Raw genomic sequence first — 68,388 nt, forward strand, 5'->3', positions numbered from 1 at the left:
AAATCTCCTTCTCTACTCTCAGATATGATAGAATCAAATACACTTCATAAATGGCTGGGTTTGAAGGTTCTTTACCAAAACTGTGAATTTCATGACCTTGGGGTCTCAAGTTTGCCCCTGGAGCGGGGCTAAACTTTACTTTACTTTTTATATAGGGAAATCATATTTTTGACTGATTTGTTTTGATTTCTATTGGAATTCATTCTGGTTAACATTTTCAGCATGGAATGTCAATTAAATAAACTGAAATATTTCAAATCTCAGGTGACCGTTAAGGCCTATGGGCCTCTTGTTTTCTGGAACATATAGTATCCCTTGACATCATAAGACAACCACCCATTGCGTATATATACAAATATGTTATTTGATGAAGGGGAGTTAGATATTTTTAGTGTAAATTAACAAATGTCTATGATTAATAGTATACAAACAAGTAAAATTCATAAGATATTGGGGGGGCTAGTTTTAAATTGATATGCTTACACATGGAACGTTAGTATTGTACGTCAACATTATTTTACATTTCAGAGTGGAGATACATCTGAACCCACTTTACTATAGTTTATATAGGGAAATCACATTTTTGACTTTAATTTCTTATATTTCTAATGGAATTCATTCTAATTTTGTAAACATTGTCAGCATGGGATGACAGTTTGATGGCATGCACATGTTGGCCCTGACTGACCCCCAGGGGCTGATGGGCGGGGCTAAAAAGGGCCAAATTGACTGAAATTTCACAAATCTTCTTCTCTACTCTCAGATATGATAGAATCAAATACACTTCATAGATGGCTGGGTTTGAAAGTTCTTTACCAAAATTGTGAATTTCATGACCCTGGGGTCTCAAGTTTGCCCCTGGGGCGGGGCTAAACTTTACTATAGTTTATATAGGGAAATCACATTTTTGACTTTAATTTGTTTTATTTCTATTGGAATTCATTCTAATTTTGTAAACATTGTCAGCATGGGATGACAGTTTGATGGCATGCACATGTTGGCCCTGACTGACCCCCAGGGGCTGATGGGTGGGGCTAAAAAGGGCCAAATTGACTGAAATTTCATCAATCTCCTTCTCTACTCTCAGATATGATAGAATCAAATACACTTCATAAATGGCTGGGTTTGAAGGTTCTTTACCAAAACTGTGAATTTCATGACCTTGGGGTCTCAAGTTTGCCCCTGGAGCGGGGCTAAACTTTACTTTACTTTTTATATAGGGAAATCACATTTTTGACTGATTTGTTTTGATTTCTATTGGAATTCATTCTGGTTAACATTTTCAGCATGGAATGTCAATTAAATAAACTGAAATATTTCAAATCTCAGGTGACCGTTAAGGCCTATGGGCCTCTTGTTTTCTGGAACATATAGTATCCCTTGACATCATAAGACAACCACCCATTGCGTATATATACACATATGTTATTTGATGAAGGGGAGTTAGATATTTTTAGTGTAAATTAACAAATGTCTATGATTAATAGTATACAAACAAGTAAAATTCATAAGATATTGGGGGGGCTAGTTTTAAATTGATATGCTTACACATGGAACGTTAGTATTGTACGTCAACATTATTTTACATTTCAGAGTGGAGATACATCTGAACCCACTAAAGTGCTGCAGGAGTATGGTGAGGTGTTTTAAAAGGGGGGCAATTGGATACGTCTCAGGAATCCGAGATAATAGAAGGGACACCTCTATGATTTTTTTATCTAGAAGTCGTCTTCTGGATTCCGTAAAGTGTTCATTTTGAGTAAGTACCGGACATTTTAAGTGTGAAATTTCTGCGCTTGAAGCGTTCAATGCGCGAAGTGCAGTGATCAAATACCTACAACAATGGCGGCTCTAACCGCTGTAACACATTTCCTATCTACGTTGGCTTCGACGTTGATTTTTTTCCCGATTGACGCACAGGAGACTCTGACTCCGAGTAGACAATTTCTTTTAGGACCATCGTATGTAAGTAGGCTTTGTTTTCAATATTGATAATGGAACCGAAATCAATTTTGATATGGAGACATAGCCTCATTCGCCGTTTGGGAGTTTTGTGAGGACCATCCATCTAGGATTTGGTTTGTTTTGGTTTATTTTGTTTAACGTCCTATTAACAGCTAAGGACGGCCTCCCCTGCGTGCGAAATGCATGCGTGTGGTGAGTGCGTATGTGTGTTTCGGGAGGCTGCGGTATGTTTGTGTTAAGTCTCCTTGTGATAGGCCGGATCTTTTGCCGATTTAGAGTGCTATCTCACTGAAGCATACTGCCGAAGACACCCAGCAGCACACCCCACCCGGTCACATTATACCGCCTTGTAATTACATGTCCATTTCACTTAAGGGAGATGAAACATTTGGCTCCTGAATGAAGAGTTAAGACATGTATAGAGCTAACAGCAAACAGAAAATTTGATGAAACTTCACATAGTAGTGACATTTTTTTTATTCTGACCGATTTTTAGTAGTACTTTTTTTTATTTATAACCGCAGCCCGCCTTGTGTATATAAATGCTCGGATGTTAATAGTGTTTATTTCAATCGATAGTTGTTCATTAATGTTTTTTTCCAATAGGTTATCATCTGCAGCTTTCTGCGTATAAATGCTTAGATGTTAATCATTACTGACAGACTAGATGTTCTTTAATGCATTCTTATCAACTTGTTAATGCTCATGTTTACCACAGGTTATCAGGGCTAGACTGCAGGAGTGCAATTATGGGGACTGCACTGCGTACCTTTGTCGATTTCCTTGTGGCTAGTTCACTTCTTTAGCAATGGTAAGCGTGGGAATGGTATATTGATATACATTACATCTTCCAATCTTGTGTTGTTCATTTTGTAAGAGTTTGGTTCGGTTTTATTTATTTAACGTCCTATTAACAGCTAAGGTAATTTATGGACGATCTCCCCTGCGTGCGACATCATGCATGCGTGTGGCCCCATCATTTGCACAGTTTTGAATCCCCACCCAATAGTGATGCTACCAGGTAAATATGAGCGAAATCCATTGCTCTTTTTCAGAGAAGTTGTTTATATCAGTATAGCTATATTTAACCCTGTTGGCCCCGCCCCTCAGGCCCCTGGGGGGTCAGCCCCACCATTTGTACAATTTGGAATCCTCACCTTATTGTGTTGCTACCAGGCAAATATAAATAATATTTATAGCTCGGTTTTAGAGAAGTCGTTTATATCAATATAGCCCAATTGACCCCTTTTGGCCCCAGGGGGCCAGCCCCATCATTTGTACAGTTTTGAATCCCCACCCAAAAGTGATGCTACCAGGTAAATATGAGCAATATCCATTTCACGGTTTCAGAGAAGAAGTCGTTATATGTCAATATAGCCCAATTGACCACATTTGGCCCCGCCCCTCAGACCCCTAGGGGGTCAGCCCAATCATTTGTACAATTTTGAATCCCCACCTCATAGTGATGCTACCAGGCAAATATGAGTGATATCCATTGCTCGGATTCAGAGAAGTTGTTTATATCAATATAGCTATATTGACCCCTTTTGGCCCCTCAGACCCCTGGGGGGTCAGCACCACCATTTGTACAATTTTGAGTCCCCAACCCATAGGGATGCTTCTGACCAAATTTGGTCGAATTCTGATCAGTGGTTATGAAGAAGAAGTCAATTGTTGACGGACGGACGGACGACACGGTATGGCATAAGCTCACCTTGGTCCTTTGGACCAGGTGAGCTAATAAAAGGACAACTTGAAACAAAAGAGCTGATCCGTGACTTTCTTTGTTTGATATAAGAAGACGTTCAGTTTTTAGGTCACCTGAGACAAAGTCTCAAGTGACCTATTCTAATCCCCTTTTGTCCGTCGTCGTGCGTCGTGCGTCGTCCGTCGTGCGTCCGTAAACAATTTACATTTTCGACTTCTTCTCCAAAACCCACAAACCAAATTCTATGAAATTTGGCAGGAAGCTTCTATGGCTAGAGGTCAACCAAAATTGTAAATTATATGGTCCCCACCCCCCAGGGGCCTGAGGGGTGGGGCCAAAAAGAGTCAAATTGACTAAAACTTCAAAAATCTTCTTCTCTACTCTCAGATATGCTGGAATCAAACACTCTTCATAGATGGAAGGGTCTTAAGGTGTTTTACCAAAATTGTAAATTTCATGACCCAGGGGTTTCACGTTTGCCCCTGGGGAGGGGCTAAACTTTACTATAGTTTATATAGGGAAATCACATTTTTGACTTTAATTTGTTTTATTTCTATTGGAATTCATTCTAATTTTGTAAACATTGTCAGCATGGGATGACAGTTTGATGGCATGCACATGTTGGCCCTGACTGACCCCCAGGGGCTGATGGGTGGGGCTAAAAAGGGCCAAATTGACTGAAATTTCATAAATCTCCTTCTCTACTCTCAGATATGATAGAATCAAATACACTTCATAAATGGCTGGGTTTGAAGGTTCTTTACCAAAACTGTGAATTTCATGACCTTGGGGTCTCAAGTTTGCCCCTGGAGCGGGGCTAAACTTTACTTTACTTTTTATATAGGGAAATCACATTTTTGACTGATTTGTTTTGATTTCTATTGGAATTCATTCTGGTTAACATTTTCAGCATGGAATGTCAATTAAATAAACTGAAATATTTCAAATCTCAGGTGACCGTTAAGGCCCATGGGCCTCTTGTTTTCTGGAACATATAGTATCCCTTGACATCATAAGACAACCACCCATTGCGTATATATACACATATGTTATTTGATGAAGGGGAGTTAGATATTTTTAGTGTAAATTAACAAATGTCTATGATTAATAGTATTACAAACAAGTAAAATTCATAAGATATTGGGGGGGCTAGTTTTAAATTGATATGCTTACACATGGAACGTTAGTATTGTACGTCAACATTATTTTACATTTCAGAGTGGAGATACATCTGAACCCACTAAAGTGCTGCAGGAGTATGGTGAGGTGTTTTAAAAGGGGGGCAATTGGATACGTCTCAGGAATCCGAGATAATAGAAGAGGACACCTCTATGATTTTTTATCTAGAAGTCGTCTTCTGGATTCCGTAAAGTGTTCATTTTGAGTAAGTACCGGACATTTTAAGTGTGAAATTTCTGCGCTTGAAGCGTTCAATGCGCGAAGTGCAGTGATCAAATACCTACAACAATGGCGGCTCTAACCGCTGTAACACATTTCCTATCTACGTTGGCTTCGACGTTGGTTTTTTTCCCGATTGACGCACAGGAGACTCTGACTCCGAGTAGACAATTTCTTTTAGGACCATCGTATGTAAGTAGGCTTTGTTTTCAATATTGATAATGGAACCGAAATCAATTTTGATATGGAGACATAGCCTCATTCGCCGTTTGGGACAGTTTTGTGAGGACCATCCATCTAGGATTTGGTTTGTTTTGGTTTATTTTGTTTAACGTCCTATTAACAGCTAAGGACGGCCTCCCCTGCGTGCGAAATGCATGCGTGTGGTGAGTGCGTATGTGTGTTTCGGGAGGCTGCGGTATGTTTGTGTTAAGTCTCCTTGTGATAGGCCGGATCTTTTGCCGATTTAGAGTGCTATCTCACTGAAGCATACTGCCGAAGACACCCAGCAGCACACCCCACCCGGTCACATTATACCGACAACGGACGGACCAGTCGTCCCACTCCTAATTTGCTGAGCGCTAAGCAGGAGCAGCAACTACCATTTTTAAAGACTCTGGTATGTCTCGGCCAGACGATCATGCAATGGGGGCAGCAGGTACAATTCTTACGCCCTACCTGCAGGGCAATCCAGGACCAATCTTGGCTTCCGGCCCCTTCTCGTCAGACTTACTTTGTGGGATATTCTGGTGGGATTGGTTTGGTTTGGTTTATTTTGTTAAACGTCCTATTAACAGCTAAGGTCATTTAAGGACGGCCTCCCGTGCGTGCGACATGCATGCGTGTGGCGCGTGCGTATGTGTCTATTGAGACATTGCAACAACACATAGATGATGTTTATTTTTATCGTCCCGATGTTATATGCATGCAGATAGCGGGGAACAACATAGTCGCCCTGATCTGAGCCAAGACGTGGTTTTGTTAAAGTTAACGTATCTAGTGCAACAATTGTTCGCTGCCCTGTTTGTACAATGTATCGTTATCCTGGAACTTTTTCCCAGACAGAAAGGACGCGATCACAAGGGCGACGTTGACGTCGACATATACAATCACAGGGTGGTGGAATTGAATGGGAAACTCGAGACTTTATTGTCGGAGAGCAAGTTTTGCAAATTTTGGAAACATCAACGAATGACGGACTTGCATAATTTGTACAATACGGACGGTGTACATTTTAAACGACAACACCCTTACTATAAATCCGTGCGAGGTGGAGTATTGTGTGGGGTGAAAGGCAGCGAGTCAGTTCCCCAGTTTTAATCACTGTGACATTCTCAAAACAAACTTCGAGTTACCTCCCCTTAAACGTGGTCTGGAGAGCTGGCTAACATTTATTGATTTTTGTCTCGTACATCTGATAATGTGTTCTTGAGATTTGGTTTGGTTTGGTTTATTTTGTTTAACGTCCTATTAACAGCTAAGGTCATTTAAGGACGGCCTCCTGTGCGTGCTACATGCATGCGTGTGATGAGTGCGTATGTGTGTTTTGGGTGGCTGCGGTATGTTTGTGTTAAGTCTCCTTGTGATGGGCCGGATCTTTTGCCGATTTAGAGTGCTACCTCACTGAAGCATACTGCCGAAGACACCCAGCAGCACACCCCACCCGGTCACATTATACTGACAACGGGCGAACCAGTCGTCCCACTCCTAATTTGCTGAGCGCTAAGCAGGAGCAGCAACTGCCATTTTTAAAGACTCTGGTATGTCTCGGCCAGGGGACAGAACCCAAAGCCTTCCTCACAGGGGCGAACGCTCAACTAAAGGCCAAAAGTGAGGCATTGTCAAGGGAGACATTAGGAAGAAGAAAGTTGTTCAGAAAGAAGAGAAAAGATAAGATCCCAAGTTTAGTCGCCTCTTACGATCATGCAATGGGGGCAGCAGGTACAATTCTTACGCCCTACCTGCAGGGCAGGTGTTCTTGAGAACTGATACCACAATTTTCAACATTTATGTACACATTTACTTCAATTTGTTTTTGCTAACTTACACTTAATTATACCTCAAATGACTTGTGATATTATTTTATTATGTGTTATCTATTAGATGTTTTTAGATTTCAGGACTTTAGTTAAGGAATATTGTAAAGTGTTTTTCCCTATGATGTTACCTTCACCAATAACCCCCACCCCCTTTTGCTTGTTAATAACCTATATGTCTATCATTAAATATTGGTATATTCTAATTTTATAACGTAAATATATATTGCAAACATATCCGTCCCCTATCTACACTAAATCATTTCAACTTTAGATAAATCATTACTACTTTTCCATGGGTAACTTCTGTTACTGGCAATTTAATATATGTACATGTATATATATCTGTAGAGGTAACATTAATACATGTTTCGGCCATCACAAGCAGCTATAATTTGAGTTTTTTGGTTTTGAGTGAAGATGTTTCGATACTGTGGATTGAAGACGTGATTGAAAGCTGGGGTTTTTGGATTGGACTTTAATTGGGCAGCAAATTGTAATGACAGTTTTTTCCTTCGATCATTTAACGATGGCTCATTCGCCTCTACATAAAGGCTTTTTACCGGTGTTGTTCGAAAAGCCCCAAGAGCTAAGCGTAACCCCTGATTCTGTATAGGATCCAGCATCTGCAGGTATTAACTGCGTGCTGACCCGTAGACGATCGAGCCATAGTCAAGTTTCGAACGAATAAGCGACCTATACAGTCGCACAAGCATTTCACGATCCGCACCTCAGTCAGTATGGGAGAGGACACGCAAAATGTTCAGCGCCTTTGAGCATTTATCCTTCAGATGTTTAATATGTGGAACAAAGGATAGTTTAGAATCAAATATTAGTCCGAGAAATTTAGTTTGTTCGACAACTGGAATTTTAATGCCATCAAGTGTGAGATCTGCGTCATTGTGTGGTTTTCCTTTTTGACAGAAGGGCATACATACAGTTTTTGTTCTGGAAAATTTGAAGCCGTTTTCATCTGCCCATACTTGTAATTTGCCTAAACATTGTTGGAGTTGTCGTTCTATTGTGTGCATGTTCTTTGATCTATAACAGATCAAAAAGTCATCCACAAATAGTGAGCCTTCTGTAGACTGACCAAGACATTGAACTATACTATTAATTTTTGAACCAACGCGAACTTTGAAGTGTCTGTCAGATATGTAATTTGAAATGAATTTCGGGAGATTCCCGCGCACACCAATCTCATGCACGTCTTTCATTATACCACACTGCCACGTAGTATCGTATGCCTTCTCAAGATCGAAAAATACGGCAACAAGGTGTTCTTTCTTGGCAAAAGCTTCTCTAATGAACGTTTCTAGTCGGATCAAATGGTCTACCGTCCCTCTTCGGTTTCTGAATCCGCTTTGGAGTGGGCTGATGATATTGTTTGACTCGAGAAACCAAACTAGCCTAGTGTTAATCATACGTTCAAGTGTTTTACAGACGCAACTTGTCAGAGAAATAGGGCGATAATTATTTGGTTCAGTAGCGTCCTTTCCGGGAATTGGAATTATTGTAGATTCCTTCCATGACTCGGGGATCTTTCCGGAAACATAAACTTGGTTGAATATATGTAGAAGGCAATTTAATGACGAGTCTGGTAGATGTTTTAAAAGCTTATATGTAATTTCATCAGGACCAGCTGCTGAATCTTGTGATTTTCCTAGTGATTCAAGCAGTTCTGGTAAATCAAAGGGTTTATTGTAATTTTCAGTGTTTGATGATTTAATATTGAGCCGTTTCTTTTCTTTCTCCTTTTTAAATGCCTTGAATTTTCTGGAGTGATTTTTGACTGATGAGTTTTCGGATATATTTTTGGCAAATGCGTTTGCAATTTCAGATTTGGAAGAAAATATTTTGTTTTTGTTGATAAGGTGAGAGGATGGTGATGTTTTCCCACTTATTTTTCTGATCATATCCCATACTTTTTTAGACGATGTATTTGATGATATTTTAGACACGTATTCTTTCCAGCTATTCTTTTTGTCAGTTTTGATTGATCGCCGAGCCTTTGCCCTCCAGATTTTAAAACTACTGTAGTTTGCAACGGTAGGAGAAGCCAAGTACCGTCGCAGCGCTGCGTTACGACCAGATCTATTTAAAAAAGATTCTTCTGATAAAAGGAACTTTGTAGGTTTTTGAGCGGATTTTTGTATGGTCTTTTCGGAAATATAAGTTAGTGTTTCGGTAAAAGTTTTAATTGGGTCGTCGAGGTTTTGGAAATGTTCCTCGATCAGCTCATCATTGCACAGGTTTTGGAATTGATCCCAGTCTGCTTTGTGTATATTCCATCGAGGACGAACTTCCTCGAGGGGTGACTCTATATTTTTAAGAAAGATGGGAAAGTGATCACTTCCACATAGATCATCAGTGACCTTCCAGTCATAATCAAGTAAAATTGAAGGATGACATAAAGACAGGTCAGAATGGGTAAGCGAACCAGAGGCAGGGTGTAAGTATGTAGGTGCGTTGTTATTAAACAGACACAGGTTGTTCTTATTTATGAACTCTTCGATACGTCTCCCTCTTCCGTCTGTGTTTGGTTAGCCCCACAGGCTGTTGTGGCCATTAAAGTCACCCAAGGTGACAAAAGGTGTTGGAACCTGGGACACGATGTTGTTCAGTTGGTCGCAGTTAAAGCTTTCGCTCGGAGGAAGATAAATAGAACAGACGGTAATTTGTCTGTGTAAAGTTGCGCTAACGGCAACAGCTTGTAGAATCGTGTTCAAATGTAATTGTCTGTGAGGGATGTTTTTATTTATAGCAACAGATGCACCAACCGATGCCCTACCGCCAGCTGTTGGGATATTACAGTAGAGTGAGAAGTGTCTCAAGTTCATAGAGTCTTTAAGCATAATTTCTTGCAAGCAGAAGATGGCTAGGTTGTGTTTTTTTAGATAAATACTGAAATTCTTCTATGTTTGCCTTTAATCCGCGTATGTTCCATTGTATTATAATATTGTTCATTTATGTTTTTGCGTGTTTGTTTTGTTTTCGTCCTGGAGTCGAGGAATCGAGTGGTGTAGCTTCCGCTTCCAACTCGTCTTCAAGACCAATCAGGATATTGAATCTGTTGGTCGGGTCGTCCGATCCTTTGCCATATGTGACATCAAGATCGGATTCGACCGGCATTCTTGATATCTTAATTTTTTTCTGGGTTGTTTGTCGATTGGTGATTGGTTTTCTGGCCTAGTGCGAGGCACAGAGTGAGCGGCATCGTTGTGATGAGGAGTGTTTTCTTGGTGAAGATGTGTACGATGAGGTTTGTTTTGATTGGATGTCGAGTTTGTTGGGGGTGGTGGCTGTTTGTTTTCTGGCTGTTTGATTGGAGGTTTTGATGGTTTTTGACGAAAGCGTGACGGGTTCCTAACTAGGACCTTGCAAGTCTTAGAGCTAGCTAAGTCTGGGACCTGTGAGCCAAATGCAGGTCTGTCCTCCGAAGCCTGGACAGATGCATCCTTGACTGCGACACTGTCAACCGGTTTCTTTGCTCGTGTTACCTGTGCATAAGAGGGCCCGGTAGTGTCTCCACTCTCAACTATCCTCCTGGCCTCGGGGAAGGAGACACTACGGGTGTATTTGACCCGCAGGATCCCTCTCTCCCGACCCCAGGGAGGACAGTCTCGAGAGGAGGCAGCGTGCTTCCCCTCGCAGTTGACACAGCGCCGGCCGGCAGTGTCAGTCATTTTCGTCGGTGTGACCCTCGCGGCCACAAAACTGGCAGACCGTCGCCCGTCTACATCTTTTCTCATGATGGCCGTACCTCTGGCAGTTACGGCATCTCAATGGATTTGGGATGTAGACGGTGACGGTGTACCGTTGGTAGCCAATAGCGACAGTTTGTGGGAGTGCTAGTGTGGAAAAGGTAATGATGAATGTATATGTATTGACAATGGATCCTTGTTTCCTTGATGTGATCCGTCTCGCCTCAGTGACCGGGACGCTCTCCTCTTGGAAATAGGCCAGTATGTCGGCGTCGGTGTCATTGCGCAGGACTGGGCACCTGATTACCCCCTTGCTGCAATTTAGTGACGAGTGTGGCTTCACACTGACACTGATGCCGCCAAAACTGGTCGTTCCCAGTAGGTTCACCGCCTGTTGCTGACGGTAAACCTCTATGAGGAGATCGCCCGATCCCAGTGGCTCGATAGATTTAACATCGCCAGCGATGCCCTTCCTTAACAGGAGAGGGGACAAGGATGCTGTGGTTTTGTCACTCTGTGTGGAGGACATCACCAGGAACTGAGGGAAAGATTGGTTTGGTTTTGTTTGGGACCAGGACAATGATTCCCCAGAATACGAGCCGCAACCCACGGCAAACTTTTTGTTTGTTTGTGTTTTACGGCAGGGACACACCCCTCAATCCAGCATTATTACCATAAATTATTTATCGCAGCCAGTTATGTTTTAGATCAAATTTGGTTTTTATCCATTTAGCTTGTCCAGGAAGAGCAGCATCATAAAGCAAAATTTTAGCCAAGTTCCCATTTTTGGGGCATGCCCCTCTGTCCCAATGGGTCAGACAAGACTCATTTATATCAATTAGGATTGCCTTTCCCCAATGATGTTTCATACTAAATATAGTTGTAATCAATTAAGGCATTAAGGAGGAATTGCATTATAAAGAAATGTTTAACCTAAGCGCTCCTTTTGCCCCATCCTTTTCCCCCCAGGGGTCAAACCTGTCTCATTAAAAAATATGATTGCCATCACCTTATGTTTCACATCAAATTAGGTTGTAATCCACCAAAAGGTTAGGGAGGATTAGGATTTAACAGCAAATATTCACCAAAGTTCCCCTTTTGGGGCCCTGCCCCTCAGGCCCCAGGGGTCACACTAGCCTCGTTTATATAAAATATGACCACCCTTCCCAAAGGATGTTTCACACCATATTTCGTATTAATCCATCCAAGGGTTAAAGAGAAGTAGGATTTATAGCAAAAATTCACCAAAGTTCCCCTTTTGGGGCCCCGCCCCTCTGGCCCTAGGGGTCAAACCAGCCTCATTTATATAACATATGATTGTCCTCCTACAATGATGTTTCACACCAAATTTGGTAATAATTCACTATGGGGGTTAGGAGGAGTAGTATTTTAAAGCAAAATTTCATCAAAGTTCCCCTTTTGGGGCCCTGCCCTTCTGGCCCCAGGGGCCACACCAGCCTCATTTATATAAAATATGATTGTCCTCCTCCAATGATGTTTCACACCAAATTTGGTAATAATTCACTATGGGGGTTAGGAGGAGTAGTATTTTAAAGCAAAATTTCATCAAAGTTCCCCTTTTGGGGCCCTGCCCTTCTGGCCCCAGGGGCCACACCAGCCTAATTTATATAAAATATGACCACCTTCCCCCAATGATGTTTCACACCATATCTTATTGAAATCCACTAAAGGGTTAAGGAGGAGTAGGATTTAATAGCAAAATTTCATCAAAGTTCCCCTTTTGGGGCCCCGCCCCTCTGGCCCCAGGGGCCACACCAGCCTCATTTATATAAAATATGACCACCCTCCCCCAATGATGTTTCACACAATATCTGGTTGAAATCCACCAAAGGGTTAAGGACGAGTAGGATTTTATAGCAAAATTTCATCAAAGTTCCCTTTTTTGGGGCCCGTCACTCTGGCCCCAGGGCTCACACCAGCCTCATTTATATAAAATATGACCACCCGCCCCCAATGATGTTTCACACCAAATTTAGTTGTAATCCACCAAAGGGTAAAGGAGGAGTAGGATTTTATAGCAATATTCACCTAAGTTCCCCTTTTCGGCGCCCCGCCCTTCTGGCCCCAGGAATCAGACCAGCCTCATTTATATAAAATATGATTGCCCTCCCCCAATGATGCTTCAAACCAAATTTGGAAGTAATCCACCCAAGCGTTAAGGAGGAGTAGCGTTTTGAAAGAAAAAGTTTACGGACGGCGCACGACGACGGACGAAGCACGATGACTATAGGTCATCCTGACCCTTTGGGTCAAATAGAGACCCTTCAGTTGACTTACCGAGACATTTAGTTATACTGTTGATTTTCAGACCGAAAAGAGTTACGGAAAGGATCCCACCCTGAGGGACTCCCATTTCCTGTTTAGCTGTTTCAGAATACGTTGAGCCAACGCGAACCTGAAAATGTCTGTCAGATATGTAGTTTGAAATGAATTTTGGGAGATTCCCACGTACACCAATTTCATGCAGGTCTTTCATAATACCATATTGCCATGTAGTATCGTATGCTTTCTCCAGATCAAAGAACACGGCAACAAGATGTTCCTTCTTTGCGAAAGCTTCTCGAATAAAAGTTTCTAATCTGATCAGGTGGTCTACTGTTCCTCTCCGGTTTCTGAATCCGCTTTGGAGTGGACTCAAAATATTATTGGATTCAAGGAACCAAACTAGTCTTTTGTTTATCATCCGTTCAAGTGTTTTACAGATGCAGCTTGTTAGAGAGATAGGGCGATAATTATTTGGTTCATTGGCGTCCTTACCAGGTTTTGGAATCGGAATAATTGTTGATTCCTTCCAAGATTCAGGGATCTTACCGGAAGCGAATACTTGATTAAAAATATATAAGAGACATCGTAATGATGATTCTGGTAAATGTTTCAGGAATTGGTACGGAATTTCATCTGGCCCAGCTACTGAATCGGTAAACAGGTTGGCTCAAATTGGAGCTGCTGTGAAAGCCTTCAGCTACGCTGATACCCGGTGTACACTACCATACCCCCGTAATGAACTGTGCACAAAGGGTACCAATGCACCCAGTCTCGGGACGTGGACCCAGCTTTCATAAAGATGAAGGAAACTTGTTTTAACTGCTGATAAGATTATATTGTAATGAAGGAAATTAGTAGTAACATTGTATGCATGAAGACATTGATGAAAACAATAGACCACATTTTTTTTTATCTTTCATCAGGTCGTTAATTGAAATGTCATTATTCTCAAAGTAAAAAAATAAAAAAATGGTTACCTACCAACAGATATATTTCTGTTAAAACAAAATTGGTGTTCTCTTAAGTAAATCTTATCTAGTAGTGTTCTTTTCATTCATCAAGATTAATAAATTACAGGCTTTGAAAACATCAATCTTTCTTCTTTTTTTTCCCAAAAAAAAAATCATATAATCAACACCACAATTGGCTAACAGGTCTACATTGATAGAATTATTAAGGATAATTTGCCATTTGACTGTAGTCTGAAAAAGTCTTTGAATCCAAATTGATTTTATAGAGGCTATGTAAGCTTCCAAGTTTATCCTTTTCATGCCACAATTTAACAAGTTTTGAATTACTACTCTTTTGATTTCATCTATTTTGCTGTTCCATAAAAATTCAAAAATAACTGCATGGAGTTTCGAGACAAAGACTTGGTTAGGATGAGGTAAAGAGATATAAAGGCTGTGAAATTGTGAAGGAGAATTGATTTTTAATAATATGGTTTCATCCAATTGGAGAAAATTGTGCATTTCTTCCCCAAAGCTAAAAAAAATACATTCATAACCCTTTTCCTATTTCTCATACCTTTATAATCCCTTTGTTTTTCTAACATCTGATAATGTTTTAATTTCTTTCCAAATCCTTTAATTTGACTTAATTGATAAAGTTAGGGATTTTGCCATGTAATGGTATACAGTTTGCTTCAGGAAGTAATCTTGGCTGCACGAAACTGTTAAAGTAACTTTAACCATACTTTACCATTGAGTTATAAGTATTTTTTAAAGATATTTCCTTCAAATTGTATATTATTTCAATAATATCTTTTCGGAGATATTCATAATGATATATTTCATTTAGATTATTCATGACTCATGGTCGGGCAGCACAGACCCCAGATACGAACAGAATTTCGGAATGTGTCTGTATCCGACTTTGGAGGGTTATCAGTCTGCACGAAACAGACCCAAAGGATGCGGCAGGGAAGACTCTACAGGTGGCCCATGCTATAGTCAAGAAGTATAGCCTCTTACAGCAACTACTTGAAGACAGCAAAGCAGTCCAAGTGAATACAAACCTGATGTTAGTCACAATCAACAACACCACAGTAAATGCATGGTAAAATTATCTTTTTTACTTCATCTATAGTGATGCAGTCACTACTTTGGCAACTGTTTTGAGCTACTGCACTTGAGTAATGAATTATATATTTGTTTTGGATCTCGAAACATTTATTTCTACATGATTTATGGAGTTATATTGTAAAATGGTGGCCGTTTTGTTCGTAGTTAATTTTACACACATGCTAGACTCACTGTCATGAAAATATATGTGTTGGTGATAGTTTAAAAATAAATCATAACAGGAAATGTAGATCCAGTGTAACAGGATTTTTTTTTTCAGAGTCTTTATCTTAATGACTGTAATCAATGCTAATCATTGTATGTTATTAATGAAAATTCCTATTATATTTGGTATACAAGGAAATCACCTACTATTACTGCCTCTACCATTTTCTATGTTACCATAACAATTTCTTAACTCCGAATTTTTCTTAATTTGGTTTGGTTTATTTTGTTTAACGTCCTATTAACAGCTGAGGTCATTTAAGGACGGCCTCCCGTGCATGCGAAATGTATGCGTGTAATGAGTGCATATGTGTGTTTTGGGAGGCTGTGGTATGTTTGTGTTAAGTCTCCTTGTGATAGGCCGGATCTTTTGCCGATTTAGAGTGCTACCTCACTGAAGCATACTGCCGAAGACATCCAGAATTTTTCTTAAAGAAAAATGTTAAGACTTTGTGAAAAATGAGTGAGAGCATCGTTTAAAAGTGGGTCTGACAACCATTTCTTTTTGGATATCTTGTTTTGATTCATTCTACTGTTCACTGTGTTTCCATAATATAAATAACATTAATGATTTCTTTTATATCACTTAGGATTCACCAGAGACAGAAACGAGCAGACAGAGAAGCTCTGTTACAAGGAACAGACCTGCCACGTCTCTCAGTTTCTAAAAAGGGTTTGCCAAAAGCTAAGGACCTTCCAACACAACATAGACAGTCTGGTCATAAGGCCTTGACCTTTTTGGAGCCAAAGGACAGTTTGTGAAGCGTCCAAGAAATAAAAAAAAAATAGCTTCTGCCACTGACTCTGGTTGTCAGTCAAGTCTGCCACATCATGATCAGTCTTCAGGCTTTTTACCTACTACCTTGCCAGGCCCACCTCATTATTTACAAGGGTAACCCAACACTGAATCCATGGCAACAATATTATATGCCATCATATGTATTCCCTCAACCAGGACCACTGTCACATCAACAAGCTCCTCAACAGCCTCCACCACATATTCCTATTGCTCCTCGCATCCTGGCATCCACACAATTTCCATCCAGCAATCTTAAGACTCTTACTCGCCAACAACAGTGGAGACAAAGGCAGGCAGCATAAGAGGACCAAGAGAGGTTAGAAAGAGGTGAAGCACCCATCAAACGCCATACCAAGAAACGACAATACCAATACAATTGCAGTACTTGTGGAAAACAGAAGTCAGCAGAGACAGGTCACACACAAGTGAAAGGGAAGTGGTACTGTCCATCTCTTGGCATCACTGTTGAGGAATGGCGGAACCAACTGAAAAAATGACACATTTCAGCACTGTTGTGGGCATACAAGTGCCTTTTAATTTTCACTGGTATACATAAACTTCAATTGTGATAGGCGGACTCAGTGTGCCTGCCCTGCAGGTAGGGCGTAAGAATTGTATCTGCTGCCCCCATTGCATGATCGTAAGAGGCGACTAAATTTGGGATCTTATCTTTACTATTCTTTCTGAACAACTTTCTTCTTCCTTACGTCTCCCTTGACAATGCCTCACTTTTGGCCTTTAGTTGAACGGTATACATAAACTTCAATTGTGATGAAATGTGTAGTGCATACCAATAAGGAGGATATCTTTTTTCATATGTAAATGTAGTGTGTTCTGCAATAATCCATGACATATCCAGTTGACAGATAAAAACCCTTGTGGGCATCTTGTTTCAATTGGACTTTGTCATACTTAATAAACATAATATACATTAATCAACACATAACAAGATATCTTGAAATATATACAATATGGTTGGAAAAAGTTATAGTATATATATATATGAACATGCAGGTACTCGTGATAGATTAATCATAATACAGTTACATGTATCATTCGGTAGAACATGAATTTCTTTATATATACATTGGTAGGGAATTATTTAAAATCAATAGATCATAAAAAACAACATGCTTTCTTAATAATGTAGTTTCGCTTGAATTGGAAGAACTGAAATTGATGACTTTAAGCTTGAGAAAAAATGATTGCGTATTTTTTGTTTGAAAGTTGTAAGAGATGTTATATTTTTAAGATGTAGTGGTAGGTTATTCCATGACAATACTCCGGAGTAGCTAAATGATTTTCGCATTGATTCTGATTGAAATTTGGGCAAAATAAGTTTGTTATCTGTAGTTGACCTCAAGTTATAAAAGTACGAATTTTGACAAGTTTCAATAAATGAGCGTATATAATCAGGCGTCATGTTATGCAAGGCTTTATAGACTAATATAGTTGTATGATATTTTATTCTTTGTTCAAATGGTAGGACTTTGGCTTCCTTAAAAAGGGATAGCCTTTCAGTTAAAATGGGTTTATCTAGCATTATTTTAAGAGCTTTCTTTTGCAGTTTTGTTATTTGATGAATTTGTAATTTTGTAAGACCGTTTCCCCATACTATGGCTGCATAATCTAAAATTGGTAATATGTATGAATTATAGTATATTTTTCTGGCATCTTTAGGTAAATATCTTTTCATTTTTCGGAGTTAAGCAATTGATATTGATAATTTAGATAATACTTTTCTAACTTGCTCTGTCCATTTGGTTTGGTTTAGTTTGGTTTATTTTGTTTAACGTCTTATTAACAGCTAAGGTCATTTAAGGACGGCCTCCCGTGCGTGCGACATGTATGCGTGTGATGAGTGCGTATGTGTGTTTTGGGTGGCTGCGGTATGTTTGTGTTATGTCTCCTTGTAATAGGCCTGATCTTTTGCCGATTTGAGTGCTATCTCACTGAAGCATACTGCCGAAGACACCCAGCAGCACACCCCACCCGGTCACATTATACTGACAACGGGCGAACCAGTCGTCCCACTCCTAATTTGCTGAGCGCCAAGCAGGAGCAGCAACTACCATTTTTAAAGACTCTGGTATGTCTCGGCCAGGGGACAGAACCCAAAGCCTTCCTCACATGGGCGAACGCTCAACTAAAGGCCAAAAGTGAGGCATTGTCAAGGGAGACATTAGGAAGAAGAATATGTCCAACATAATGTTTTATCTATGAAAATACCAAGAACTTTTTGAAAGTTTGAAGGAGTAATAGCTCTATTGTTTATTTCTATTTGCATGTCTTTTCCTGCTAATTTTCTTTTACTCCCAATAAGCATACTGTTTGTTTTTTGTATATTTATGTTCATATTATTGCATTCACACCATTTTAAAATGTTTCCTAGATCTTCTTGTAGATAGTGTTCAATACTAGATATTGTTTTTCCTTTTATATGTATGGTAGTGTCATCAGCATACATGTCTACATTTCATTTTTGTACATACATAAAGCCTTGCTGGAATACTTGTCTGTGATCTCCCTGCAGGTAGGGCGTAAGAATTGTACCTGCTGCCCCCATTGCATGATCGTAAGAGGCGACTAAATTTGGGATCTTATCTTTTCTCTTCTTTCTGAACAACTTTCTTCTTCCTAATGTCTCCCTTGACAATGCCTCACTTTTGGCCTTTAGTTGAGCGTTCGCCCCGGTGAGGAAGGCTTTGGGTTCTGTCCCCTGGCCGAGACATACCAGAGTCTTTAAAAATGGTAGTTGCTACTCCTGCTTAGCGCTCAGCATATTTGGAGTGGGACGACTGGTTCGCCCGTTGTCAGTATAATGTGACCGGGTGGGGTGTGCTGCTGGGTGTCTTCGGCAGTATCCTTCAGTGAGGTAGCACTATAAATCGGCAAAAGTTCCGGCCTATCACAAGGATACTTAACACGAACATACCGCAGCCTCCTAAAACACACATACGCACTCACCACACGCATACATGTCGCACGCACGGGAGGCCGTCCTTAAATGACCTTAGCTGTTAATAGGACGTTAAACAAAATAAACCAAACCAAACTTGTCTGTGAGAGGGTCCAGCTCAAGATCTCTGTACATTCACACAGACAAGCGCCCAGTGATAAGTAACACTTTCGATTCCATGATCCGCCGCCGTCTCCGATTCTGTGAATTAGGCAGCTCCCTATATAAAGGTCATTCGTTCAGAATTGGTGGGGCATCTTTAGCAGCAGAGCGGGTCATGACCGATGCACAGATTAGATTATTAGGTAAATGGAAGTCTGACGCATTTAAAAAGTACATTCGTGCAGCTCCATTATACAGTTCGCGTGGGTCCCTACAGTTGTGTACATATAAACAATGGCACTTGGACACAAACCATACACAAAAAGTGTATGAGTATATTTTCTACATGATTTGTAGGCGCGTGGGCCCCTACATGTGTAGATATGAACATCTTTAATACTACTTGGACAGGAACACGACAGAGACTCAGATCAGTACATGAATTGTAGGCGCGTGGGTCCCTACAATTGTGTATGAATATGAACTTGATATACTGAGAATTATGTTTATCATGTGTACATAAATGCGAATATTATTTAAACATTAATCAAACACAGACATACACTGGTATCCAGTAAAGGAATTGTAGGCGCGAGGGTCCCTACAAGGAACTACAGGCATACAGTGGATGCATTGTAGGCGCGTGGACCAGTATATATGCATCAGACATTCCAAACTATATCAACAATTTCGTAAGTGCCTGTTTCCAGTAATGTTAATTCTCCATAGGAGCCTGCCCCCGTATAATTTCTTATCTAGCTCAACTAGTTTTTTTTTCTTTTCCGAAGAATACTTTTACACCTTTCCGACACCCAGATTTCATAATGTCAGTGAAAATGTATTTTTATAAAGTTGGTCATTTTGAGCATCAAAGACATAAGGTCGTAAATAAAAGGTTATCTCGAAATTGTAATTCGCAACATAGTATACATTTCTTTTGATGAATATTTCCAAAACATCGTGTTTATTCATAAAACATCAAACAAAAAATTTCTCGGATGAAAATACACTTGCAGAGACACAATTATGAAGAAAAATGCCATAAAATTGCAATTTTCTCCCGTTATATAGTTTTGGATGCAAATTTCCATCACAAAATCGGATAGAGCTTTACTTGTTTCATATGTGTACCAAAAATCAGCTAATTCCATGTGGTGGAACGTTCTCATATCGCCGCCTGAATGTGGATGTAAATTGAAAGAAAAGGGGAAATGACTAACAACCTTGTCTGAAACCCTATTATATAGCTTATTATATACAAAATTTTATATTGAATATCAGAGCGGATATTTTCATGACAGTTTTATGATATCTAACAACTAAATAAACAGTATCGATATAAAGATTTACACTGAGGACACCCTGATACATGGATACTGTTCTGTCTCACGTTGTCCTCTTTTGCATTTTCTGATCGTGTGGCCTTGTACATTTATCCGTATCTTCTTGTCTTTGTCTATACGTTTACGGAATCATTGACTCGACGCTAGCTATTCTTGTCTCACTTTCCTTGTTTTATTGTCCCATCTCCAAAGCGTTGTGGCTCTGTCAGGGTTGGGACCCTGACTGCGCTTCTTGGAGGTATTGAATGTGATTTATTGTATTGTCTTGTTATTTTGTGTAATTAGTTGTTCGTTATTTATCACACATTTTCGCATAATTGTACCAAACTACTAAGTATTAGCTGTTTACAGCAATCATCGGTTGCTTGCTATTGTGTTACTTTATCGACGCTTCATAAACCAATCGTTATTGTTTCAAGATGGAGGGTAAATGTGTTGGAGAAGGCTGTCAACTATACTTCAAGAAACGTAGTGGCAATAAGAACAGAAGTGCACGCAATGTGAATAGTTGGTTTGGTTTATTTTGTTTAACGTCCTATTAACAGCTAAGGTCATTTAAGGACGGCCTACCCGGTCACATTATACTGACAACCGGCCAACCAGTCGTCCCACTCCAAATATGCTGAGCGCTAAGCAGGAGTAGCAACTACCATTTTTAAAGACTCTGGTATGTCTCGGTCCACAATATAAATGGCTCATAGATACGCTGGTGCAACAAGGATTGATGTCAGCAAAGGAACAAGCACTTATTTGCCAGAAGTGCTACATGAAGTATCTTCAGAACAAAAATCAGCCTGAACTTGAACCCGAGCAGAACCAGGAGATAGAGGAAGAAGACGACTCCCCGTCCCATATCCTGCCGTTGCTGACCCTTCATGATCTTTTGAATGGATCATCTTCACACAAAAAATGCTGTCTCTGTCTTTTTACCTTTGCAATAAATGGAACAAAATCATCAGTCTTACCAAAACGTGCAAGACATCACCTGATCTATTCACACAAACTGTGGTGTCCCACTTCATCCCGCGTCTGCTCCATTCACCTTATTGGTAACGACTTAGATCCGTCTAAAGAAGTTGTCCTTGATGGTAGAGGTTCCTTGGAATCTCAGTTACCATCAAAATCGTCCGAAATCATTAATGACCTCCTAGAGGTGTCGCACGTCCTTTCACAGAACCAGTCTGCGTTTGCAATAAGCTTTTCTTCTCTTGATGACTCGGCATGCATGGCCTGGATCTATCTATCTAGATGGGCAAGGTCCGAGTTTGTCAAGATGGATGCCTCTTCCGTACTGTTTCCCCGTCTCGATCTCGATTACTTGAGAACCATTACGTGTGGAACATATCAGATATTTGGTTTGGTTTGGTTTATTTTGTTTAACGTCCTATTAACAGCTAAGGTCATTTAAGGACGGCCTCCCGTGCGTGCGATATGCATGTTTGTGGTGAGTGCGTATGTGTGTTTTGGGAGGCTGCGGTATGTTCGTGTTAAGTCTCCTTGTGATAGGCCGGAACTTTTGCCGATTTATAGTGCTACCTCATTGAAGCATACTGCCGAAGACATCCAGCAGCACACCCCACCCGGTCACATTATACTGACAACGGGCGAACCAGTCGTCCCACTCCGTGTATGCTGAGCGCTAAGCAGGAGCAGCAACTACCATTTTTAAAGACTTTGGTATGTCTCGGCCAGGGGACAGAACCCAAAGCCTTCCTCACGGGGGCAAACGCTCAAGGCCAAAAGTGAGGCATTGTCAAGGGAGACGTTAGGAAGAAGAAAGAAGAGAAAAGATAAGATCCCAAATTCAGTCGCCTCTTACGATCATGCAATGGGGGCAGCAGGTACAATTCTTACGCCCTAGTATCAGATATCTCTGGCTCCTGGTTACATCGCCGAACATTTAAGTGATGACGGAGGGTGCCAGACGTTTCGCCCCAATGTTACAATGTCCCATGACACAATGTCCCATTTTTCTGTCACAATGTCCCAAGGAGGGTGTCACAATGTCCCAAAATACCTTGCCACAATGTCCCAAATGTTACCACAATGTCCCAAAATATTTCTCATGTTTTAAATAGATGGAAAGTTGTGAGAGTAAAATATTATCATATGCATTGGCTACTTACCACTTATTACAGGATTTGTACACATTTTATACCATTTATTCATCGTTCAACGGGGCATATATATCGGAACGTATATATCATGTTTCTTTTTATATTTTATTAAGTACATCGGGATTTATATATCGGAACGTATATATACAATGTATCATGTTTCTTTTTTATATATTCTTAAGAACAGAACCATAAACAGATAACATCAGAACGAAATATGACATCTTAAATCCATCCGATAAAAAAATTACATGCCTTAGAAAACTAGTTTTTAAAGTCATATGTCCATGGTGTTACCAATTTTGAAACGCATAACTAAAAGACATTTAATTTATTTTTCATCACTTTTCTTGATTCATTTGTTTATACATTTATGTATCTGTGGCAATTTAGATCACTATAGAAATCTGGGGTTCAATAATAATGGTATAAAACAAAGATAAATAGCAAATCAGCATTAGTTGTACTACAAGTATTATCGTAGTAATAGATGTAGTTATGTGCAATATACATGTTAGAATATCGTTATCAAGTTCATCTTCATTTCATCTTTAGGGGTATCAAGGGAAGACTACAGACATATCAACAAGGACGAATTAGATTTTTTTCTTTCCATCTATTTAAAACATGAAATATTTTTGGGACATTGTGGTAACATTTGGGACATTGTGGCAAGGTATTTTGGGACATTGTGGTAATGACAGGCACAATGTCCCCAAAAAAATTGGGGACATTGTGACAGAAATTTGGGACATTGTGACATTGGGGCGAAACGTCTGTAATTCATGACGGAGACTATGAGGTGTGGCTTTACCAGCACTCCCCAGACCTTCTCCGATGTCCAATACATTCTCGACACAAAAGCCTCGAGCATTACAACCACAGGTGAAGAAATTCCGACAAAACTTGAAATTGTCGAAAGTATGTTCGGGGCTCGACATATAAGGTAGCTAAACACAGCTCACAGCATGGAGATTAGAATACAAAGTTGCTGACAATTAATTAAAGAACCAGAACAGAAAAGTCTCCAACTAGTCCAAGCGTATGTTGTCAGTACACTATCAAAGTAGAAACTATATTAGGCTGCCGATGTATATCATTTGTATGACAGAAAAGAGGAATTGTTAGCCAGAAACAAAAGTGTCACTAACAACATTTTCCCACCACGACTATAACGGCAGGTGCCCAAGGCATCCTGACGTTAAAAATATTCCTAATAATTTTGGTCCGAAATGACTTCTTTTGTTTAAAGCGAGTTTATTGCTGTATTGGGGCGAAATGACTTGTATTGTTTGTGCAACTGTCGGTCTTTTCGTCTAAATTTCATTTCATTCCTGAAAAATCATACGACTAACACTAAATATAGGATTATGATGTGATCACTTACAGTCAACTGGACATCCTAGAGACTCGACCAAACATTAAAGCTTTCCTTTAACTCGTCTTAGAATTTTTCAATGATTCGTATACGGTTTGCCCGTTGTCAGTGTAATGTGACCGGGTGGAGTTGTGTTGTTGGGTGTCTTCGACAGTATGCTTCAGTGAGATAGCACTATAAATCGGCAAAAGTTACGGCCTATCGCAAGGAGACTTAACACGAACATACCGCAGCCTCCCAAAATACACATACGCACTCACCACACGCATGCATGTTGCACGCACGGGAGGCCGTCCTTAAATGACCTTAGCTGTTAATAGGACGTTAAACAAACCAAACCAAAGAAGCCATACAGTGACAAAATTGACACCGGTATTTCTGTGAACCCAGGACAATACCTGTAGCTGGCTCCTAAAACTCACCTGGCACAGTTATCAGGGATGTCAGGCCAGAGTCAGTCATGCATGACCAATAATAATAGCAATTAAACAGATACTGTCATTCATTATGGGTAGTCCAGAACTACATACTTGTGTGTGCGTTATGTCAGAACATTAATTTAACTAGATAATGCTCATAAATATGTACAGTTGCAAATGTATATTTTTCTAATGATACATTTAAATATATAACCTATATGAACTAAAATGATTGTTTATTTTATATTTACTTTCCTGAATTGAGTACATGTATGTAGAGAATGTCTTAATAAAAAAACAAATAATTCATTAAATACTGTAAACTTTCAATAACATAATATAGATATATTATCTAAACTTCCTTTACAGTCATGATATATGTAAAGGTAATAAATATTCTAATTGAAATAATTTTCAATTCCTTAATAAAATGAAATACAATTTACTTATATCTTAATGAAATATGAAATAATAAGCAATTAACTTTCATAGAAACCTGATTATAGCATAAATTGTATAACTGTCTTTTATGGATCTTAATAAATATAAATTTAACATGAAGGCATTATTACCATGTATTAACAATAAAAGAAATAGTAGACTAAACAAATGTTAATAGTAAAATTAACAGAACAAAAGTGATTTGTAAAAATCTATTTATTTATCTGTAAATTATATTAAAAGCATCAAAGTATTAATATATATATATATAGTCTGCTTATAGAACTGGGGTAGGCATGGTGTCTTATAGGACTCCAGGTAGACTCGGAGTCCACTTGGAGTGCACTCCAAGTTTACCTGGAGTCCAAACGGAGTGCACTCCAAGTCCAAATGGAGTGCACTCGGAGTGCACTTGGGTGTAACCTTTAGTCTACACTCAACTGTACGTCACCCAAGGCCATACAGATTACTAACAAAATTACGACATTTATAGTAAAAGATCTCCGGTAAATCTTCTGTTTGAACATGCTCTAGAACTTCACTTAGTTCCTTAAATTTCAAAAGCAGAAAACACATGTAAACAACGCATGCATGGGCATTTTTAACATCATATATCCATGTTTGCATTCGCAGTAGACCGTTTATTTATCCAATTCCATTTCAATGTTACACTTAACCTTTTGGTAAGGATGTTTCAAGCCATTTCGAAAATATATTGTTAGTCCTATCTTGTGTTTTTTCACTGTTTCCTTCATTCATTTCCTTACAAACCATATTAGGGCTTTTCACCAAAATAGTGAAAGACCTAGTTTTTGTACTGTTTCTTCAAACGGATAAGAGTTATGTCAATGGCATTTCTCTAACAATATATGTCAAAGGTGTGTGGCCATCTATTGTTAAGTTGGTCACATAATCCAATATAGCCGCCATGACGACATACTAAAGTTTTAAATTACCATAACTAAAAAGTATTCAAAGGGCATTTAACAATCTTCCTCGTCGGGTTGAGATGCCCTTTTCTCACCAAAAAATGGTGAATAATTCTATTAGTCTTTACCTTACTCTCTTTGACGAGTTCACATAATCTATTCGTATATATATATATTTTTAACCAACTGTTTACCATGATTATCTAAATATACAATAGGAATACTTTTACAAATGACCAATTTTATCTGATTTTAACATAAAAATCAAAACAATAGTATATTGTTTGGCCTTTAATAGCCCTTGTTGTCGATGGGCTGTAAAACACAAACATACAGTTAAGAAAACACTGAAAAAGATGACTGGTTGCCCGATATCATATGCACAGCATAGAAAAAGGACATTTGCCAGATGATGTTCTCCTACAAGAAATTGATAGATACTTGGCTGAATCCCCAAAGAACACCGACGCATTAGAATGGGGGAAGGAGAAGGAATATCTCAGTGACAGTGACCTAAACTAAAGCCAGGACTCGGCATTTTACAGTTAGCTAAATACTCATTTCAATGATTTCTTTTTTTTACAAGGTGAGCTTATGCCATACCGTCGTCCGTCCGTCGTCCATTGACTTATTTGACTTCTTCATAACCGCTGATCGGAATTTGAACAAATTTGGTCAGAAGCATCCCCGTCTCTGAGTTTTCCACAAACTGCCATGGAATTTTGCTGGAAATATTCCATGGAGTATTTAGACAGTTTTTTCCACGAAATGCCATGTGTGATAGAAAAATATTGACATGGAAATACAGATGGATTTCTGTGGAAAAAATCCATGGAATTTAATAGATTTCCACGAACTGCCATGTAATTTCATAGATTTCCACGAACTGCCATGTAATTTCATGGATTTCCACGAACTGCCATGGAATTCCACGAACTGCCATGGAATTCCACAAACTGCCATTGATTTCCACGAACTACCATGGAATTCCACGAAATACCATGGAATTCCACGAACTGCCATGGAATTCCACAAACTGCCATGGAATTCCACAAACTGCCATGGAATTCCACGAACTGCCATGGAATTCCACAAACTGCCATGGAATTCCACAAACTGCCATTGAATTCCACGAACTGCAATCAAATTCCACCAAATGCCATTATGCAACCACAGGGTTCAAAATTCTACTGGAAAAAAAAAAAAAAAGAAGAAAACTCAACAAAAATATAAATATCTTGAATTTGTATTTTCTCAGGCTTTTATTTTCCTGGAAGGCTTCAGAAGGTCCCTCAAAACGATATTTATTTGCTCCTTTCCAGCACCAAACTCATTTTGCATGATCTCTGAAAAAAAAAAGTTTAAAAACTTAATAATTTTACCCTTTTGAGTTGAGATTCATAAAGCATCTTTGACTAAATTATATAATCCTTTCTGTCAGGAAGAGGTTGGTTTGATATTGTCTTTTAAATAGAAATTTTGAATATTAAATCAAAGCCTACAGTTAAACATTTATTTCATAATAAAATTTACTCTCAAGTAAATACCATAAATAATCTCCAGCTTGTGCAGATCAGCCAATGCTGGTCTTGCCTGCTTTCCAGCTGTCCCTCTTCCGGTCAAGCTTCTTCCTTCCATCTCCTGTTTTGTATACAGGAGACGGAACAATTTTGCCGACGCCTTCTTCTGTTCGCGCATGCCTCTGGCAATTTCAGCCAGCTGTTTCTAAGAAACAAAAAACAAAAAAAACACACAAAATGTTTATTTGAATTCTGACCATGCTCTATCCACCAAAAAATATTGGAATCCATTACTAACAAAAAAGAAATTACAAATGAACATCATTTTATCAACTTCACTGATGCATTCACTGATGCATATCAATTGAACCTTTTAAGAAAAATGTACTACCCATTCTGTAAATATTGTGCTGCTTCACTCAATCAATTATGAATCATAACATTTTCTGATTTCCCATAAATGTAGTTTTTTACCTTGGTGTACCCGCAATGTGTGACTTCTTGCAAATTTTCTTTAGTTGCAGGTGTGCAATCCAGTTTCTGTGTAAAACATTGAAGCAATGCATTTAATATGTGTATGTACCTTAGCATTGAACTAATATTCAGGATTACAGGGCAAATTGGAATGGTTAAATGATGCCACTTTCATAAAACTATACAATACTCTACAGTCTTTAATCATTCAATCAATGACAATTTGTAACCGGCGTTTTTTTACTTGCGGTTATGTTTCTTAAATGAAAAGGAACAAAATCGATGTTGGAGGAAGATTCAAATTTCAAGAGGGACGAAAAAAAAGAAGATTTTCAAAGGTGAGTTTGTTCTTTACATCATTTCATATAAAACTATAATAGTCTTAACTTTCAATTGATTCAAATGGAAAATTACAAGTAGAAAAATTGACATGTTATGATTGGCATGCTTAAAATCGCTAATATATCTACCTCATCTGCTGATGTTTCATGCACCGTATGGGTGGGCACGACAGGATGGACATTGGACGTTGTTGGTGTCAGTTGTGGCTGAGACATCCAGGACTGTTGTCTTAATGTCGCTACTGTGTAGCTAAGTTTCTGAAAACATAACGTAAGACAATATTAACTACAGTATACAATTGCAACACATCTAAACGTTTCCTTGCATTAATATATGTTACATCAGAACCAAATACAAAAAGGAGAAAACACCAGTTAAAGTAATGTTTCATCTAACCCCCATATTACATTGGAGCTGATAAATGTTGCTGCAAAATGTGTCCGATCTTTATCATTATACAGCAGAAATTACAGTTAAGATTTAATCAATATGTCCTCTACGAAAAAGGTCCTTGCAAGGCAATATAGGTGATTTGCCCGATTCAATTATGACACTTACCTCATACTCCGACCACAGATTATTTTGGTGGAACTGTAATGTTGACACCTGGTTCTCCAGGATGGAAACTCTGGCTTTGAGGCTTTCGTTTTCATTTTCAATATCCCTCAATGCAGTGAGCCGTGGGGATCTCCTTGGCGAGACCAGATGAAGAAGTTTTATCGGCGTTGGTGGATTGACAACGCTTTCTTCATTTAAGAGATTTAAGCTGTCAAGTACAACTCTGGCTGGTGGAAAACCTAAATCATACAAAATCAAAAATATAAAGAATACAGATACTGGAGATCAACATTAATGACTTTGTCTACTGCAAACATGATTGGTATAGTAGTGATATTGATGCAAGTAATTAGCTATTTATTGTATACACATGAATCAAAGCTTGCACCGATGGTCTTTTAACTAGATTGATGCGCAAAAATGGTATAAGATGACAAGCTTTATTAATGACTTATTGATATGAATTTGAGAGGTTTTAACAAGGATCTATACATGTATGTAACTTACTGTGGCTGTGGAGACGAAAGTTCTGTTAGGGCCATATCTTCAGCAGCAGCTTGAAGTTGTTTCTATTAGTATGAGAAAATAATATGTAGAAACTTGAATTACATCCATCTTAATCAATAAATCTGATACTGGTGTACAGAAAACAAGTCATGTGTGACCATTGATATACATTTAAAAGCACCATTTTTAATTTAGTTGCATCTTAATATATATATATATATATATATATATTTTTTCGATGAATGAAATAATTGCTATATATTTGTATTCCTATGAATGAAATAAACTATCAAAAGAAACTCAAATACCTCATTTGCCACAGCAGGTTTAGAAGTACTCTCCGTTTTGGAAGTCGCTTCTGAAGATTTCTCTCTCTGATAAAAAAAAATGGATATCAAAGCACAAGTAAAGCAACCATTACTCAAAACAGTAGTGATTTATCTTGTACGATCTAAGTTAAATGCATTCAAATAGATACTGATTCTTTCAATGATGATTAAGGAATGTCTACACGTAATTCCATATATTCTTATATGAAAGGAACACATAATTTCAGTTACTGACCTCTTTTACTTGGGTCTTGTCTGCTTTTTTTCTTTTTTTCGGTGTATCCACTTTCTGAAAAATAACAATTTATTACATTTTACCAATTTTATATTGAAAATTATTCCGTTAAAAATATCTCTTTTATTCTGACAAGTGATAGATATGACTTGATTACTGATTTGACCAACGGCGACAAGGAAAAGGAAGATTTGCTCAGCTGTTATGATGTCATAACACATGATAGAATACATAACGTTAGGATTTGGCCATCGTCGGAAACCCACGGCAATGCTACATTCGACGGGGATATCCCCAACATTGTAAACCAGCATGGCTTGAAATACCACCTAGCCTGATAACTAGACCTCCCATCACCTGTTTTAAATCATCTAAGAAAGTGCTTGAACAAAACGACCATTCTGATTGGTCAAAATCAGCATACTTTTTTAAGTCATTGACAGAGTTGAATGAGAGCCCGCAATGACTTCTGGGAGATATTGAGCTACCCAGTATATTTTGCTATAAAATGTTATAAAAAGAATATCTAACAATATCTTCAGAAAGAATTACATCATCAGAAACATCCTGGTCCACATTTAGACGTCTTTTGACACTCTTTTTGGTTTTCCTTATTATGGGTAGTGTCTATAAAACAATGTATATGAATGAATGTTCATTTTCACAAAGGAGATAAAAAATGAACTAAATACATTGTTTTAAATACAGTAACAGTTAATGTATGTAATGATACAAACATTATAGTAAGTAAACATGATAATATCAACAGATAATTATAAACATATTCATAATGTTTATCTGTCATTTCATAGCATTATCAGAAATCTATGATGCTTATAAAAATATATACATATAAATATGAGAAATGTAATTTTTCCTACTTATGATACACATTTTGCATGAAGTTTTATTTCAACAGTCAATTAATTTATCCAAACGCAGAAAGGTCTTGCATAATTGAACATCAATTTCTTACCTCTTGATCATCTTCAGACAGTGCCTCTGGAACCTTCAATTAGTATTTAAAGCACATTTAATATTGTAACATTATCATATACTCTCGTAAAATTTCAAAAATTATCATGTTGAAGATAAAAAATCATCTAGAAATCATCTACATATATCAATTACAGACATCATAATATACTTATATCTCCTGGAGAACTTGTTCTGGTGAGTCAACACCAGAAAGATTGTGCCCATACATTTATATAATTACAATTAACTGTTTTCTTTATATAAATAAGAACTAGGATCTGTTGGAATGAAGCATTAAGTTCCTTGCTCCATTGAACTTTCATTGCGGCATCTGCATATATAATTATACACAATTGTATTAGGCCTACAAATCCCAACAAGATATGTTTCCCCTCTTTCATAAGGCATTTAATTCAGATCTTAAGTTTTATTATTTTTAATCCAATTGCCCCCCCCCCCCCCCCCCCCAAAAAAAAAACAATAAAAAAAATTCCCCTGAGACTCATCATTTTTATTTTGTTTGCAATTAGACCTATTCTTGTGGTCATGAATTCTGAATGAAAAAAAAAAATACAAACAAACAAATAAACAAACATACCTAGATTCTAATGATGCATTAATTAATTACTGTGATTGCTGTCTGTGACTTATTTTTCTGATGCACTAAAAATTCAATGGCTATAAATATCAGTCAAATAAACTTTTTATTTTTTCCCGAATCCCGGGTCGATCCGGCTCCGATGTTAGTTTGATTAGCAAACTTCCTCTTTATTGAATAACGTATTTATATATATATATCAGTTCTAATGTTATCAGCAATAAAAATGGGGAATTGCGTTGGTTTTAGGAACTATTTCCGATGCTTCTTTAGTTAAGTGGAATATCTTATCGATCTTGATTATAAAATAATGTCTCATCATCGTGATCTATTTATAGAACGAATGCGTTCGAACGAATCGCCTTCATTTCGGTTAAAAAAACGAACAGATTATGATCATCGTCTCGTTCCTACTAATTTTTTTTATTTTGCTCAAATTTAATGTTGTCATTTATCTCATTTACCGGTCTTGACCTACTTAATCGGTGATGGATGTTTTCCTAATTACCGGGAACACGATACCGGAAATTATTTGGTTATATAAGCTTAGGGGTAACTTAACATTATCCATCCAAATGGTGGTGCCTACTCGGTTTTTTCGGGATCATTCTATGTCGTTATTTGTTATATGTAGCTACGATAGGAATGTTAATGTTTGTTTCGTTGAATTGATTGACAAGTTTAGATGATTTCAAACAGATTCAAATAATTATACAAAATCTGCTTCTATTTCGGTAATGATCGAGGAAATTATGACGAGTGATGTCCCCTGTTTTACTACCAAATATGTCGCCAGTAAAATGGGAGGGAAGCTAAGGAAAAACTCCGATAGTCGTAATACAACTTTAATTTCTATAAAACAGTAGACTGAAATCCGTCCGTGTTTATCATAATAAAAACAAAAAAATTACATTTGATTCTAAAGATTCTGTTAAAAAACAACACCTGCATTTAACGTGTGCACTCAATGAAAATGAATCATAGACCTACCTCCAATCCTGGCTATAATGGCGTGCTGGTGTCCGTGTCCCGGGCATTTAGCAAGAACACGGTCTCCAACTCGATATGCATCCAAGTCTTTCCTTGGCTGAATAACATTTGACAAACTTAATACATTCCCTTGTTTGAAGTTGTCTACTTCCCAAAGGAATATTCCAATAACTGCTTTTGCCATCGCAAATCTTCAAAAATCAAGCGCTTCACTGTGTTGTGTAACAGAATCTTCTTGAAGGCGATTTGAAAGAAACGTAAGCGTGTGCACGTGACTTTCAGGTCGCACAGCCAGTGGATCGGTCAGTGGACCCCCATCGTGTTTATACTCTCCAACCAGATTAACCTCTACAAAGGACTTTAAGCAATGTTTTTTTCCGTAAATATACTAGATCTCCATAGCGAAGCAAAGAAGAAAAATGCATTTTTCTTACAATTAACTTTAACTAGTTTCTTCTTCTTCTCCAATTTGTTTTATGTCCTTTGTGTTCAGTACCTATTTATATATATAGACCCTCTACCGTAAGGCATGCCCCTCCCAGGTCTTTGTAAACCCCGGATCGACATGTTTGTATGCATATGTACTGTACATACACATTCACATTCACGGCTGGTCAAGATAATTTGATGGTCACAGAGCAGGTAACTGAAGACAATTTACGTGACTTTTCGTTAACCAAATCCAATTATTCATTATTCTCATAATGCTTTATTAATTACATAAAATAATAACTTTATCCATTGTATATATGTTGAGCTCCTGCCGCCTTGCGATCCACACAAAGCCTTTTTGGTTCAGACATGTTCGATTCGTCACCCTCCTCGGATATTTAATAATGAAGAAGAAGAAATTGTACGATTTATGTAGTGTGCCAACTAATTATGAATTTCATTCATTTATTTTTTCATAATTTAACAAGAGATCTGTATACACATGTACAAAATACATCCTGGTACGTTTTTTCTTCACAAAATGTAGATCTACAAGCCGTAAATCACACGGTTAACTATAGCTGCATATTGGCGAGGAATGGATCCGAGTCGCATTGACATTGACTCATGTTTGTGTCCAGACGGCAAGTGGCAGTGTCCAGTGGGAGACTGCAATCAAAAACTATCTCGAAAGCAAACTTTGAAGCAACACATAACATCGTTACACGATATAGACGGTAAGAAAAGGGCTACGTTATTATTCATGTACTAATATAATACGAAGGGTTCTAATCTTAAATATATAGATACTGGAGATATTATAACCGAAGATCATCAGAAAATTCGGACTATAAACAGTATACATGTATATATATAGTACATGAACTCGAGTATTATTTTCGAAATTAATTCATAAGAATTCACGGAAATCAAAGGAACTTTCATTTTCCCTGGTTTTTTTTTATTATCTGTCGCGTTTAGAGATGTAACAAATTTAATGCACGGGAGATCTATCATATGGCGATGATGACAGAATATCTTGAACGGATGTTCCGGAAATACAAGGCACGCGTGGCTTTTAGACCACGCCATTACTCGGAACCAATATTGGTTAGTCACGCTCAACCAGGCGCTTTAGACGTACCCGCCAATTCATAAAGAGTCTGATTGACCGAGATTATCTATGAGTTCCGAATTGTTTTGCAGACAGAGTCAGTCAGTTTCCCTTCCAAGGTACTGTAACTTTCGCCTTTTCAAAGAAACCTTATTTTTTAACAGACATCAAACAATAACAAAGACCTAATCAATGATTACAGGGATCTTGATTTTCCTTGCCTGCTACGGCGATAGGAATAAAAAATGTACAATAGAACTGTAACCTCCGTAAGCAACTGACGATCAGGAGTTGAACGGGTCACAGAGGCGATAATAAAGCTTACAGATCAGAACTTAAATCTTATTGAACATTATACATCGCAAAGAAAAAGTTACAAATTACAATAAATATCTATTTCATTACCGTACAGTAGATGGATTAAAATAACTTGTCATTCTTGAATGGAAAACTGCAAGTTGTGCGAATATGTTGCCCATAGATGAATGTATATGAAAAGTAAATTTTAAAATACACGTACTAGTTAGCATAACTGGTCAGTGTTCATAAAATAATAAAAAAACAAACATATGTTGTGTCTAGACAGTGGTAAGAAATTTGAGCATGCTCGTGCTACATGTACACCAGATTATACATATAGTCACTTATTAAATATGATGTTTTGTTTTGCAGTGAGATGGGAAGTAAAACAATACAAGCTGTATGAGTTCGACCAATCAATACCTGTCCCCAGAAGTACACAGGCATGGAAAAGGTAACATCTACATAATTTTTGTATTTTATAGTTAAAGTTTGGTCTTTGTTCAAAGAACTGCCACGGCAATGTCAATATCATCAAAAGTAACCTTAAATGTATAGTGGCCACCGAACAACTGAAAAGAACATGAAACAATATTTTACACACATTGACAAAAATCATATAGAATATTGCAATATATTGTCACAAGAAAGTATTAGACAAATACATTGTCTTGTGCTATATATTATTTCCAACTCCAGGTTATTGGTCAATGTGCTGTACTTCGCAACCAGCGATTTTCGTTCTCCTAATACCATATATTCATTGAAGTTGGAAGTTATGGTGGAAATGAATATATGGTCACAGGATAACATTCATTTTTTAAACAAAAACAATTTTACTGAATAAAGAATCGTGATCTATGTTACATTAAATTTCTTTAATATTTTACAGGAAGCGGCTACGTGAGACTTCAACTTGCAGTTCATCAGCATCACCAGAGAAGCCACCAGACATTGGAGAAGTGAGAGATATTAGTGAACAAATTACATGTAGTTCAGACTCCGATATGGAAATTTGTACCTCAGGCTCTGATATAGAGCATGCTTATACTGACCATGATGACGATGAAGCAAACGACGATGAAAATAGATAATAGTGAAACACATCCAGGAGCAGTCGGTGATGATGCACCTTTATATGTGATACCTCCGCAAAATGATCTTTTTTCATCTCCAATATCACTGAAAGATCACATTCTTGTTTCTTGTGCATTAATGTCAAGACACAATACATCAGATACTATGTTCAAACACCAACTACAGTATCTAAGACTTCATCTTCCTGCAACCACTATCATAGAGCCTAATGTTGACAAACTCAAGCAAATGTGTGGATTTGAAGACAGTTTTATGGAATTTTATAAATTTTGTAACATTTGCTCAAAGGTGTTTCCAGACCAAAACAGTGAATGTCAAACACCAAACTGCACTGGCAGGAAGAAAGAAAGTAGTTATTTTGTCACTGGAAAACTTCAAATTCAGTTGGCAGACATTCTCTCAAGATCAGAAGTATGGGGATTGATTCAGGAGAGAAATACACATACATCAACATCAAGAACAATCAATGACATCACAGATGGTGAGGAATATAAAAGGCTTAAGGAGGATGGAAATTTTTTGAGTTGTACAAACAACATTTCTCTTTCCCTGTTCACCGATGGCATACCATTATTTAAGAGTTCTGGTGTCTCATTATGGCAAGTATATTTGATAATAAACGAGTTGCCATCAGATGAAAGATTTTTGAGGAAGAACATGATTCTGTGGGGGATATGGCAAGGGAATGGAAAACCAAATATGACGACATTTCTGAAACCAATGGTTACAGATTTAATTTCACTACAAGGTGAAGAAATGGTGTTAAGACTCAATGAAGAAAACATTATCTGCAAGGTAGTTCTGATAGTGGCAACAATGGATTTACAGGCTAGGGCCGCTGTACTTCACATGACACAACACAATGGAAAGTTTTCATGTGTTTTCTGCCTTGAACCTGGAAAAGTGGTCAAAAGTTGTAAGGGGCATTGTAGATGTTTCCCATACAGTCCAGTCCTGAATCTTCGTTCAGATAATATGATAATGGAAGATAGCAAAAATGCTCAAAAATCCAAAAACCTGAAAACTAACATTAATGGTTTTACTGGGGAAAGTGTATTGAACTATCTACCAAATTTCAGTCTAAAGGACAATATTGTTATTGATTATATGCATGGCATCCTACTTGGTATCACCAAAAAACTACTCAACTTTTGGTTTGATTCAACATATTTTGACAGACCACACTTTATTGGGCATAAGATGAAAGAAATAGATGTCATACTGAAGAAAATAACCCCGCCATACCTTGTGATTAGGTTACCACGAAAGCTATCCAACACCTTACACCATTGGAAAGCATCAGAGCTACGTTCCTGGCTTCTATATTACTCAATACCATGCTTGAAAGGACGACTTCTGGATGTTTATCTCACTCACTACAGCTTATTAGTTGAAGCAACTCAAACACTTCTTGGAGAAGGAATCACAGAAGATGACCTGCAACGCTCAGATCTTCTACTTCACCATTTTGTTAAATCAGCAGACACATTGTACGGTGATAATTTTCTCGGTTTGAATGTTCACAATTTGCTTCATATTGTTCCCTGTGTAAGAAAGTGGGGTCCATTGTGGGCATGGTCCTGTTTTTGTTTCGAGTCTTTCAACGGGGAAATAAAAAAAAACATTCATGGAACTGGAAATGTGTGCAGGCAGATATTTTGGTACCTTCAAGCTCAAAAACAGATAGAGAAAAAAGCATCTGAACCTGGGGATGGAGCTGTGAAAGACTTTCTCCGGGAAATGACTGGCCATTGCAGCAGTTCTAAAACTGGATTGGACGCTTACCAGTGTTTGGTAAAGGGGAAGTTAAATGAAGGACCTGCTGAACTCCCACAAGTCCAAGAAAAAAAGTTATTTGAACTTTCAAACAAAAACTCCATGAAAGAATTTTCGAAAGCTTCCAAAATTGTCAGAAATGGCTTCATTATGTATTCGAAAGCTTGTAAAAAAGTTCAGAAAAGAAATTCTTTTACAATTCGCACATCCGGTAACACTGTGGTTGAAGTACACTATTATTTGATGGACAATACATCTAGACATGTATATGCTGTATGTACAAAGCTAGACACTACCTGTGCCGTGATTGAAAGACGTGTGCCTCATATTCGACAAGCAAGAACTGTACAGTGAGTATTGAATTACACAGTTGCATCACCATTCAGTAGTTATTTGTTGCGTGCCTATTCGCACCATTATATTTATATAAAGGTACATAGGACCATGATGTGACCAATTTTTGGTGAAATATTTAATTTTCATCAAATCGTTGATTCAGTAATTACCGTTATAATAAAGATCAATTTCATCCTTCTTAAATTGTAAGCATGCGCCAGTTTTATGACTTTACAGTGGTGTATACAATTTTTTAATAGTATTTTTTTCTTCTTTTTCTTTTTTCCAGTGATGTAAAAAAATATTTTCGTAAATTTCAGAGATGTCGAGCTCCATATCATGAAAGCTGAGGACTTACAACAGCTTGTTGTCAACTTTAAAGTGAATGATCAGCAGTTTGTAGCCTTCATCCCAAACACCATAGAAAGAGACTGAAATGTCTAAAGTTTAAAACATGGCAAGATGGTCTCGCTTAGAATAAAGTAAAGTAAAGTGGTAATTCATAATACAGACTCAATACCATGTTAGTGAACTTCAGTATCTATAAAATATGATTGAATAATGATATTTAAACAATGATTCAACTTTTCAACTGTGATAGACTGTTTATAACAAAAGTTGCAATATTTACATCCACTACAAAGTCTACATGTTTGAATACATTGCTTAGCAGATTTGTACATAATGTTAAATAAAATTAATTTTATTTCTCCTTTGTAACTCCTCGCTTTGTTGTTTGATTGCAGACATTTTCTGATATTACTGTTCATACAGGAAATCATAATATTGTAAAAATTGTATACTCTAGGTATATATATATATATATATAAAGAAAATATGAGACAAAAAGTTTTATATCAGCTTAATTCTTCATTACTAGATTGTAATGCTGATGAACAATACATGGTAAAAAAATATCACACAAATTGCCGTGTAACATATTACAATTTCATATTGATTTTGCATTCAAACCCAATGGTCCTTACCTTGTAACTTAAATTGTTGGATTAAAGATGATGATTCACAATTATGCAAGAACTACATGATAAATATTCAAATATGCACCACATTGATACTATGACCAGCTCTATAAACCAAGTTTATAACTTCTTAATGTTTTTCTACTCTTAAGCTCAGTCACTGAACATATTATCAGTGTTATTTGTAGTCTGCTTAACCTCTTTAGAAATATTTAAGATATTTTTTTAATGAAGGCATCACATTATTATTTCATAAGAGACAGTGATAATTTACATTGAAGAGGTATTTCACATAACCAGAGTAATAAATATTAGTTACAATGTTTTGAATAACAGTGGATTGCAGTTCAAAATATCCTATTCATTATGATGATGTGCATGTATGATTTAGGGTTTACCACGCTTAAAATATTCTAAGTCCTACATCTGTATGGACTTAGAATTTTTCTAAGTCCAGTTTTCCATGTATTTCCATGTCAAAAGTTTTCTAAGTTATTTTCCATGTTGGTTTTCTGTCTTAAATTTGGCTAAGTTCAAATTTCCATGGAAATCCATGTTCAGTTTCCACGAATTGCCACAAATTGCCATGTATTTCCATCTCATTCTGTGGCATTTCATGGAAAAAAAGGACATGGAATATTTTCCATGGCTTTTCGTGGAAAATCCATGGAAAATCCATGGAAAAAACAAATGAGCTGGAAATCTCAGAGACGGGTCCCTATGGGTAGGAGACTCAAAATTGTACAAATGATGGGACTGACCCCCATGGGGCTTCTGGGGCTGGGCCAAAAGGGGTCAATTTGGCGCTATTGATATAAACGACCTCTTCTCTGAAACCAAGCAATGGCTCTCGCTCATATTTGCCTGGTAGCATCACTATGGGGTGGGGATTCAAAATTGTACAAATGATGGGGCTGACCCCTCAGGGGCTTGAGGGGCGGGGCCGAATGTGGTCAGTCCGGCTATTTTGATATAAACGACTTCTTCTCTGAAATCGAGCAATGGCTGTCGCTCATATTTGCCTGGTAGCATCATTATGGGGTGGGGATTCAAAATTGTACAAATGATTGGGCTGACTCCCCATGGGCTTGAGGGGCGGGGCCGAATGTGGTCAGTCCGGCTATTTTGATATAAACGACTTCTTCTCTGAAACCGAGCAATGGCTCTCGCTCATATTTGCCTGGTAGCATCATTATGGGGTGGGGATTCAAAATTGTACAAATGATGGGGCTGACCCCCCAGGGGCCTGAGGGGCAGGGCCAAATGTGGTCAATTGGGGTATATTTTATATAAACGACTTCTTCTCTGAAACCAAGCAACGGCTGTCGCTGCCTGGTAGCATCCATATGGGGTGGGGGATTTAAAATTGTACAAATGATTTTTTTTTTATGGGACAAGCATCATTCTTGTTTCATATCTCATTAAACCAGGTGAGCGATACAGGCCCTCTGGGCCTCTTGTTCACTGTGTAGAATAAAAATTATTTAAAAACCTGATAATTTTTGTTCATTTTCCCGTGTTATAAACAAATACCAAACACGCAAGAAGATGGTATAGGTATAACAGTTAATTAGTTACTTAAATTGTTGTTAAAAGCATTACACAAAATATCAAGTGATGGTCGATCAGAAATTTCAACCGATTTGCAACACTACTGGATACTATATCGTACATTAGATTTATAATCTGGTGGCATTTCACAATTGATGTACTTATCGTTGATTCAATTTGTCTGTCAACTGTCATCATCCTTGTCTAATTTAGATAACCTTCTTTCCACAATAAGCAGTGTGTGTGAGGTGATCTTTGTTGAAGCTCAACTCTATAGAAGTAGTCTTCTACCGATTGGTTGTGCGTTCGACATAATGGCATCTTCCAAATATGTATGAAACCTATGATCAAGCATTCTAGCTACAAGTTACAGAATTGCTTTTCAAAATGTCGTTTCTAGATATCCAGTCAAGATCATTAACTTGCCTCTTCTCGTTTTGTTGTTTCAGAATAGCTTCTATGATGTATTTCCATCTCATTTCAGCTGATGAAAAAAAAGACAAAAAAACGGGTTCGTACCATTTTTCAATATAATTGATCTGAAATGCCTTAAATCTAGGCATTAAATCAATTTTGCAATCCGAAACATGCATGTCGACAGCATAAACCACAAACTGTCCAGCCCTGATTTGAGATTTTGTTTTGGCATCCACATTACAGTCTAATGGCCTAGATATACCTGTATTATTTCCAGTTCTGACTGTAGGACGAGGCATGTCATCTTCCTGTATGTTTAACAGATGTAGGAGCAGGAGTTGTCACCCGGGATTGTTGCCCCTCCTCCGTTATCTTTTTCAGCTCTACTGCCACCTCCCTAGCTGTTAAAATCTGTACCTATGGGTGGCTCTGACGGGCCTGGATGGTTCGTTTTCTGGGTCTTGGTCGCTGTCCCTCTGGCTTGCTTTTTTGTTGTTGCTGATGACATATACAATAATAAATAAATAATACAGGCCAGCATTTCATAAGTTAATGTAACAAAAAAACTGAATCGTATGTAGTTTCTATATGCTGTTCATGGTAACTAACTTGTCACCAATATATGCTACTAAAAAGGATGGAGAGTTTGGTTTGGTTTATTTTGTTTAACTTCCTATTAACAGCTAAGGTCATTTAAGGACGGCCTCCCGTGCGTGCGACATAGTGCAACCTTATACCTTTATTCTTCAGTTTCTCTAATGCTGTCCATTATGAATTAAACAGCATATATATTGGTTTGGTTTATTTTGTTTAACGTCCTATTTACAGCCTAGGTCATTTAAGGACGGCCTCCCGTGCGTGCGGTGTGTATGTGTGTTTTGGGAGGCTGAGGTATGTTAGTGTTTAGTCTCCTTGTGATAGGCCGGAACTTTTGTCGATTTATAGTGCAACCTCAATGAAGCATACTGCCGAAGACACCCAGCATCACTACCCCACCCGGTCACATTATACTGACAACGGGCGAACTAGTCGCCCTACTCTCAAGGAATCTGAACAAATATATCAGGAGGGAACATTACAAACTCCCTACTAGAGAGGAAATCATGTCCAAGTTTGCTGGAGCAAAATATTTCTCAAAATTAGATGCCTCGAGTGGATTTTGGCAGCTCCAATTAGACGAGGAGAGCTCAGATTTATGCACCTTCATAACACCTTTCGGAAGGTACCGCTTTAAGAAGAGACTACCATTCGGTGTTTCATGTGCTCCTGAAATTTATCACAGAATTATACAAACCGTATTCGCTGTAATAAGCGCTCAGAGGCGGGCGCTTATTAGAGTAGCATAATAAGAGTTGAAAAAAACGTAAGTATAATACTTCGTGACAAATAACACTCAACTGTGTTTTCAGATACATCATAATCCATTTATTTACTCCAAAGATGGAAAATAAAGAGTAGAGTCATTACAGAGTTTAGCTAATTATAATGCGTCACTAACACGTTTGCACAGAACAGTTAACGTCCAGGAGAACAACATGCACCCATGTCATCAGATCATCATCGCTCTCCTCAACTTCAGTATCGCTGTACTCATTTAATGCATCAAGTTCTAACTGCATGTTCGAGTCAAGTTGATTTGACCCATCCACATCTCCCGGAGTAGGTGTATCAAATCCCTCAAAAGGGTCGTCGGTCTCGTCGTCGTCACAGAATCCTGCGAACCATCAATTGCATTTGTTATTCCCCGTTTTCAGAAAAGATCTTCTGACCACTTCAGGTTAAACTTTATTCAATGCCTCCTTTATCCATTTCTGGATCTGTTCCCTTTCCGGAGGTCGCCTGTTGCCGCCCTTTGTTAGCGATACGTTGCCATAAAACAACCAATCATCATACAATAGGTGTCTTTGAATGGTTTATTCCAACTAATATCACAAGGCTGGAGTTTGCTGGTGCCATATCGCTGTTGCTGTTGTAATCATGACTGACCTTAGTTTTAATTAAAGTCGTTGTATGCGCTGAAAATGAGTCCCATATCAATAGGCGACGGGTAGATTTTTTTCTCCATATGACACGGAGCCAGTGTTCCATGACCGATTCATTTGCCCATGCTGCTGGTGTCATTAACACGTGTACCCCAGTGGAATGTTTTTAGGTGGTCGTTTGCCCTTCAACAAAACTAAAGGTGGTAACTTTGTTCCGTCACCCATTGCTGCAAAACACCGTTATTCTGGACTTTTCATTACCCGTAGACCCCATTGTGACCGTTTTTACTCCCCCTCTGCAACACCTCTGCATTTCGGACGGACAAGTTCAAGTTAAAATTGATGATTTTTTTTCGATCCAACTTCGGATATTTGTCAACTTGTAATATAATTTAAAACTACCAAAAATGACCGATAATGTTGATTTTTTTTACCGATCCAACATATCATACTGTGTTTCAATGACAATAAAAAATACCTACCACGCTGTCTAACCTTTGAATGGAAGAACCCATGTTTTAGCGACAGCGCGAGCTAGTGTCAAGGTCATTCCTCCACGTGTGTCAAAAATGTCCGAATCTATGAAATTGCATCATTTGGCTACCCATCATAGGGGAATGTTTGACTACGAAATTGGAATGCGACAATCCTGTTGACAAATTTGCGATCGCCGTTTGTAAACGTGATGTAACTGTGGGACACATTCCTCGGGAAATTTCCAAAGTTGTACATTTTTCATGAAACATGGGGGGTATGCATGTGTAATTATTAACGACGGACATTACAAACATTCAAGCGTGGCTGGAGGATTGCAAATTGAGTGTTTCATTCGATTTACCGGGAGTCCAGCTCTGATTAATAGACTTAAGTCTCTGCTATAAAAGGTAAGTACTGATTGGCAGGGGCGTTTATATAATTTCGCTTCCTCCGCTTGAGGGGGGAGGGGCGCTTATAGGAGCAGGGGCGCTTTTTACGGCGAATACGGTACGCTTTTTGAAAACCTCTCAGGAGTAAACACATCTATGGATGATATCATTATTTGGGTTTGGTTTAGTTTATTTTGTTTAATGTCCTAGGACATTAACAGCTAAGGTCATTTAAGGACGGCCTCCCGTGCGTGCGACATGTATGGGTGTGGTGAGTGCGTATGTGTGTTTTGGGAGGCTGCGGTATGTTCGTGTTAAGTCTCCTTGTGATAGGCCGGAACTTTTGCCGATTTATAGTGCTACCTCACTGAGGCATACTGCCGAAGACACCCAGCAGCACACCCCATCCGGTCACATTATACTGACAACGGGCGAACTAGTCGTTCCACTCCAAATATGCTGAGCGCTAAGCAGGAGTAGCAACTACCATTTTTAAAGACTCTGGTATGTCTCTGCTAGGGGACAGAACCCAAAGCCCGTCATTATTTGGGGAACATCGATTGAGGAACACGACGAGCGTGTGAAACAGGCGATCGAGATAGCCAACCTCAAACTAAACAGAGACAAAACTATGATTGGAGTAACAGAGCTCACATTCCTTGGTGATAAGATAACATCAGAAGGAATCAAACCCAACAGAAAGGTTACTGCTATTGTTGAGATGGAGAAGCCTGATGACAAAAAATCGCTAGAGATTCCTCGGTATGGTTAAATTACTTAGCAAGATTTGTACCAGAGCTATCCAGCAGGGCAGAACCACTTAGAAAATTGCTTGTCAAGGACAATGCATGGATATGGGAACAACCTCAGCAGAAAACCTTTGATGAACAGAAAACATTAGTTTCCCAAGAGCCTGTGCTCAAATTTATGATCCAACCAGATAAATCCGAGTATCCGCAGACGCGAGCCAGAAGGGACTAGGAGCAATCTTGTTTCAAAAACATGAAAATGAACAGCTACCTGTTGCCTATGCGTCAAGGACAGTTACAGAATGTGAAAGTCGGTACGCACCTATTGAACGCAAAGCTTTATCCTTAACATTCGCGTGCGAGCGATTTCATCAGTACATTTACGGTACAACATTTCAAGCTGAGACAGACCACAAACCATTAGTTGTAATATTTTCCAAGTCATTTAATAAGTGTCCACCCAGGATTCAACGTATGAGATTGTGGCTACATAAGTAGGACTTTAGATTGTCTCATACGCCAGGCAAATATATGTATACTGCCGACACTCTATCAAGAGCAGCTGTGAAAGGAGGTCATGACGAAACAACGAGAGCTATGAATACTGATGTTGAAATGTATGTGAACTGTATCTATGAGTCATTACCGGTGACCGAAATAAAACTGGATGAAATACGTACAGCCACACAACAGGATGGAACACTGAACCGACTATCAAGAGTAATAGTTGAAAGAAATCGATCTATTTTATAGACTTTTATGTCTTTTACGTTATTCTCCTTGACGTTTTATTGATATCACAAAGTTGACAATCTATTCGTACATATATATATTTTACCATTTTTAACCAACTTCTTTATCATAATGATCTAAATATACAATTCGAATGCTTTTAAAAATGACAACTTTTATCTGATTTTAACGTTAAAAATAGGAAATTACGATAGTATATTGTTTGGCCCTAAATGACCCTAGTTGTCGATGGGCCGTAAAACATAAACAAACAAATTTCCGAAAAAACAAGGAAGGAAAGAATATTGCAGGATTTTTAGTGAGACAGTATACCGGATGACTTATCCATGTTCCAGGAGAGGGCAATGGCCGTGATATCGTGACGCACACACCATAGCAGACACATTGGTGGAACTATTCAGTAGGATGGGCGTGCTTCATGTTATTCTCACAGACCAGGGCACAAACTTCACCTCAAAAATGACACAAGAACTCCACCGTGTGATGAAGATTCAAAGGTAAAACAACGTCGCTACATCATCCACAAGCAAATAGGAAGGTAGAGATGTAATGCAACTCTCAAACGTGTTAAAAAAACTCTGCACGTCAAATAACGAAGCATGGGACGAACTGTTGTCATATGCATTGTCTGCTTATAGGGAGGTACCCAATAAGGAAACAGGTTTTTCGACATTTGAAATACTGTATTTAAGCATGCCATGCCATGACAGGTGAAAGTGAGATAAAGAAATCTGTCATTAATCACTATCTTATAATGGACTGAAAGTTGACTGTATTTACAGATTTTGCATCCATATGTTTTCAACGACATCCGGAAGTAGTTTCGAGGAAAGGTCTGCAGTAAAAAATCTCTACGCGACTCCCGCCAGTACGTAACGTATAACACCGCCACGATAAGATGTCATTCGAAAGTTTGTTAGCGGTTTTGACCGAAGACGGAAAACAGTCTTTAAGAGGTACGTACGTAGGTGTTATAAAACTAAATACTCAAATGGAAATTAACAAGCATTCTGTGAGTATTGCTTAACCAATACATGTCCCCTACCGGTGAACATGTGTACTGCTGGCCTCTGAAGTTTTACACATTATTATAGTTGGCATTTCAATCTTTCATTATATATATATTATATATGAGAGGGCAGAAAGGCCTAGCTGCAAAGTCTTGTTTTTTTCATTATTATATATATATAGGTTTAATGTGTTTTGTACAGGAGATGACCAGGAGATGAACTTTATACTTTCATTCGATTTATATATCAATTCATCAATATTATGATTATTCAAATTTATCATTTTTTCTTTATAACCTCAAATTCATCATTACATATATATAAAAAAGTTATAAATTAAAATCACTTTCTACATTTTTACATTTGGATGAAGTAAATACTTACTTGTACCAGTTGTACATCCAGGACTTCATTCGTCTGAAGGTCCATGAGGGAATACGACCCATACTTTGCGGAGTAACCTGGGGAGTCGCATCGGCAGTTTAAACTTTGACCTACACGTTTCTCCAGCATCTCAGGCCGAGTTGTCTTCCATACATGAATTGTTGCTGGTACCAAGTATGCAGACTGAATGGTCATGAAAGTCCTACTGGAGAACATTTGTAGGTTGATATGATTAAAAAATTGCACTGTTTTTGAAAAGCTTGCCCCACTAAAAAACACAGCAGATGACACAAGTAGGGTTACTCCATGGCATAGAATTGTGGCATGTCTGACTTTTCCATTCAAACACATGACCTTGAGAACAAACCGAGGCCACACACACCATTGTCCCTTTAGCAAACTTGACAACATTTTCACAATGTCCTCCACATGTTCTACACACAGACAAAACCTTGTTAAGGGCAGAATCTGTAACAAGGAACTGTTTTTCAGATGAAATATCATTGTCACTTGCCAATTTATAATTCATGTCCATATCATCCTGCACATCATCATCTTCACTGTCGATATCAGGATCATACTCACTGTTATCAATACTTGTAGTAAAATGTTCACTGGAAATGTCATCCCAATCCATGTTGTCATCCGAGTTGTCATCTGAACTGTCATCATCTGAATGACTTACAGTATCATTTCTGAGTGGAGGAGCTGCAATGAGGGAGCACTGGATACCACGACTCACTTGGGAATTGCTTAATTGTGGACGTACCTGGATCCTCCTTGTCCGTTGATCAGGTTTTCTGTCTATAGTTACTTGCACACTCTTAGTGACCGTCATCGGTTTCTCAAAACTTGATGTATCTGTCGCATAGTCCTGTCTGTTCATCGTACACATAATGCCATGATGATCATTTCTGCAGATGAAATCCAAATTAACGTTCTCCTTTTTGAATATCTTCCTTGTGTGATCTTCTAAAGCTCCCACCAAGACCTATCAGAGACAATTGAAATGCATTATTGTATCAGACACTGTATGTCACAGTTACACTTAAAAATAAGAAGAAACATTTAAGTCACTGCATGTTGTAGTTATAAATGTATTGCACTGATCAAAAATAATACACGTCATGTCATTTCATGAAATTGAATTGATGAGTTGTATCATGAATCTGAAAAAAACACATTTAATTTTAATTATGTGAAATATTACAATAAATGGAGCAAGACTACATGATTGACTAACAGAACACTATATATCTTCAATAATCACATGACCATGGCCAGATGCTGACGAAGTTTTAAAACAAAATCATTACTACAAAATGTATAATCTATTTAATTTGATTGGTTGTGCCCTAAGTAACTGTTCCATAAATGATAACCTCTGTTAAATTATTACCATGATTTATGAAAAGCAGCAGGGACATCAAATATTGTGATTGTTATATTAACTAGGTGACTGGGGGAGTGGTCCTGCGGTTCCAGCGACAATTATATATATACAGACACACAACAATTGAAATCAGAGGGGGAGGGGAGGGGGGGGGGGGGGGGGGGGGCACTTCACAATACAGTTATCTTTATATTACTTACTTCTGCTTTCCGGCGTTTCGCAAAAGCACCACGGGCGATGAGAATGCTTTCTCGGCATCACGTACATGTACGTCTGGAACAGCACTGTCTTTAAATTAAGCTCTGGTAAATTCCATTCCTAGGTTCATAAATTATTCTGGATGATATTCAAACATGTCCTAGTCGAGACATACCATGTCTTTAAAAATGGTAGTTGCTGCTCCTTGCTTAGCGCTCAGCATATTAGGAGTGGGACGACTGGTTCGCCCGTTGTCAGTATAATGTGACCGGGAGGGGTGTGCTGCTGGGTGTCTTCGGCAGTATGCTTCAGTGAGGTAGCACTATAAATCGGCAAAAGTTCCGGCTTATCACAAGGAGACTGAACACGAACATACCGCAGCCTCCCAAAACACACATACGCACTCACCACACGCATGCATGTCGCAAGCACGGGAGGCCGTCCTTAAATGACCTCAGCTGTTAATAGGACGTTAAACAAAATAAACCAAACCAAACCAAACCATGGGAAAATGTTCACTGCATAGCGTGTGATGAACTGAAGCAGAAAAAACTGCTCGTCTACAAAAATGTCCCTATCTTTTCCTCCGGGATGCATCCTTCGGGAATTTGAAAAATGAAATCCCACTGCCTTTCTTCAGACGATTAGAACAACCAAAAGCAGCACAAAATACCATATTCTATATTGCTAAGTCCACTCAATTAAGAATATAACTGTGTACACAGTACAGTCGACCACTAAATCTCATCAACAGCGCATCAAAACTCGTCACTCTCCAGCGATCAGCTATGTAAACATGGCAGCATGACATTTACCCGCGGACTATAATTGCGTCACTTCCGGTTTACGGGTCAGAAAATATACATAATCAGAAGGTCAGGAAATTTGACCTGGATATCGTCGGCATACTCGTTATCTCGGTCGCAGTTGTGTTGATATTGTATTATCATGGTTATGTCCCCTTGTGGAACTCTCCAGTTTAGAAAGTAACAAGGGCCCAATGGGCCCGAATCGCTCACCTGCAATGCAGTTATCTTTTCATATATGGATCCTGCAGTTATTTGAAAGCATGCTACAGGACCAATATAATGTCTCTCGGCACTTAAGCTATTCACTAAAAGTCATTTAAAGATTTAAGCATACTTGATCGACGTGACCTGGAATGTGAGTCAGGGTCATTCATTTGAACAAACTTGGTAGCCCTCACCCCAGTATGCTAAAGACCCAATATCAACTCCATGGGACTCTTGGTTATTGAGAAGAAGTCGTTTAAATATTTCAGCCTTTTTGACCCCTTTGACCTTGAATAAAGATCAAGGTCATTCACTTGAACAAAGTTGGTAGCACTTAGTTTAATTAAATAATTTGATCTTGAATTTACTTTAATTCCGGATATTTTGTCCATCACACTTTTACTATTATAATTTACTTAAATCCGGATATCATGTACCAATTTGTTTTGTAAATTAGTTGTGCCTTGGAGAATCAAAGTACTGGAAGTACTGGAAGTACTGTAAACGAACATTATTGTTTAATGCAAAATCAGTAATCTTCTAAGTTTAAAGTCGATAAATTTACTGATATTGGTTTAGGAATTAATTGCAAATTATTTGAAATGTTTGCAGCTGTTCTGATATGATTGAACACATGCATATTTCTGTAAGGTCCTGATTGAAATTGGAAGTTTATTCATCTTGTGATAGGCCGGAACTTTTGCCGATTTATAGTGCTACCTCACTGAAGCATACTGCCGAAGACTCCCAGCAGCACACCTCACCCGGTCACATTATACTGACAATGGGCGAACCAGTCGTCCCACTCCTAATATGCTGAGCGCTAAGCAAGGAGCAGCAACTACCATTTTTAAGCCTTCCTCACAGCCTCTGAGCTAGGCACGCGTCTATGCTTACCTTAAAAGTCTGATACAAAATAGTACCAAAAGATTGGAGTTTATTATTTGTGTAATGTATACAGGACAGTGAGGGTAACAAAACTGGTGGCAGCGGAAAAGGATTTCATCAAGTTTGGGACTCCGTTATATTGTTATAACGTACAGAAAACAGGAAAATGCCTACAGGCTCAGGAGATGCAGAGACTGCCGATGCAGCTCAGTCTAAAGTGGAGATAAGAAAGCTTGAACTTCACGCTGAAGTTGAAAAGGAAAAAAATTCAACTTGAACGTGAAAACTTCAACGTGAAGCAGAGGCTCAAAGAGAGAAGCTACAGATCACTTAGGCTGGAGAACAAAACCAACAGTTCGAAACTTCAGCCTTATAACCCTCAGGCAGGAGAGGATATAAATAATTTCGTACCTTGCCGAGTTTGAGGCTCTGTCCTCTGAAGCTGGATGGACTATGGACATTAAAATGCTTCAGTTAAGAAGTCTACTAACAGGGGAAGCACGGGAAGTGTCCACACAAGTGCATAACTCTTATGAGGAACTTTCCAAGGCTTTGATAGAAAGGTACTGAAAAAAACATACCAGTACTTCAATGATTTCATTTGTGTTGTAATAGTATATTGAGTAAACTTTGTATTTCAAGTCAGTTCCATTGTAAGCCACTGAGCTAGGCACGCGTCTATGCTTATCTCCATGTTTAATACAAAATAGTATCAGAAGATTGGAGTTTATTATTTGTGTAATGTATCCGGGGCAGTGAGGGTAACACTGACGAAAATATTGAAAACAACCATATTTACTGATGATGATGAGCAGTTCAACATCGCACACAAAATCATGGAAAACTTCCATGGGCAGTCTTGAAAAATACCTTCTTGAAAAATATAATTTCTTGCTAGAACTGTATCCCAATACAACCACTGTCTTGAAAATTACCACGAACTGACATGCACATTTGTATGCAACTGCAGGGATATTTTTGTGGGGTTTTTTTCCCCCAGAAAATTGGTATAATAATAGGTTAAACCATGATTAAGCCCGACATGCGGCTGCGAGGCCATTTTTCTGTTTTGAGCATATAGAAAGATAATCGGTTAAATTATGATTACGCATGACATGCAACAGCACGGTCATTTTTCTATTATTAGAAAATGAATTCGTATCTGTTAAATCATCATTAGACTCGACATGCAACTGCCGGCGGCCGATTTTTCTTTTTTCTTGGAAATTAGTAGTGCTGTGTATCGCCAGGGTTTGGTTTGGTTTATTTTGTTTAACTGCCCTGCAGGTAGGGCGTAATAATTGTACCTGCTAATTAAACCAAACCAAACCAAATTATTTTGTTTAACGTCCTATTAACAGCTAAGGTCATTTAAGGACGGCCTCCCGTGTGTGCGACATGAATGCGTGTGGTGAGTGCGTATGTGTGTTTTGGGAGGCTGCGGTATGTTCGTGTTAAGTCTCCTTGTGATAGGCCGGAACTTTTGCCGATTTATAGTACTACCTCACTGAAGCATACTGCCGAAGACAACCAGCAGCACACCTCACCCGGTCACATTATACTGACAACGGGCGAACCAGTCGTTCCACTCCAAATATGCTGAGCGCTAAGCAGGAGTAGCAACTACTATTTTTAAAGACTCTGGTATGTCTCGGCCAGGGGACAGAACCCAAAGCCTTCCTCACAGGGGCGAACGCTCAACTAAAGGCCAAAAGTGAGGCAGTGTCAACACCGGGTGATACCGGAAGTTACGAATCCGACGGGGAGTATATACAAATCCGTAAGGACATGGCTGGGGTATGTTTTATGGTGATATATGGCATTTTAACAAACTATTCGAAATATGATACCCACGGAATTCCAAAGTGTTATATATATGTAAAATATATATTTTAGGTGACCATGAAATGTCTTAGTTCCGGATAATGTTAGCCAGTTGTTTATATTTTGGTTCGAATATTAGTTTGCTTTGTTGTTTTCCGGAATATAAAGAGTTGCCGCCACGAAGCGAGAATGATGGTGTTGTGTTGTCATTTCTCTGGGTAATTCCCCCAACGTATCCCTCGATTGTAACATGGTGGAGAATCCAAACTCAAGGAAACCTCAACTGCCAAGCAAGTGCCTCATCGTTTTATTTTGATTTTATCGTCGAATTGTAATGTGAACTTATTATTTGCGTAAGCACGTGTATGGCAGGCAGCCGCTGTGACCGTTTGATGTGTGTTATGCCTATGATGTGACTGTATTGCCGTTTCATCTGTCTTTGTGATTGACACGATTTATACCATTGAGATGCTACCAAATCAGATAGTACGAATATTACAAACCTATGACTTGAGGTTCGATTCCTTACCGTTTAAATACGAGCTCAAGGACGACCAGCATCATTTATCACTTAGTATTGAGTGGGATTTGACAGGTCATGGTGATTCCTGTGATATTACCAAGGTTAAACCGAAATCAAAGTCGCCGTCACAGATCAGGCACGGTAAGCGACGAACCAAGGCATGGAAAAGGCGGAAAGGGATTAAGAGTCATGATCAGGTGGTTATTCCAAAGAGTACAGACGACTCTGGTGTTTCTGTTGAACAGCCAGTTTTACATAGTGTTAGTGTGATGACACAGTGTGACCCTAACCCTGTTAAGCCTATCAGCATTGAGCCTAAACCTGAGGTTATTGCTACATCATGTGTGAAGTCGCCTTCGAGTCATCCAAAGACAGCGCTATTGAATATTGGTAAACCCGTTTGTGAAGGAACGTTAATTACTCAACCAACAGGTCAACCTTTCAATAATGTGCACCAGATCAACCCTCCAAAAACTATCACAGCTGGATTCGTTCGTGAGGAGAAAGCCAATTCTCTACCGACAAGTCCGTGTGATGATGACTTTGGGTGGGACACAAACCCATTTGCTCAACAAATGTTGAGAAAGAGGAACTTGACATCTTCGCAAGTCAATCATGTGACCACTGTTTCGAAACCGTCCAATTTTGACAGTATTGTGAAAAAGTCTGATGATGGGACATGCTCGATCAACTCCAAAGACCTACTAGCATTTCTGATAAATAAGTGATTTTATAATTTGACAATAGCTCGTTACTGAAGTGATTTAAGTCGGTGTTGTAGACTGTTTATAGATGATCATGATACGTTATACATTGTCGAGTAATATTGATAATATTATCCAATGGGAACCCTATAAACAGTGTATATATACGTACTATACAGTTTAGTTTCAGCATACATGTATATATTACAGATTATTGTGTTATGTGGTGCTGCAATTGTATCTTAATTAATCTAGTGAGATTATGATGTTTCAGTTTTATATATTATGTAATGATGATAGTGAGTAACATTTCTATTTGGCATATGGACTTTGTGGAATGACTGAAATTTCAAATGTTGATCTATCATAATCAGATCATTGATTTATAAATAATAACTACATGTATGTACTTTGGGTTTCTAATTCATTTCATGGTTCTTCAAAAAATTTCCCTAGGGTAAAATTTTTGTTTTGGGGGGGCATGTTATATATATGTAAAATATATATTTTAGGTGACCATGAAATGTCTTAGTTCCGGATAATGTTAGCCAGTTGTTTATATTTTGGTTCGAATATTAGTTTGCTTTGTTGTTTTCCGGAATATAAAGAGTTGCCGCCACGAAGCGAGAATGATGGTGTTGTGTTGTCATTTCTCTGGGTAATTCCCCCAACGTATCCCTCGATTGTAACAAAAGGCCAAAAGTGAGGCATTGTCAAGGGAGACATTAGGAAGAAGAAAGTTGTTCAGAAAGAAGAGAAAAGATAAGATCCCAAATTTAGTCGCCTCTTACGATCATGCAATGGGGGCAGCAGGTACAATTCTTATGCCAATACATTGTGATCTTAAACACAAATATTATAATGTGTAATTTGTTATACAATTTGTTTTTGAAATGGTTTTCTTTGTTTTGGCCAGTATTTACAATCAGTATGATCTCAAACAAACGATTACAATTATTTTATGTTCTGGAATTTTTAAACAATTTTGTTATTTAAATGTGTTTCTTTCTCTTGGTCAGTATATGACCTTTAATATTTCTGTGATTTTGTTTTTTCGTTTGTGTATAGGACTAGATACCTATGGCTTATTATGAGCATAACGAGTCTTATGCTCTACTGAAGTTATATATTTGTCAATTTATATGTCAAGATAGCATATAAAGACTACGTATGTAATTGATAATTTTTACAATATTCGTTTTTAATAAATTTGATGCCATATGTCTATTTGAATTTTGTATTCAAATGCTGTACTTCTAAAAAGGTAACTCTGAATTTGTTTAGACACAAAACAGTGAATGCCTTAAATGAATGAGGGAAAAACCTGGCCGCCATATAAAGCACGTGCCTTTGAATATGACTTTGTTACCATAATAGAACCGGCGATAACTTCGAACAAAGTGTATAGATATTCCTTTTCAATAGGAACATATCATGTCCGCAAGATTTAGTTTTAAAACCCGTTATACAAAGTAGACTGTTCATGATGATTAGGACGTCTCAATCATCTAGTTTTAACCCACGTCGAACGTGGGGCAGTATTTTGGATTCATCTCTGCGATAAAACTGTCGCACTGGCATACAACCCCTTGCTGGTTCTTCCGGCTTGGAAACTCACGCGGGTTTCCTTTACGGCCTTCTTGAAGCTCGCATCGACGAATCAAAGAAGTGGTCCCTACAACAGAACAATGATCGTACCTCATACCCATGGACTTTTCGTTGCTATACCATCTAACGACATCCAGAAAGAGCAGGTAAGAAATGGTGTTTGTAGGGAACTCATCTTTGCTTAATAGTTCGTTGAATTTAGTCCATATTTCCACCTGATCATGTTTCCTCAGCGTCCGTAAAACGGATGGAATAGTTTGGCGAGATATGCTTCGTTGTGCGTTTCGGTATCTGTTTCATCGTCTGCATGAAAATCCGTTTCACAATCATGAACTAAATAGGTGAATGCGGCATCAAAATCGTCGTCTTCAGTAGTGTCCGTAGCCTGTTGTTGGTCATCAGATGTTCCTTCTTCAACGCTCCGAATAGAATGCTTTGTCCGTACTCGTTTGGCGAATGGGCTTCGAATGAGCATTTCATTCAATTTATATCTATCATTTAAATCGTTTATGCTTATAATAAGGTTGCCAGGCTCTCCGACTTTTAATGATGTACTTAATCCTTTTTGGTGTAAAATGCTTGGGACCACCAGGAAATTGTGAGTTCTGTACCCAAGTTTTCCGAACTGGACGTTTAATTCCAAACTTCAAATCTTAAGGACTTCGTCGTTGTGTTCTTTTGATTTGTGTATTATAATGTTTTGGAAGCTTTCAATACCGGAATTGCAACAAGAGGCCCATGGGGCCTGTATCGCTCACCTTGTTGGATTTGACCAAATGTCAAAATAATGTTCATGTTCAATTTGTTCATACACATACTCTCTAAGGGACTGAAAGACCCTATGGATTATTTTTACAACCTAATTGTGAAGAAACTAAGTCCCTTAGGGTGGGGAAAGACTCTTGGGCCTCTTAGACTCCGCCCCTCAGGCCCCTGGGTGTTCAGAGTAAAATTTATACAAACTCTAGATCTGTTCCCCTCCCCCCAAGGATGTTCCTGACCAAATATGGTTCTAATTCATTCATAACTTTATGACTTGTAGCGATTTAAAGACTTAATCTCTATTTCCCCTATTTGGCCCCGCCCCTCAGGCCCCTTGGGGTTCAGAGTAAAACTTTATACAAACTTGTTCCTGACCAAATTTGGTTCAAATTCATCCATAACTTTATGACTAGTAGCGATTTAAATGATTAACCCTATTTCCTCTATTTGGCCCCGCCCCTCAGGCCCCTGGGGGTTCAGAGTAAAAATGTATACAAACTCTGTTCCCCTTCTCCCGAGGATGTTCCTGACCAAATTTGGTTCTAATTCATTCAGAACTTAATGACTAGTAGCGATTTAAAGGATTAACCCTATTTCCCCTATTGGGCCCCACACTTAGGCCCCTTGGGGCCAGACCAACCGTTTATACAAAATTGGTTTCTCTTCACCCAAGGATGTTTCAGACCAAATATGGATCAAATCCCTTTATTCCTACGGAAGAAGGATTTCAAAGAATTTGCTATATTTCCCCTATTGGGCCCCACCCCTAAGGCCCCTGGGAGGCCGACCCACCGTTTATACAAAATTGGTTCCCCTTCACCCAAGGATGCTTCAGACCAAACATGGATCAAATCCCTTTATTCCTGCAGGAGAAGAAGGATTTTAAAGAATATGCTATATTCCCCTATTGGGCCCAACCCCCCAGGCCGCATAAAACTGATCCATGTTTCCGTGTCCATATCTGAAAGAAATAAGTCGAAACCGTTCACTCGGTTCAGTACAGTTTGTGTCACAACCGTATACAATACCAAGTTCCAAACCGTTGCAATAGAAGTTTGATATCGAACACAAATTTGGGATTATTTTTATCTTCTATCAAACTATCATAATCAAATTATATATCAACAGAAAGGGCAAAATCTGAGCATTTGAAAAATTGAATCACTGTAGAATATTGTCCCAAAACAAATCGAAGCCAATGAAGCTGAAAGTGGTGTTGTCTGTTTATGCGTGACGTTCAAATCTATTTACTGAAATCTCGGATAAAAAGCGATATCTCTTCATAACTTACCCTGCATCCATAGAATACCTGTAAAAGCAGATATTGACTTTTGTTTATCGCCGTGTCGAAGTTGTTATGTCGCCGAAGCGATACCGGAAACGAGTCCAAACATCGTTGCCGTACTAGTTGCACTACAGTGGAGGATGCATATGTCGTAGGGTCAATCGTCATCTCATTGTATTGTCAAGTGTATTTATATGCGTTACCGGTTACAGAGAGTGTTCTCTGTTTACCTGTGTGTCTATGCATAGTGTCCGTGTGCGTCCAGTGGTCATGTAATGTTGTGTCTATATTTATCGGTAACCTGTTTGTCCGGTTGTGTCCAGGTATGTCAGAGTGTGAAGTGCATGCAAGTGAGTGTGAACCTGTAAAAGGGGCGTGTTTGTGGCTATATTTAAGTCGAGTGTTTGGGGGGAGCGGCGCACTAGCCATGGGATCGACGGACAAGTTCTACGGGACCACGTCGACTAATACAAGAACTGTACTGACTTACATTATCCTGACTACGCGTCACCACGCTAGTTAAAGGTATGTAATAGATAAATATCTGTAATTGCTTAATATTACGCGGACAGATGTTTAATAACTATTTTACGCGACTATTTGTCATGCTAGTTTACAGACTGTCAGTTACATGTAACTTGGTAACATTCTAAATAGTGGCTTTTGTCTTGCAGGTTTTTTTCTATCTCCTAATATACATGTGGCGACGCTCCTGTCCAATAAATAAACAGATAGAGAGAAGCAAAGCTTTTGTTGTTTCTGCCACCTATCACACATATACTGATGAGGAAGTGTCAACTACCAGCATTCCAAGTCGAGCAAAAAGATCACGTAAGGTAAAAGGTGACGATGACAATAATTCATCAAGTTTCAATCCAAGAGGTGGAATTGGGGCAGAGTTTATCTTGGAGCCTTGTTAAATGAGGGATCACAAATGTCTGTTATAAACTGCATGAAACCAATAGCAAAAATTCATAGCGATAACGAAGTTGAGTTGAGAATAGCTGATAAACAAACAACAGTTCTCAATAATAGTGACAAACGGTATGATCCAAACAGCAACTATCAAATTTGTGTGCTGCATCAGGCAAAGTTTACCTTAGTGACAAAGGAGGATCAGCAGGACACATTGAAATTACTGACGATGTGAAGATGAGATTAAGAGGCATAATTAAACACAATCTAATTATAATATACATGGTCATTCTCACTACGTTACATGAACATCTAACAACATCCCATAAGGGGGTCACGTTCTGATGACCTCCGATATGTGCGTTTTTCACTTTCAGGGCGAATTGTCTATTTGGCGATGTCGTCGAAGCAAAACATTTCGTCACAAACTGCATCTGAAACAAACCATTTCGGCACACGGTATATAGCAATATGCGGTGGGATGAAATGACTTGAAACAAATTGACCGATTATACAAGTTATGCACTTTTAGTCATGCTAATTCGGACACGTAAAATTCACTTCCAAGATTCTGGAAGTAGTCATTATACCCCCGCAACGAAGTATACTGGAATCAGGTTGTCTGTCCGTCCGTCCGTCCGTCCGTAGACGCATTTTGTCCGGACAACTCCTCCTAAACCGATGAGCCAATTCGGATAAAACTTCACACAGATATTAATGATCATGTGTAGATGTGCATGCCACATTTTAGGTCACCTGAGACAAAATCTCAAGTGACCTATTCTAATCCCCTTTTGTCCGTCGTCGTGCGTCGTCCGTCCGTAAACAATTTACATTTTCGACTTCTCCAAAACCCCTAAACCAAATGCGATGAAATTTGGCGGGAAGCTTCTATGGCTAAAAGGTTAACCAAAATTGTGAATTATATGGTCCCCACCCCCAAGGGGCCTGAGGGGCGGGGCTAAAAAGGTGTTCAAATTGACTAAAACTTCAAAAATCTTCTTCTCTACTCACAGATGTAGTGGAATCAAAGACTTTTCATAGATGGAAGAGTCTTAAGGTGCTTTACCAAAATTGTGAATTTCATGACCCAGGTGTCTCAAGTTTGCCCCTGGGGAGGGGGTAAACTTTACTATAGTTTATATAGGGAAATCATATTTTTGACTATTATTTGTTGGATTTCTATTGGAATTCATTCTAACTTTGTTAACATTATCAGCTTGTGATGGCAGTTTGATGGTTTAAACATGTTGGCCCTGACTGGCCCCCGGGGGCTAATGGGCGGGGCTAAAAAGGGTCAAATTGACTGAAATTTCAAAAATCTTCTTCTCTAATCTCAGATATGATGGAATCAAATACTCTTCATAGATTGAAGTGTATTAAGGTGCTTTACCAAAATTGTGAATTTCCTGACCCAGGGGTCTCACATTTGCCCCTGTGGAGGGGGTAAAATTTACTATAGTTTATATTGGGAAATCTCATTTTTGACTATTATTTGTTTGATTTCTATTGATTTCTATTGGAATTAATTCTAATTTGGTTAACATTATCAGCTTTGGATGGCAGTTTGATGGTATGCACTTGTTGGCCCTGACTGACCCCCAGGGGCTGATGGGCGGGGCTAAAAAGGGTGAAATAGACTGAAATTTGAAATATCTTCTTCTCAAGACCCAATTAAGACAGAATCAAATACTCTTCATAGGTGGAAGGGTCTTGTAGTGCTTTACTAATGTACTGAACTTCATGACCCTGGGGAGGGGGTAGATTTTACTATAATTTATATAGGGAAATCACATTTTTGACTATTATTTGTTTGATTTCTATTGGAATTCATTCTAACTTTGTTAACATTATCAGCATTGGATATCAGCTTAATGGTATACACCTGTTGGCCCTGACTGACCCCTAGGGGCTGATGGGTGGGTTCAAAAAGGGTCAATTAAATTAACTGAAATATTCAAATCTCAGGTGACCGTTAAGGCCAATGGGCTTCTTGTTTTTCTTTCAAAATTATGGTTGCTATGGCAACTGGTCACTATATTACTGGGTTATCTTAGTGCAGATTGCGGGGGTATTAGTCAGCCATCCTGGCGACAGTTCTAGTTTGATTGGCTAATTCAAATTAGATTGATCAGAATAGTCAGTTATAGCGAGTAGAAACTGAATTATTGCTGCATTTGTGAGAATGAGGCATTCATTTATTGCATGGCCGAGTGTTCAAGAATTGTTAGATGAATAGGATAAGTTTAGTCAGAGAAATGGATTCCCAGGCATTGTGGGAGCTATAGATGGTACCCATGTACGGATCAAGGAACCCGGCAGGAACCCTCAGTCATATGTGAACAGAAAAGATTTTCACTCTTTACAACTTCAGTGTGTATGCAGACATAACATGCTATTTTCACATGCTTACGCTGGATTTCCAGGTCGTGTACATGATGCAAGAGTCTTTAAAAACTCAGACTTATGGACAGATGTGTTAGCTAAATATAACATGGTCCATCACATATTTGGTGATGGTTCTTGTCCACTCAGAAAGTGGCTGTTAACACCATTTCGTGATAATGGTCACCTTAATGCAGAACAAAAACGGTACAACTACTTACATTACAGCAACAGAGTTGTAGTCGAAAGAGCCTTAACTCTTTTGAAAAGCAGATGGCGAAGGCTGCAATATGTTGACACTATCAAAGTTGAAACTGCAGTCGGCATCATTATGTATTGTTGTGTACTTCACAACATTTGTCTTGAAAGCGATGAGGTTGATGATTTTCTGGCACAATATGAAGAGGGAAATGGATTGACAATGCGAATCAACCCAATATACACCTATTTCAAGAGCAAAATGCTGAAGGTGTGTTGAAAAGAAATGTGATTGCAAGAAATTTTGTATAACAAATTGACATCTAATAGGACACAACCACCCTATCAAAACATATTGGTCAGATTGGACAAGATGTTTGATTACACAGGCCTTATAATATGGCAGCTATCATTGGGTGTTGGTCATGTTGGAATAGATTAGGTCATAGGTCAGATTCGACAGGTTTCACTGTATTATGCTGCAGCAGTATCATAATATTTCACCTTATTTGTAAGTGTCCGGGAAATAAAATATCAAAACATGCATACATATAACTTCGTGAGTTTTATTCAAGCAAACTTTCAATAACAAATTGTATAACAAAAACCCAACAGGCAGCCATCTTGTATTTTGACAATCGAAGTTTGTTATCGCTATTTTACAGAAGGTACTGAAGGGATCTTTCTCAAATTTCATATGTAGGTTCCCCTTGGTCCCTGGTGTTGCATTTTGGGACCAATCCGAAAACAACAGACAGCCATTATCGCTAAATCTTAAATTTTATATACAGAGTGTATAGGTTCCCCTTTTTTGAAAAGTACTAGAGGGCTGTTTCTGAATTTACACAGATTAGTAAGACTTAGAGGAAGGGAAAAGTAGAGAAAAGATCAATCTGACATGGAACCTATAAAGATTATTCAATGGTGGGCGCCAAGATCCCTCTGGGATCTCTTGTTCCAGAATGTAGTGTCAATATGAAGTTTTCTTATGTCCCAAAAAATGGCAATAGAAAGACATCCGTTTGGCCGTAGGTGGGGTAAGGATATCATTAGATTGTGTTTGACATTGTGGTGCCGAAGTCCGAGAGGCTACACTGATCTGCGAAACAGTGAATTTATGATTTTACCTTCTGAAAAACTTTTACAGAAGTATAAGAATCAAGTTTCACAAGACGCTGGAATAAATAAATAAATTCTGCACTGGATGGCTCACGAGGCTCAATTAAAAAACATTCCCCCTGAAGGTTTGGATGGAGGCCTGTTGTTTGATGAAATGGCTATACAGCCAGACCTACAATTCAAAATGGAAAATGGGGAGGTGCAACTGATTGGTTTTAGTGAATGTACACCTGAGAGTATTGTCTTTGATCAGCTAAAATCTAACTCGAAAGAGCGTGTCCTTGCCTCTCATGTTCTCCAGCTAGTGTTTCTGGGATATATACAGGATTCAGGTTTCCTTTTGCTCACGTTCCCTCTACAACTGCTTCCGGCCATGAATTATACCTGTTGCTTTGGAAAGCTGTTAACATGTTGTCCCTGTTTGGATTCAAAATACAGTACATTAGCACAGATGGGGCCCAGAGTAACAGGGATCTTCTAAATCTTGTGCTGCCAAATTTTGACACAGTTAATCCAACCACATGTTCTTTTAAAAATATATATTGCAGAGACAACCCGAGGTTATTCTTTATCATGGATTTCTCACATGTCATAAAGAAAATTAGAAATAATATTTCTAAAAGCGGCAATACCAGTGCATGCAAGAGGCATCTGAGATTGGAGGGAAAGTTCATCCAGTGGGATCATTTTACTAAAGCCTACTTATGGGATATCTCTACTCATCCCTTTCCCATCCATCACAAACTTACCCAGGATCATCTATATCTCACATCAGAAGGCAAAATGCGGAATCATCTAGCTGAAGATGTTCTCAATGGTGAGATGTTACATTTGATCGAGCAGTTCAAAGTCAGTCTTGGTGAGGATGGAGTGAAACTGGATGCCACTATTGACTTGCTGAAAAATACAAGTGTGTTGATACAAAATTTCAGAGATTCTCGGCCAATAACAGATCCAAGTGATAACAGATTACAGGAGAACTATAATGCTTTACAATGGTTCATCAGATGGGAAAAGTTAGTCAGAGAAGACAAAACAATTACTGTCAAAGAGAAAAGTATGATATCCCACCAGACAAGGCAAGACATCATTTCATCAATCATGGGATTTGATGAACTTTGCAAGTATCGGCTAAAAATGTCACATGCTCCAATTATTCCAAGTCGTTTGAACAGTGATGTCATCGAAAATATGTTCTGCCAGCAGCGCACTCTACACAATGGAGCTAACTCAAACCCTACCTATCTCGGATATTGCAACACAGTCAACTCAGTGATATTGGGGCAGGTATCAGTATCCAGGAAGTCAAATGTCGGTAGTGGAGATGGTGCACAATTGTATCAGAAACCTTCAAAGCGAAGAAAGGTATATACATTGTTAATACCACCAAAATGGGGGGGGGGGGGGGGGGGGGGGGGGGGGGGGGGGGGTACTTTATGTCAGGAAATATTCCCATGCCTCGTTATAAGCCAAATCATTTCTTTAGCAGTTCAGTATATAGAAATAAGCATGTACCTGTAATTTACTGACACATTGGACATGTAAAGGGTTCTTCGTCTTCAGTTAAGCGGGACCATTCCTCCTCATCATCTAGTTGCACACAATTTCGGTGAAACCATAAGGAGCACAAATCACAGCAAATCCACTGTTCATCTTCAACGTATGCACCATTTCAAATTCCACATTTACCATCTGATGATTCCGATTCAGACGACTCAATACATGCCCTGCGCTTTCCTTTACCTTTTCCTTTTCCAACTAATTTTCTCTTGCGTGTTTTTTACAGCCTCTGGCGCCAAAGCAACATCAGCACTAACAGACGTGGAGGTATGCTGTATTCCACTGGGTCCAGCTAACACATCCGAGTCCGTGTGGATATCCGGAGCTGCACTAGTACCAGCATCTTTAATTTGACCATGACTGGTATGAGAATCTCTTTATAGTATTTCTCTTACAAGTATCCTGTCAATTTCCTCCTTCCTTTTATGAACTGACACAGTTATAAAAGGATGTCCTGTTTTGTGAAAGAGCTCTCAAGCAAATACTTTTGGTTTTGTAACAGCTCAGATTTTAATTTCAAGGATACTTCTTTTCCGTCTGACTTGTCCTCAATAAAAGATTTTATAGCGAAACACTTTGAAACTAACTTTGATCTTTTCACTACCCTTTTCCTTAAAGCTTGACATTTTGTTTTTTTCAAAAAGGTCAGATAGTCCCTTCTGAACTGGCTCAGACTGACTTTCAAAAATAATGTTACTGTTGAATGAAATAGTTCTATGTAATTTTCACAGGTAATTACCATTGTGAACAGTATGTCAGCAACATCATTGGACGCCCCAATGGAAGGACTTTGATCTAGCACCTTGGATGCTGTCAAACACTTAACCCAGGTTTGAAACAATTCTGAGTCCTTACACAGTTCTTCCTTTATGTTACCAAATAAATCTTTTCCAGATTCACTGAGGTTTTTGTGAGTAACCTTTCCACGACAAAGTGAGTCTAATCCAGTGAAAAATTTGAAAGTATTGTCCTTGATGTTGGTTAAACTTTCCCGTTCATTTTGTTTTCTTTTTGTTTCCAGTAAACTGTCCTGATCTGTTGTTGAATCTTGTAATTCATCATATGATGAACACAAAGAATTTATTGTATGCATTTGGTCTTGCAAAGAATCAACTTCAGCCTCCTTTCCATGGGCTCCCAGAACATTTCTCATCTTCGTTGAAAGTTTATTTCAATTTAGCTAGGACATATCCACTAATATATCTCAATTTCCCTCTTGCAGATGAGTCAAGGTCTTGAGATGTGGAGACTGGTGTTCTGATTGCAGTCACAGGTTCAAGATTCAGATGATCCGACAATGTATTGAAAAACTGTTTCTCAAGGTAAAATAAAATGGATGTTAACACTTGAAATTCTGGTCCATTTACATCTCTTTGGTAAAACTTCAAAACTGCTGAAGTACCATCTTCATATTCTGTTGAGTTGAGATACATGTTAAATTTTTTGAAAAATTCATTTCTGTGTTTTTGAGAGAACTTGTGAACATCTTCTGGATAACAATTCAATCCAATATCCTCAATTACTGAATACTGGTTTTTGAACCAGTTATCAAAACTCTGATAATTGTGTCTGATATCTTCTTCAAATGATAACATGATTGTCTCCATTGGTGTATCAATGAACTCCTTCATAACATTGCTTAAGGCCTCTTTTGATCTCACAGTCTGTTCTATACAGGCATCTTCGTTTTCATTAAAACTGTCAATAAATTCCAAATTGTCAATTTCACTTTCAGAAAATTCATAGTCAGAATCAATATCTGGGTTGGCTACAGGAGGATCACCACAGGAATCATCATATTCTTCATTTGACTCCGACAACTGCTCCTTTCTACAACATGTCAAATTGGCATCCACATGTCCAAGGTTAATGTTTTTATAAAAATCCTTTACCTGTATAGAATGGCTTTTACATAGAGACTTCTTGAAATTCAAAACTCTGAGTCCTGTTATTGAAACAGCCCGGCCGACAGCAACGCCAACTTGACCAGCTTGATAACAGTTTTCACAATTAACAACTACATTATGTAAACTCATTCCTTGAGATTTGTGAACTGTGATAGCGTAGGCCACCTTAAGTGGCAATTGAACGCGTTTAGCTAAAATAGCTTTGTCGACAGGGTCAAATGTTGTAAATTTAGCAGTTTTGATATTTGATGTAATGTCTTTGTCATGTAATATACATCTACAGAATCTGTGTTCAGTGCTGTTACGACTCCCCGAAGACCGTTTACTAGTTTATCACTTAAATTTTTGACAAGCATAACAGGACACCCGACCTTGAGTGCTAAGTTTTTTGGTGCTAAAAACTTATTCTGATAGTGGTGAGAGCCTTCATCTTTAGACTTGTACACTTTAAGGCCACCTTCTAGAGTGTTTAGTTTCTTGTAATTGAAGATATCAACACCCAGGTTCTTGGCAAATAACTGTGTTGCTGCTTCCTCATTTTCAATTGGCCTATTCAATGAATTTATAAAACCCACACTTTCATCCGAAACCTCCCGTTTCCAGCTCGTTTATACATTTGATCAAACTAACATCAGTTTGACGGTGTATTAAAGGTAAACAGATCTTATGCTGGAAATAGTCGTCAAACCAAGGTAGTGTAAAACAATATTTCCCGTTATCTCCATTCAATTGATTTGAGATGGGTGGTAGTTGATAAAAGTCTCCAACTAAAATTACTTGAATGTTTCCGAATATAAAACTTGAATTCCTTACTTCTTTACACAGCACCTGCACTTGATGAAGGACTTTTGCACTGATCATTGACACCTCGTCAATTATAAGAACATCAACCTTTTCAATGTTGCCTTTTATTTTTTCAAACCGTTCATCGGTTTTGACAAGATGAGTGATCTCTTCATTGAGATGTCTGCCATCCTCAATGCCTGCCCACTTGTGCAGAGTTTTGCCCCCGACATCGCTACAAATAAAAGATACCAGCAGTTTATTTCGTGTTATGTACATGTTGTACGTAACCAAGATAACACTATACAATGTGACTATCTCAGTAGAGCTCTTTCTATACAAATTATATAATTAAAACATACACCGACATGCATGCAACAATTTAAGAATTAAGTTATACAGACATCAATTAAAAGTTGAAGGTTAGTAAAATAAAACATGGCAATCATGTCTAATTCAAAATTAACAGATTTGATGACTTAACGCATTAAATGTTAAAATATTTAAAGAAATGCAATCAAAAGTATCTGATTGTTTTTTGTTTTGTTTTGATAAATATATTTATATGCATTCACACATAGAAATTATCAAAATATACTAAATTTTATATGTGAAGAATTTGTATACTATGGACCAGAGACTTATATACTAAATAATTAATATAGGTCTCTGCTATGGACGTAAGATTTGATTAAGAATCCCTATAATCATGCCTATGCATAGTATACCTGTAATGTGTGGCAGCTATTCCTGTTGAAGCCACAACAGAAACACATTTTCCGTCGCTGTTTAATTGTTTCACTATGTTTTTACTATGTATGTTTTGCCGCAGCCTGCCTGGCCAGTAATCACTAAATTATGGCCAGAAGTGGCCAGATTAAAGGCTTCCCTTTGATATTCGTCCATGTTTTGTTTTGTTTTGATTTTCCCGTAATTTATCGATATTCTCTGACCTTTTCGTTAACCTTGTTGTCACTCGGAAGGCCTCGCTGGAGTTACCGCCCTTGGTATGTCATGATGACAATCCGCTAGTGTCGCTGAACAGTTACTTCCGTTGGTTCAACTTTACAAAATGGAGGGAAATACGATTTTGCTAATTTAAACGCCGCTTAACCGGTAATCAGATGGAACGAGACGTCGAAATAGTGTTACACGATTAGGATTTTTATCCATGAGTTGGGATATATAGGCCGTTTGGAAGGTGAGTGTTCCTGGTATATAAAAAAATCGCGATATCTTCAGGCGGTAGCGGTAGTCATATCTAGAAGCTAGGCACCTTCTCTATTTTATATAGTAATACGAGGCTATATAGTATATATATACAAATGTAATTTCTTACCCCAAGTACCTGTGATCTGACTGTGTTACAGTGGCTTGCTTTATATTTGTATTCATCCCGCCATGAGCAAGGAAGCATTCAGTGACGCATAACGGATTAATAGAATTTCAAATCCTGCAAACAAAAGCAAAGAAGATGGTGTTCCCTTACTTAATAAAAAAGCAAGTCTGCCATGTATGCTGAAATGGTTTTATTATATATAGAAACAGTGACAAGTACAACTGAGGAATTAACCAAATGCCCAGACTGTTCAGAAGACAGGTACTACAGTATATCATATAAACGGCCTGCTGCCAAAAAAACTTGTTCATACATTCTTATAGGACCCCGATTAGCACGTATTTATGGCGAATCAAATCTGGCTCAGATTGTACAAGCTCAAATTCCAAATGACGAAATAAAATTGGACAAAACAGAGATGTGGGATATTCATGATTCGCCTTCATGGAAAGAACTTTATTCTGAAACTGGATATTTTCAGGGTGACAGAATGAGCATTTCATTTGCTCTGGAACTTGATGGGGTAAACCCATATCATAATATTGGTGTCATCTATTCTATGACACCAATTATGCTCACCATGTTGAACTTGCCGAGAAATGTCAGAAATGCATTCGGTAATATAATTCTTTGCGGCATAATTCCTGGACAGAATATATCGGAGGCAACAAATTTGGATCCATTTGTTGAAATTCTTGTGGACGAATTGATTTACCGTAGCAAAATGCAGCGCATTCATGGAAGTGGCAGTCTTTGTGGGTATCACTGGTGTCATATAAGGGGTTTTTGTTTCACCAAATCGTGACAAAGTTATTTACTTGTCTAGCAGATCTTTCTTGGAGAAAGATGACCCTCTCCGTTTGTTTGTGGAAGAGTTCTATGATAAGTGTGAGGATAAAAGAGGAAAACCACGAGTGAGACAACTGGAGGGAAAAAACTGACTATCGGATTGCATTCCAAAAAACAAACAAGAGGCCCATGGGGCCTGTATCGCTCACCTGGTTGGATTAGACCAAATGTCGAAATAATGTTCATATTCAATTTGTTTTATTTGTAAAACTCTTAACAATGCTATATATGGTTATAGTGTGGGAATCCGAACTGCTTTAAAGATTAATGAAGTCCAGACTCTCTAAGGTCTGAAAGACCTCAAGAATCGTTTATAGAACATGCATTGATCACTTTATGACTAGTAGCGATTTAAAGGAATTACCTCTATTTCACCTATTGGGCCCCTCCCCGCCCCTTTGGCCATTCGGGGGTCAGAGTCACCATTTATGCAAAATCTGTTCCCCTTCCCCCAAGGATGTTTCTGACCAAATTGGGTTCAAATCCATACATAACTTTATGACTAGTAGAGATTTAGAGGAATTACCTCTATTTCCCATATTTGGCCCCGCCCCTTTGGCCCCTCAGGGGTCAGAATCACCATTTATGCAAAATCTGTTCCCCTTTCCCCAAGGATGTTTCTGACCAAATTGGGTTCAAATCCATTCATAACTTTATGACTAGTAGTGATTTAAAGGAATTACCTCTATTACCCCTATAGGGCCCCGCCCCTTTGGCCCCTCGGGGGTCAGAGCCACCATTTATGCAAAATCTCTTCCCCTTCCCCCAAGGATGTTTCTGACCAAATTGGGTTGACATCCATTCATCACTTTAATGACAAGTAGAGATTTAGAGGAATTACCTCTATTTTCCATATTTGGCCCTCCCCCTTTGGCCCCTCTGGGGTCAGAATCACCATTGATGCAAAATCTGTTCCTCCTCCCCCAAGGATGTTTCTGACCAAATTTGGTTCAAATCCATTCATAACTTTATGACTAGTAGTGA

General features: G+C 38.4%; 3 protein-coding genes and 1 long non-coding RNA gene across 4 annotated transcripts; 2 read left to right on the forward strand and 2 right to left on the reverse strand.

Moving 5' to 3' along the window:
- Nucleotides 1-26,745: 26,745 nt before the first annotated feature.
- Nucleotides 26,746-29,138, reverse strand: LOC117315161. The gene is made up of 6 exons (XM_033869305.1): nt 29,135-29,138; nt 28,767-29,005; nt 28,337-28,465; nt 27,867-27,932; nt 27,420-27,597; nt 26,746-27,218 (listed from the first exon to the last, which is right to left on the reverse strand). The coding sequence occupies exons 1-6, from the start codon at nt 29,136-29,138 to the stop codon at nt 27,127-27,129; spliced, it is 708 nt and encodes a 235-aa protein (XP_033725196.1). The 3' UTR covers nt 26,746-27,126.
- Nucleotides 29,139-29,271: 133 nt separating this feature from the next.
- On the reverse strand, nt 29,272-30,523 carry LOC117315927. The gene is made up of 4 exons (XR_004529786.1): nt 30,390-30,523; nt 29,838-29,891; nt 29,582-29,647; nt 29,272-29,335 (listed from the first exon to the last, which is right to left on the reverse strand). It is a non-coding gene; the product is annotated as an uncharacterized LOC117315927 (long non-coding RNA).
- Nucleotides 30,524-32,339: 1,816 nt separating this feature from the next.
- On the forward strand, nt 32,340-35,701 carry LOC117315928. Its single transcript, XM_033870354.1, has 3 exons — nt 32,340-33,572; nt 34,622-34,703; nt 35,142-35,701. Exons 1-3 carry the CDS (start codon nt 33,434-33,436, stop codon nt 35,341-35,343), a joined length of 423 nt encoding a protein of 140 aa, XP_033726245.1. The 5' UTR covers nt 32,340-33,433; the 3' UTR covers nt 35,344-35,701.
- Nucleotides 35,702-36,661: 960 nt separating this feature from the next.
- LOC117315930 lies at nt 36,662-38,106 on the forward strand. Its single transcript, XM_033870355.1, has 2 exons — nt 36,662-37,473; nt 37,780-38,106. Exons 1-2 carry the CDS (start codon nt 37,088-37,090, stop codon nt 37,892-37,894), a joined length of 501 nt encoding a protein of 166 aa, XP_033726246.1. The 5' UTR covers nt 36,662-37,087; the 3' UTR covers nt 37,895-38,106.
- The last annotated feature ends 30,282 nt before the right edge of the window (nt 38,107-68,388 follow it).

Source organism: Pecten maximus, chromosome 17 (assembly GCF_902652985.1).
Source record: "Pecten maximus chromosome 17, xPecMax1.1, whole genome shotgun sequence".
NCBI lineage: Eukaryota > Metazoa > Mollusca > Bivalvia > Pectinida > Pectinidae > Pecten > Pecten maximus.

What these genes read in the sequence shown, in the direction of transcription:
- LOC117315930 (XM_033870355.1), top strand. Translation starts at nt 37,088, where the DNA reads ATGACTGGCCATTGCAGCAGTTCTAAAACTGGATTGGACGCTTACCAG. An exon ending in CGACAAGCAAGAACTGTACA is followed by an intron (nt 37,474 to 37,779) that starts GTGAGTATTGAA and finishes CGTAAATTTCAG; the next exon opens with AGATGTCGAGCTCCATATCA.
- LOC117315161 (XM_033869305.1), bottom strand. An exon ending in CACATTGCGGGTACACCAAG is followed by an intron (nt 27,598 to 27,866) that starts GTAAAAAACTAC and finishes TTTGTTTCTTAG; the next exon opens with AAACAGCTGGCTGAAATTGC. An exon ending in CAAGCTGGAGATTATTTATG is followed by an intron (nt 27,219 to 27,419) that starts GTATTTACTTGA and finishes TTTTTTTTTCAG; the next exon opens with AGATCATGCAAAATGAGTTT.
- LOC117315928 (XM_033870354.1), top strand. Translation starts at nt 33,434, where the DNA reads ATGGATCCGAGTCGCATTGACATTGACTCATGTTTGTGTCCAGACGGC. An exon ending in ATCGTTACACGATATAGACG is followed by an intron (nt 33,573 to 34,621) that starts GTAAGAAAAGGG and finishes TTTGTTTTGCAG; the next exon opens with TGAGATGGGAAGTAAAACAA. An exon ending in AGTACACAGGCATGGAAAAG is followed by an intron (nt 34,704 to 35,141) that starts GTAACATCTACA and finishes AATATTTTACAG; the next exon opens with GAAGCGGCTACGTGAGACTT.